Genomic DNA, 72,089 nt, shown 5'->3' on the forward strand with positions numbered 1-72,089 from the left:
CATTAGGATTTAGGTGTGGTGACTAGGCAGGCCATTCCAGGATAGATAAAACTCCAGCCAACTGTTGGCTCTTGATATACGTTTACAGAGCTTGCACGTATACTTTTTGTAGTCATGTTGGTTCAGTATTCCTTTATCCTGGGATAAGTCTCCAACCTTCTCTGCTCCAAAACACCACCAAACCATTAAGCTTCCACCTTCATGTTTGAGTGTCTGGCAACATCTTCTCTCCTGTTCTCCGTCTTATACAAGTTCTTCTTATAGAGACAAAAATGTCAAATTTGGACTCACCTGTCTACATAACTTTAATCTATTCACTGTATAATTCTGTTTTTGACTTTTACCTTGTTGCATAGAAAAAAGGAACATCCATGCGTCTCTGAAAAACATTAAACTACTATCACTAAGTTTTGACAGGTACTGTTTTTATCATAACCATGTTCAGATTTTTGGGTGGTGGGGTGTCACTAAATGACAAAAACCTTCCACATTTTTATAACTTTTTTTTTTTTTACCGATGGAGGCCAGAACCTCGATGGTGCGCATGGTGGGCTGGATGTAGAACCAGAGCTTCTGCAGAGAGAGCATCCCCTGCCTGTGAAGATGCTCTAGCTGGGTCACCAGGATGAGATACTCCTTCATCAGTGTCCTCATGGCTGCAGTGAGAGCGTGGTTCACCTGACCATACTCAAAGGAACATTTCTCCTCTGTAAAGCTACGGGAAGCATCAAACCAGACAGGATGTTAAAGAGTTTGGATATTAGCCGCAGTTTAAAAAATGTAATAAATAAATAAAATCATGGAAAGAGAAACCGAATCAGAGGGATCATTTCACTAACCGTGTGACGGTGGAGTAACAGGATGCCACTGGTAGGATCCGGTTCACAAGTTCCTTAATGGACATGTCCAGTGAAGGGTCTACTATAAACGAGCGACTCTGTCTGCCGAGTACGGGCTGTGCTGCGATGTCTCTCCCATCTACACCGATCAATGCATACAGAAGGTCCTCAACCAGTGCTTGCTCCTGCACGCTTAGCGGCATTGTACCTGAAAACAGAAAAAGGCAGCATATTTCCCATGAAACTTGTAGAAAATGTGAAAATCATAGCTCTGTAGTTTAGGCACTTAGCGACTGGAACTTTGTCTGCTGTTGCTTTTGTTGTAAATTTGTAAGATTGGAGTTTTACGTGTACAATGGGTGTGGTTTAAGGGACTAAAAGCAATTTTTCTCTCATTTTTATTAATGCTTAGGGTAAGGGGTAGAATACATTTTTTTTTTCTTTAATACGTTTTTATAAATTTTTTTTTTTAAGTCATGTGAAACGCAAATCCTGTGAAGTGAAGTTCTGTATATGGTGGATTTAAAATGTTATGAGGAACCGTTTAACTAGATGTAGATGTAAACCTCGACATGGATCCTTCAAAGAATTTTAGAAACCCTTAGGAGATCACTATACTTACCAATAGCGACAACTGGATCTCCCATTGGAGCAGAGCTGGTGATAAAATCTCCGATTAGAGCAGGTCTGTCATACACCCAGTTTGGGAAGACAGGAATAGGCTGTGTGGGGTTCTTCTTGTTGTGTCTGTCTCTAAGCAGCTTGCGAGTGACCTCGGCAGACTGTACACAGACAGGGAACGTTAGATTTTTATATAATCTTTAAAGAAATGGTCCGAATATTATTTGTATGAAACAATTTAAAATAACATAATACATCATTGTTTTAAAGCACAAAACAGTTGGAATACCATAGCATGACTATAGCAAAAAATAATGTCTGATTGAAGATCAGGCGTTATATCCTCATTTCAGTCTACCTGTTATGTACACTGTATGTCCAAAAGTTTGTGGACACCCAATCATCACACATGTCTACAGTATATGGGGCTTCAACCAAATCTTTCCTTACAGTTGTACTATGAAGACATGGTCCTCCCAAGTTTCTGGTGAAAGTCCCCTGAACACTGACTGAACCTCCAACATCACTCACCTAAACCTCACTAAAGCTTGTGAAAGAATGCACACAAATCCCCACAGACTCTCTCTGGAACTCAAGTAAAATCCTCCAGGATGAGTGGAGTTTTTACAACAGCACAAGGAAAATTCAAAGAAATGTTTAACAAAGGTGTCCACAAACTTTCGGCCATGTAGTGTAGGCCATATAGAAAGCAACACAACCACCAGTGTATCACAACAGCTATAGGAAGTGTAACATGTGGCCATTATTTCTTTGGTTTAGACAGACAGCAACTCATAAATTTACTTAAATGCCTTCTGACTTTTAACGCATGGTTAGATGCAGCTCTACCTCTGCCATGTTAATCTGTATTCTATGTGACTCTCGAGACACGTCCCGGTCTTCGTAGTGTTGTGATAGGTCATATTCACCTAGCAGCAGTAGCGCCAAGAAAACGCCCTCGAGAAACAATTTAGCGAAGGTCACAAACGATTATTCACTTTCTGAATAATAAAAGCGTAATTTCGGACGATATTTTCACGGACCGGCCTTTAAGGTGTGACGGATAAATACAACAAAGTAAAATGATACGACCGGCATAAAGACTGGTAGACTTCTAAATATAACAATAAACGTGAATCCACTGTGTTGTTGTTTGTTCATTTTGCTAGCTTGTTAGAAGAAAAAGCCACACCTGTGGAACGTTGGAGCTGGCTGTGACATTCCCGAGCTTTTTGCGCAGTTCCTCCAGCTCCTGCATCGACATCTTGCTGCTGGTTGGAGGAATGTTGAAGGTTGTCGTGGTGCTCGAAGTCGCGTTTGCTGACATCTCTGATCTCTCCTTGGCGTTTTGCTGCAGAAATTTCAGAGTCTGTGGGAAATAAAACAGAGGTTACAACTCGTCTAATCCATGCAGAGTTTACGTTAATCGTCCTCAATGGTTCGTTCCAAAACCTTGGAATGCTTCTGAATGGATACACTGGTTGGATGCTTTCACCCTTAGCAATGTGGCTGAGATCTTTTAATCTCGCAAAAAGTATATAGCAAGCAACAAACATCAAAACTACAAAATGTCAGTCAGCGGAAAAAAAACAGCCTTCAAACATACGTCTTTGTCTTCCGTGAGCTTCGAGAGAAGATAAACCAAAGGATCCAAGTTGCGTGCATTTTTGGATTTGAGCTCTTCGTATTTCCTCAGAAAGTCCTCGGGGGTTTTCGAGTGCTCAGCAATCTTCACCTGGAATGGAAAAAAAAAAACGTTCATCACATCAGACATTTTCCAACAAAAAGCCAAAAACCAAACTTGATTGAGGGTTGTGAGGTCGAAAATTATTATTGCATGAAAGTAAATGCTCTTGCCACCATGTTTTAAGGAAATTCACTGCATAGCGAGAAAAACTATTCAATATTTATGCACTCATTCAACTGTTGTATGTGTGCCATATTAGTTTCTCTATCTACTCGACGTTTGAGAAATCCATGGACGTTGGGATCGACGCTGAGTTATAGCCAAGACTCATGGAGTAAAAACTGCCCCCTGTGTTTCCATCGTTTCTTTAGGGTCTGCGCTCTAATTCTGATCTTAGGTATCCAGTTCTCACATGCACAGGATTCCTCTGTGTTTTCTGAGTTTCCTCCAACACTGACAGGTAGGCTGACATTCTCTACATGTGATTGCATTCCTTTGAGGTTCCAGTGACCATCGTTCCTGAGATCCTACCTCTGGATGGAGTCTTTCTCAATTGTAAGACCACTGTGTGCAGCTGGGGATGGTTCCGAACCTCCAGCCTAAAGATCCATAAAGCCAGTTTCCTACAACGGCTCAGGACTACAGGTTGCATGAATAGTTCAGCATTTACGCACCGATTACTGCACACCTTGACAATGGGACTTCAATAAATGGACATTCGCTGCCACCCAGATGAGGACGGGTTCCAATTTGAGTCTGGTTCCTCTCAAGGTTTCTTTCTCATACCATCTCAGGAAGTTTTACCTCACCACAGTATCCACTGGCTGCTCATCAGGGATTAGCAATTACCTTATGTGCAATAAACGTACACATTCTTTTATATCACCTTATTACCGCTTTATCTGCGTAAAGCCTCTGTGAGACAATGCGCATCGTAAAAAACGCTACACAAATAAAATCGAATCGAATGCGCAGAAATGGGATGCTCTCTACACATATATTGTGCCTTACATACATCTGTACTAATATTTTATTTATGTGTATTTATATATACAACTTACCTACTGTACATCTATTTCACATTTACATATCCATATATTTAGTGTACTTGTTAATTCAGTACATTTGTTTTTACTGCCAAAGCCTTATAACTATTTACTTGTACTTTTCAATAGTCTGCACATTTGCCATATATATATATATATATATATATATATATATATATATATATATATATATATATATAAACTTTCATATTTATCTGCACTTGCCAATTTGCACAATTGCTAGTGTTTGCACTTCTGGTAGATGCTGAACTGCATTTCGTTGCTGAGCACCTGTACTATGCAATGACAAGAAAGTTCTATCATTCATCCATCCATCCATCCATCCATCTATCCATCCATCCATTTATCCATCCATCTATCTAGTGTGTATTCTCAGCTCAACTTGTAGTGTTTTCCAGACTGCAGATCCACTGCCTCTGACCTGGATTTTGAAGAAGTTATCCATGGTGGATTTTTCTTTGGAAAATGTGGTCAAGATCAGTATAAAGTGTGGATTTATGGAAGCCCCAGAACCCACCTTGGCACTGTGTGCAGACACTGTAGTGGTAACATAAGAAGTCCTGTTCTTCTGCAGTAAGTCGATGTACACCTCAGCCCCATCACCTCCTCTAACATGCAGGAGGCTGAGCAGCTCGTTCACATCGTGGTGTATCCTGAACTCACTCATGGCTTCACAGGTTTCCTCCTGGACACAGAAATGTACAATATCCGTTATCACTATATACTCTGTGTGTGTGTGTGTGTGTGTGTGTGTGTGTGTGTGTGTGTATGCGCCACTTACCCCTTTAATATCCACCCAAACACAAATATCAGGGTTTTGTTTCCCCCACACAAAATTTCATATATTAATATTTCTCCATCAGTATTCCAGCCTACACAACAGCCGCCATCTTTCCTCTTGCCCCGCTACAGCCAGTTCAAACGTTAACGCTGAACCCAAACGCCTCGACGCTTCCTACACTTGTGCACTACAACCTCATAGCACCTACGTCATATCTAGTGCACTACAACGCCCTCGTGTAGGAATTTGGAACGTACCGTATCCTAGCAATACATCATGGCTCCCAAATAAACAACCCCGGAAGTGTTCATACTAACACTATATTTTCTTCCTCTAGCAAAATGTACTTATAAAGACAAGCTAAATGTATTTAAAGCTCTAAAAATATATTCTTGAAGAACTGTAACATCGCTAATCTGAAATTAAAAACATTAAGAAAAAATGGCAACTTTTTTTTTTCAGACGGACCCGCCAAAAACAAGGTTTAATAAATAAAAGTTCAAAAGGTTTTTTTGCTTAATATACTGTAGCCAAGATAAAGACATTTAAAACATTTTTTTAAAAATAGTATAAATTACATAATAATAACTCATGCCAGAAAATTGAAAAAAGGGAGATTTGTAAAATAATAAAATTTTCGTGCAAGTCTTAATGAAATGAACAGCTACACTACATAATCAAAGTCCTTCAAAAACCTGTACATTTATAGTAGTAATGGATGGATAGTCATTTAGTTCATTGATCAGAAATAATATATAATGTTAAATTTTCAATAAGCAGATTCTCGAACACCTCTACATACACCAACGTTGACTCTAGTTCCAATAATTAAAATATGACAATGCAGCTAACCTCTAATATCTTTTGGTGTTGTTAGTTCTATCATCACGTGACTCCCATAAATAATGTAACAATAATGTTAATACTCTGAAACAAAATTGTTAATTTGCATTGTGCTATTGGAGTCACGTGATAAAAGAACGAACGACTCGGACCATATGACTCATGAGGTAAACTGCTCAATTCTGTTTCCTGTACAAAGCATACAGTGATTTTACGAAACTTTGCTCATACGAGTAGAAAAGGAACGAATCGTTCTTCGAGACGACTCGTTCTTCTGAGTCACATTAAAGACTCGTTGAAAATGGACCAATCGTTCATCAGCGACCCATCGCCAAGTTACAGTTCTCACAGATCTCAAACCTAAGCAAATCGAAACAAAACGGATTTTCTCAGCGATGTTTGGTTGCATTAGGATTAATAATGCTGCACTTTATCAGTTGTACATATCTCCAGCTTGCAAATTGGAGATGATGTATTTGGGGTGGTGTTTTATCTACGATCAGTACATAATGGATGCTGCAGAAAACCAACTGAGTCGTATTCGTCGTCTAAACACTGTTCTTTTATTCAGCGTACATATACGCAGATCCAGCAGTAGTTTCTGAAGTGCTGAAGTCCGTAAGAGTCTAAAGAGGGACACAAACAAAAGAAAAAGCTTTTAATAATGGTCCTTTTAATAATGGACATTGTCACAAAGCAGCTTAAGTATATGGTGAAGGTATCAGACTTTGGATCCAGACTTTGGGTTTGAGTCCTGGCCAAACCAGACTGCCATTCTTTGTGCCCTTAAACCAGGCTTTTAACCCCATGGGTGATTAGTTGTGGGAATGGGAATAAAGTACTCTACCATGGATGGTCCCAAGCCAGGCTGAGAAATAACATTATTAATAATGTTATGCAATTTATCAATTTTGTTTCCGAGTATTAAAATTATTGAGAAAGGAAGACACACGATGAGCCTCATGGTGTGGAAGAACTGCAATAATATATATGAACAAAAGCACTGGAACAGATCCTGACCTTTTCAGCCATCTGGGGTTCTTCTCCATATTGTTACCACAAAGTTAGAGGCACACAATTGTAAAAGATAGCTTTGGATGTGGTAGCATTACATTTTCCTATCACTTAAAGTATGATATCCAAACCTTTGGGACGAATTGGAACACTGACTGCACTGCAGGCCTCCTCACTTCACCTATATCAGTACCTGATTTTACTCACACCCTTGGGTCTGAGCACAATGAGTACAAATCTTCAAAATCTATTGGAACTTTCAATGCAGTAAATCCATCATTTTCTAAATTATCATTGGTGATGGGTATAAATGAATAAAGTTGTTTCCTGATGGGTGTGTAATCCAGTGGCGTGCATTTAGTACCTGGCCCTTCAGTGAGGACTTACCTGACTTGATCCACCTCTTAATACCAACACTATCACGTCGCAATTATAGAAACCATCAAAACTACACAGGAACGCAATATTTACAACATGTGGTATTACAGAGAAAGAGACATTTCGCATATAGGTTGAATACCATTTTACTAAAGCAAGCTCCAAACCTCTACACTACAACCTACATCATCTGGAGCAGTTCAGAATCAATATTTGTCTAATAACATGACAAAAACATAACATTTTTTAATTAAATACAACCTACTCACCAGAGATGCAGAATCATAATGCATACTCACATAATTTTCAATGCTCCTCAGAGGCTGTAAGCCAGTGGTACCGCTCGTAGGCACTGGTCTGGAAGTGGCGAACTAGCCACGGGGTTGGCCAACCTCTTCTCACGATGTCTAGCTTTTCTTGAAAAGGGATTTTCAAGTATGTCTGAGATCACTTTCTCTTCCTCCGTCAGCCATTGTGGGCGTAAAAAAGTCTAACTCTGATGTATTAATGTGTGCAGATCGCTAAAGGCCCTGGGCAGATTAGATTGACATGGCAGCACATAGAGGCTGAAATCTGATTGGACAAAAAAAATCTAACATCCACATACACGTACTGGAAGCAGTGCAGCCAAGAGAAACACTACAAAATGAAGAGAATAAACTGTTGGGAATAAATTAATACAATTTCATGGAAGAAATATTAGAATTTAGGTTGTAAATGTAGGTCAGTGCTCGTGATAGTGTTTAGGCCAGTAGAGAAGTCTTTGCTGGCCCTGACCTCCCACCACTGGTGTAATCACAATCTGTATAAAGATGGGAATTGTATAATTGGACTGCTGTACATAACAAATCAATTAGATATGTTTGATTAATGAATAAAACCTTTTACTGCATATCATGATCTGTATAATAATGTATGTGACAAATAACATTTTAAAATCAATTTTGATTTAGCACGTATAATAATATAACCTGACTTTTAGGAATCTGAATATCATGCGGCTTACAGTACCAGCAATGCTAATACTGGAATTTAAAAGCTCCTAAAAGCTTCTTTTAAAAATCTAGGCACTCTTAGCCATCTAAATACATCATTTTCTGCCATGTTGTCCGTTATACATTTGATTTTCAGATAGTTAAATGGCCAAGTGTGTTTAAAAGTCAAGACAGCAACTTGTCTTTTGAATATCATATCAACCATATTACCAAAACAGCCTTCTTCCACCTTAAAAATATTGCTAAGCTAAGCTAACATGTTGTCTATATCTGATGCAAAGAAGCTCATGCATGCATTCATGACCTCCAGACTAGCATATTGTAATGCATTACTAGGTGGTTGTCCTGCATCATTACTTAAAAGCTACAGTTAGTTCAGAATGCAGCAGCCAGAGTTCTCACAAGGTCAAGAACTTCACTTAGAACTTCATGTGGAGTTTGGACATTGGACCTATTTGAGTGTTTAAAGGCTCTGGCATGGAGAAGCTGGTGTTGGATCTATGATGATCGCAAATGTTGAGCTATTTTTTGAGTTGCTCAGTGGCTCCTGGTTCCATAACCTCAAATTATAATATTTTATATATTTGCATTTTTTTTTTCTTTGTTGCGGTAACAGAGAAATTTTCCCACTGTGGGACAAATAAAGGTATATCTTATCTTAATGACTGTATAAGATTGTAAAAAGGACATTACTCATAATCTTACATTACAGGGCTCATGTTAGTTCTCACTTTTCAGTGTTCTGTATTGTTTAATGATGAATAATCACGGTCTTAATATCACCCAAATGAGGATGGGTTCCCCTTTTGAGTCTGGCTCCTCTCAAGGTTTCCTCCTCATAACATCTAAGGGAGTTTTTCCTTGCCACAGTCTCCACAGCTGCTCATCAGGGATAAATACACACCATTCACCTTGACTGTTAAATCTTTAAAGCTGCTTTGAGACAATGTCTGTTGTGAAAAGCGCATTAGAAATAAACTTGACTTGACTTGACTTGAGGTTTCAAGGTGATGTCTTAACAGTTCTCGCTAATGCTAACTCTAGTTGAACCACTCTGGGCAGGAATTATAGATCAAACTCGAGAAGTTGAACAAAATCTTATTTCAATCCTTACACCTTTAACATCATATGTAAACCTTAGATAGGATATTTTTGCCTACATTTTCTTCAAAATTTGTATTTATGTCATTTAAATTGCATCCCATCTGTAAAAACAACCAGAATCTGCCAAGAATACTTCATAGAGGACTGAAACCAGCCTTACAGCGATCTGATTTTTATTAACCTATAAAAGCCTTGCTGGTGGTGATGTAGTGTGTTAAATAAAATGATCTGGGTAATCTGAGTTTGGGGGATGAATAGCAAATCCAGACATAAAGACAGCTGAAAACCTGAAGCCACTATAATAAATCATTGTCTTCACATCCCACATGGTGTTTGGCTACACCAGTTCTCACAAAAAAAAACAATAATCGGGTAAATATGGTAGGATTAGTGAGTGTGTATGAGCTCTGCTGCTCCTGTGAATGTGAAGCTTGTCAACGTTATTGTGTGAATAAAATACTTTATAATATCCCTTTCCAGCTGCTTCTGGAGAAACACCTCATTCCCAGATTAACCAGAAGAAAATGGAGTGTCATGTCACCGATTCAATACAGATCCCATGTGACTTTAACTACTCAGACCACATTTTAGATTGTTTGAAAGAGATTAGAAGCAATAAATTCATTGTATACTGATAGCACTTGAGTTGAGCATATAACAATCTACAATGAGAACAATCTATCCTATCCTAGCTTTAATATGTGCCTTATATTACATTTCGGTTAGTTTTCTTCATAAAATATAGCCGATAATGTGGATGTTTTCTTTTCATTCCCACTGAACCTGTTCATATCAGATAATTTAGTGCTTACTTCCTTCTACACTTCCTGTTATATTCCCCGAGATTTGTATGAGGCATTTATCAGAAAAAAGGACCAGCACCTGGTAATAACAAGTGTAAAAATATTTTCTGTCATGGTCTAAGACAAAATGTTTATAGAGATAGGAGCCATTGCATTACATTACATTACATACAAGTCAAAATCTGCTTAATTTTCTCTCTTTTTCTGATCAATTTTTAAAAAATGTATATATATATATATATATATATATATATATATATATATATATATATATATATATATATATATTATAAATGTTCCTATTCAATTTTCATGTGTAGCACAATCATGAAGTATATCCCTTACATCAGTGTCTCCACTAGCACATATAGCACAATAGGTTTGGCACATACTATGGGATATTTTATGTGCATGTACATATTATACTCCAGAGAAACACCAAGAGACGAGGGAAGTAATAAAACTTGCAGAACGGTATGCCAAGTTTCCGAGGAAAGAAAGAGAAAAAAAAAGATTCTAGGAGGTGAAACTAGCTGATGTACATAAACACTGAAATTGCAGTCAGCATTCAACCAATACTGCAATTCAAAAAGCATTTAACTTAAATGAAATAAAAAGGGTATGCTAATCAACACTGTATAGTTAAAATTAAACAGTATGGTAACGCAAATTGCATTCCGGTTCAACTAAATAAATGAGAATTATGATGCAGTAAGTTGGAGAAGAAGCAGATGCTATATGTTGCAGTTGATGCCTTTTAAAAGTTTGGAAACATCTAGTCTTTTGTTGTTTTTGGGACACATGCATGTTCCATATGTTTATATGCAACTAATAAAAGACAAAAGAAAAAAAGAATTGGAGAGTGAATGAATGAAAGAAAGTTCTGTGGACAGACTGCATATAAATATGAGATTTAAGACTGGAGAACTGGAGTAGATAGTAGCAGAAGTTATCTATTATTGAATTGCCTGTCCAGTCACCACACCTAAATCCTATTGAACTCCTCTGGGATTAACTGGATCACAAGGTCAGAAAGAAATCTCCAACTAGTAAAGAACACCTTTGGTCACCAGTTTCACAAACTTCAAGACAAAAAACCTGAACCTCATAACATTAGACCAATGAAACTCTTTATATTAAATCAGATGCGCTCCCACTGAATCGGGCCGCACCACATCATAAATATGGATGATGTTCCTCTGACGTTTGACCTGCCGCTCACTCTGACTGTGAATTATTCGTCACGCTGAAAACAACCGGGCATGAAAAAACACTTCACCTGTGTTCTGAGCTGCACGGCATCAGGAGAAAAGATTCACCGATGGTGATTTTTAAACGCACGACGATGCCAAAAGAAAAACTCCCGAGAGGAATAGTTGTGAAAGGAAGGAGGAAGACAGTGAACACTGACTTTCTTCATAGGCTACTGTTTAGATACAAGCCGTGTAACAGACACTGTCTTTCGTTAAAGCCTGTGTAAGCCTGTTCATTAGTTTCAGTGTAGACACCTGCGGCTTATAGACAGGTGCGGCTTATTTATGTTCAAAAAAAAATCTTTGTCAAATTCAGTGGGTGCGGCTTATATATGGGTGCGCTTAATAGTCCAGAAATTACGGTATATGTTTGGTTAAACCAGTTTGTTGCATAGTAACAACTAATATAAATAACTTTATATACTTTGAATTGAAAGGAGTGCTGTTGTATGCTACATTTACATTTTTTTTTCTGGACAATGTTTCTACTTTCAATTGCACATGAATATCAGCAATTAAAAATAAATGACTTTCTTTAGAGAGCTAATATGTTGTAATATTTGTATGGATTTCCTAAAGGCATCATTGGAAAAACCCTGGGGGAATTTCTTCAATGCTCACTTCATTCAAATCATTTCATTAATTAAATATTGGCAATCAGGCCGCTTTACTTTTTAATGAGCCACCATCAATTTTGAAAGTATAGTAAAAAAAAAAAACATGAGAGAGATGTGAAATGGGAAATGGGGTAAAAAACAAGTAACAGGATCTAAATAATATCCATGCTGTCAAGGAGAACCATTTAACATGTGCTTAAAGCTAATTTATTAGCAGGCCAAATAGATTACAAAGTCTGAAGGATCCATTTTTATTACTACGCTCCTTTTGCATCACCACGGGAGCTGTTTGTTGTGTATCCTGCAAAAATAAAATGCAATCAAATGTACATTAGTGAAATTATTATAGCAGCAATAGATAGAAACAGTTAGTGCTCCTGGGACACGTTTTGCATGCCTTTGATCAGGAAGCTGTTACAGAAACCTACGATGTCACACAATGTCACAATAATTAGACAAAGATTCAAGAATAGTCTTTTCTTTTCAGTTGTGCTAATGCTGGTCTCACATACTAACCACAAACTAATAGCCTTGACACAATAACTAAAACACTTGCACTTTCTTGCAATGATCTGTTTCTTTCTTTACACAACTATTTTTATTAGTGATATTTTCATTTGCATTTACTGTATGTGACACCTAGTGTTTTTAAAAGACACATGCATGTTCTTATTGCGGTGGTGGATGAAGTACACAAACCATGTACTTGAGTTAAAGTAGAGATACAATATTCAAAGGTGAAATATGACTCCAGTAAAAGTAAAAGTGCTACCTTTAAACTTTTACTTAAAAAAGTACAAACGTATTTGCCTTCAAATGTACTTGAGTATCCAAAGTATATTCATTTCTTGCCAATAGGCTAGTTTTGTGTACATGGAAAAACTGTTCTGTTCCAAAATATGGACAGTGGATCGCTATGAAGAAGAAGAAGAATACTATGTATCATGTACAGAGATAGATAGATAGATAGATAGATAGATAGATAGATAGATAGATAGATAGATAGATAGATAGATAGATAGATAGATAGATAGAGGCAGCCAGGTCTAGACAGACAGACAGACAGACAGATAGATAGATAGATAGATAGATAGATAGATAGATAGATAGATAGATAGATAGATAGATAGATAGATAGATAGATAGATAGATGATAGATAGATAGATAGAGGCAGCCAGGTCTAGACAGACAGACAGACAGACAGACAGACAGACAGACAGACAGACAGACAGACAGATAGACAGATAGATAGATAGATAGATAGATAGATAGATAGATAGATAGATAGATAGATAGAGGCAGCCAGGTCTAGACAGACAGACAGACAGATAGACAGATAGATAGATAGATAGATAGATAGATAGATAGATAGATAGATAGATAGATAGATAGATAGATAGATAGAGGCAGCCAGGTCTAGACAGACAGACAGACAGATAGATAGATAGATAGATAGATAGATAGATAGATGAAGATAGATAGATAGATAGATAGATAGATAGATAGATAGATAGATAGATAGATAGATAGATAGAGGCAGCCAGGTCTAGACAGATAGATAGATAGATAGATAGATAGATAGATAGATAGATAGATGAATAGATAGATAGATAGATAGATAGATAGATAGATAGATAGATAGATGAATGGATGAATGGATGCATTCAGGTCTAGATAGATAGATAGATAGATAGATAGATAGATAGATAGATAGATAGATAGATAGATAGATAGATAGATAGAGGCAGCCAGGTCTAGACAGACAGACAGACAGATAGATAGATAGATAGATAGATAGATAGATAGATAGATAGATAGATAGATAGATAGATAGATAGATAGATAGATAGATTCCAGCAGTTCCCATAAACATAGGCAATAAGGCATGCAATAAATACTACAAAATACTAAAAATGTAGTAAAGTAAAAGTGATCCCTTTAAACTTTTACTTGAAAATGTATAAAAGTATTTGCCTTCAAATGTACATGAGTATCCAAAGTACTATGATTTATTATGGCTATAATGTTCCTATTATCATCTTCATCACGAGCGCACGCTCTACCCTGATTGGTGACTTGCTGAGTGCTTGACCAGTTGACTTTTTTTCACTCATAAATAAAAAGAGTGATTTTGCAATATCTGACTTTAAAATGTAGTGAAGTTCAGATATGTGAAAAAAGCAACTTAAGTACAGTAACAAATTACATTTACTTAGTTAATATCCAACTGAGACGGTTTGGACATGTGCAGAGGAGGGACATGGGGTATATCGGTAGAAGAATGCTGAGGATGGAGCCACCAGGAAGGAGGAAAAAAAGAAGACCAAGGAGGAGGTTTATGGATGTGTTGAGGGAAGACATGCAGGTAGTTGGTGTGAAAGTGGAAGGTGTTGAGGACAGGGGGGTATGGAGACAGATGACCTGCTGTGGCGACCCCTAATTAGAGAAGCCGAAAGAAGAAGAAGAAGAATGTCCATTACTGTCCTATTGTTTATCTGCAACAAACGAGATATTTTTTTACGGTATAAACATTTACTGCAAATATATTCAGATGTTCTGCTTTATTTTCATTGACTCGCGTCATTATCTTTTCGAAAGGACAAATTGGTTTCCAATTAGCTGAGGTATAAGTGGAACTGTATTCCATTTAAATATGTAATGGTAGTATTAAATAACATGCATTTATCCAAAATGTATATAATGAGTCAGCATGTTCTTCGAATACAGTATGAACAGAAACTGGTGAAGTGGAACACGACAAGCAACATGTATTTGATGCTAAATTGAAAGCTAAGTCTAAAGTGCGAGTTTGATGAAAATGAATACAGTTAAATCACATAGTCTGTGTCATATAAACAAAAGCAACAGGAATGTGTCTCTCAAAAACCATAGTTAAAGGTGTGTTCACACGTCCACGCGTTTGACAGGTAATGTTTAGTTTCGTGAATTCAGTGTCCATTTAGCTAAATATACAAAAGACTACTCTCACATGTACATCTGCAGTGACAGACGCTAATTCAATACTTTGAGTGGAACAGAGTGAACAGCTGGAGATGCCATTAATCAGTCTGAGAAACAGTACATGTGCAGTAAATTGTTAAAAAAAAATCATTTTTCTCTGTAAATTTATTCAAGAGGTTCACTAAAAAGATGTTCAAACATCAAGTCTTAGAATAATATTTACAACCATACCCAGAGCACTTTAGTGTTAACACTAGTCGTAGTTATAACAAAATTTCCTTCTTGAGGGGTTTCTTTTCCGTTCATACAACGAGGAAATGTTTTAAAGCTCCCTATCTTTATTTGGAAAGTCTGTGTATAAAGCTTTTGATATCTGTAGGAAAAAAAGAACTGTCTCATGAGAGAGGATTTTGAGATAATCAAGAAAAAAAATACGCTTTTATAAAAGATAACTAAAAAGCGTTAAGAGAAATATGATATATTTTTCAATCCAATCCGATAATGTTTACTGCAATATTAAAGTGACTACTCAGGATATCAACCAAAGCTAACTGAAAATCTGATGTTATTGCTTTTGCTTTTTGATCATTTCTTGCCAATAGGCTACTTTTAAATACATGGAAAACTGTTCTCTTCCAAAATATGGACAGTGGATCGCTATGAAGTAGAAGAAGAATACTATGTATCATGTACAGCGATAGATAGATAGATAGATAGATAGATAGATAGATAGATAGATAGATAGATAGATAGATAGATAGATAGATAGATAGATAGATAGATAGATAGATAGATGCAGCCAGGTCTAGATAGATAGATAGATAGATAGATAGATAGATAGATAGATAGATAGATAGATAGATAGATAGATAGATAGATAGATAGATAGATAGATAGATGATAGATGCAGCCAGGTCTAGATAGATAGATAGATAGATAGATAGATAGATAGATAGATAGATAGATAGATAGATAGATAGATAGATAGATAGATGGATGGATGGATGGATGGATGGATGGATGGATGGATGGATGGATGCAGCCAGGTCTAGATAGATAGATAGATAGATAGATAGATAGATAGATAGATAGATAGATAGATAGATAGATAGATAGATAGATAGATAGATAGATAGATAGATAGATGCAGCCAGGTCTAGATAGATGCAGCTAGGTCTAGATAGATAGATAGATAGATAGATAGATAGATAGATAGATAGATAGATAGATAGATAGATAGATAGATAGATAGATAGATAGATAGATAGATAGATAGATAGATAGATAGATAGATAGATAGATTCCAGCAGTTCCCATAAACATAGGCAATAAGGAATGCAATAAATACTACAAAATACTAAATACTAAAAATGTATTTTTTTGAAAAAGGTTTATTGAAGAAAAGAGTTTGTGCACAAAACCTAAAGTGTTTGTTGAGGCTGTGCGAGTTCAGTGTCTGTGCAAAGTGCGACTGTGCGACTGAATCCATTTCGGAGAGTTATGTGCAAACCGGAGTGTTAATATGCATCGTGTACAGTGTGGAGTGCAGTTCAGAACAGTGAGGAAATTCAGCACTGATACTCCTCCAGCACTATTTACTTTGTGTGTGTGTGTGTGTGTGTGTGTGTGTGTGTGTGTGTGTGTGTGTGTGTGTTTGTTGGTTTAACTTTTTTCTTATTTTCTTTCTTGTAATCACTGGCATGTTTATGCATCTGTTACTATCTTGAATACTTAAAATTCTTGCTTTCTTGATAAAAAAAAAAGAACTAGATTTTTTTCTATTAAATGCAAAACCTTGAAAAAAGCTTCACTCGTTCAAATATAAAACCCGTCCTCCATCGTATCTGGGAAAACTAGACAGCTTTCAGCAAAAATAAAAGAGACTGTTTAAAATCGGTTTAAAAGAATGCTAATACTTCCTGAGTTGACTGTAACTGGGCAGCTGCTACGTTGTTTCCTCCTCTGAGTGCCTGGTGCATTAATTCCAATTTTTTTCCTCATTTCACATAATAAAATTGCTTTTTTTTTTAGAAATAAAATGGACTGTGCCTTCAGCCTATATTAAGTCAGGGCTTCTAAAGCATTAATACATCACTAGTGCTTTTCTCTTCGGCATTATAATAATGGCATCACGAATAAGTGGATGAATTCATATATGTCCAGTTCTTTCAGGCTGCATAAATAACTGTGATTTCACCTGGTTTACACAGCAAGTTACATTTACTGACATTTATTTAACTTCCAATTGATGCTTGAATGATCTGTGTTGATTTTTTGGAGTGGTTATGACACATTTGTTCAGATTTATGCTCAATGGTTATTTTCAGACTTTCATAGTTAAATTTATCATCAGCTCATAAACATTCAGCATTAGACCTTTAAAAAAAAAAAAAAAGATAGAGCCATTTAATTTGTTCCTATTTTTCCTGGTGTTGACTGCAGGGTCTTTTATCTAGCAAGCCTGTCGCTTTTAAAGCTGGAGGGGTCGAGAACACCAGGTCCTTTCCTCTCTCTTAATTCACCGTAAAAAAGCAGCTGAGCAGATGGTCTTCATCCTGAGCACCTTTTCTTTACATGTCTCTGACACAGGGAATTGTTTGACTCATGTTTGAAGTAATCTTCTTGTTTAGAGCTTCAAGTGAGTTGTTGCAGAATCAGAAAAAGAAAAATTCTCAGTAATTGTTATAGTGATATGAGGCTGAAAAGGGTCAAGACACTTCTTCTTCTTCTTCTTCTTCTTTTGGCTGCTTTCATTAGGGGTCACCACAGCGGATCATCCGTCTCCACACCCCCCTGTCCTCTAAATCTGCCTCTTTCACACCAACTATCTGCATGTCTTCCTTCACCACATCCATAAACCTCCTCCTTGGTCTTCCTCTTTTCCTCCTTCCTGGTGTCTCCATCCTCAGCATTCTCCTACTGATATACCCCATGTCCCTCCTCTGCACATGTCCAAACCATCACAATCTCTCCTCCCTCACCTTGTCTCCAAAACGTCCTACATGCGCCGTCCCTCCAATAAACTCATTTCTAATACTGTCCATTGTCGTCACTCCCAACGAAAACCTCAACATCTTCAGCTCTGCTACCTCCAGCTCCACCTCCTGTCTTTTACTCAATGCCACTGTCTCTAAAATGAAAAGGATCAGGACACAGGGTATATAAATACGTTTATTATTAACTATAAAATTCATTCTGGACTAGGCAGCAAGAAAGGCTAGGGAGACAAGTGAGCATGCTTGAAGATGAAAATAATGTGGTGTGAAAGCTGTCCAGTTTATCTCTAATGCAAAGTTATAAACAGAAATAGTGAATTATGGATTCCATTTGTGGAATTGTGGAATGAACTTCCCCTAGATGTTTGTACAGCGGAGTCCCTGGCTATCTTCAAGCGACGATTGAAGACCTACCTCTTCCTGAAACACTTCAATTAGCACTTTCCAGGTTTGCCTTGTAGAATTCAAGAGTTATATTTATATTAAGTTTGTAATCTGGCGTACCAGTGTAGATTTATTCATTGAGACTTAAAGCACTTTTGTACGTAAGGATGAGGGCGTCTGCTAAATGCCACAAATGTAAATGTATTGTATACAGTATATACCCTGCAGTCAAGTAAACATTTTGGCTAATTACCTCTCTGTGCATTACAGAATAAGAAATAAAAAAATAAAGATATTTAAAAAAAAGCAGAAAATGAAAAGGCTTTGAACAGTTTATATATATAAAGATCATCATCATCATCATCTTCATGATTATTAGGATGTAAGAAAAAAATGCATTTGTCACAGAAAGTTGCAGTTACAGTATATAACTTGCAGTGAAGTGAAAATCGAGTCTACTTACATCTTTGTGCATTAAAGAAAATGAGAAATAAAAATCTAAAAAAAAAAAAGCAGAAAATAAAGAGTGGGTTGAAGTGATGTTTAATCCAAAGTGATGATGATGATGGTGGTGATGATGATGGTGGTGACGATGATAATGATCCTGTTCGTCACCGTGAGTTTTCACGTGCACGTTCGTGCAGCCTACACGGTGCCGCAGGGTTTTGTCGGCGCGTGCGCACGCCTCCTGTCCGCGTGCGCCAACTTTTCTCACCTCCGTGACAGCGGCACTATCTGATAGCAGCGCACTCTTACACACACACCTGGTCTTCAACCTCAATCCACGGTGAACGCAGGCGTTCCTGCTCTGAATGCGTGGACTGAACAACTTTTGGAGCATCATCTGGAAAGACGCGCGGTTCTCTTATGCAAGCGCTTTTTTTTCTCTGGTTCATTAGGAGATCCGTGATGGCGCTCCACAGAACCTTCTAATAATCCACTACTACTGACGCAATTTTGTTAATGATGGACATGTTTATCTGTTTTTATCCAGAAGCGTTTTCTGATCACCTGCATGTTTTCTACTATATTATAACATGAATTTTTCAAGCTTTTATGCCAAATTTGGACATCTTCTGCCCACCAACTTTTCCTTCTTGAGACAAGACCATAATGGGAGTATCATTTATGACACGGTTCCCTTTGCTGCAGACTTTCTTTTTGCAGGACACGAACCTGGCACGATTGTCCTGGTGGTCTTGTATTTGGTGTCCTTTCTGACCGGATTTGTGGGGAATGTTATGGCGCTCTTGGTCCTAAATCGAAGAAGGAACAGACTTGCTGGTGCCTCCACGACCAGAAAGCTGCTGATCAACTTGGCTGTGTGTGATATGATGGTGGTGTGTGTGTGCATGCCTGTCAACTTGGGCCACCAGGTTTACAACGCTTGGGTGTTCGGGGACTTGTTGTGTCGTGCCGTGCCGTTCGTTCAGGCCGTCTCTGTGTCTGCGAGTGTCTTAAGCCTGGCTTTTATAAGCTTGAACCGGTACTACAACGTTCACAATCCACTCCGTGCTCGATCTTTCTTCACCGGGAGGAAGATCGCTGCGATGATAGTAATGGTGTGGACGGTGTCATCCTGCCTGTGCGCTCCGTTGGTCTTCATGAACGAGACCAAATTGCTTTCTTTGACAATGGATGGCTCAGACGGGATAACCGTGTGCGTCGAGGCCTGGTCTCAAGCACGCCTGCGCCTAGGCTACAACATTTTACTTTTCTGCGCCCTGTATGGCTTTCCAGTCCTCTTCAATCTCATCATATGTTTTCTCACTACCTGGAAACTGTGGAGTGCAGATGACCAGTTCAGCCAAGCTGCCATGTCAAGCTCGACCCGATTGACAGCGCGGCTGAGGTCGCGCAAGAAAATTGCCAAGATGGTGCTAGCCCTGGTGGTGCTTTTTACCCTCTCTTGGCTTCCTCTTTATGTAGCGGATATCTGGCTTGACTTCAACATGCCGGGTTTTCTGGACAGAGAAGTTCCTGGCCATGTCGAGCACAGCTGGGTGCTGCAGAGCCGGCCCTTTGCGCAGTGGCTTGGTCTCACCAACTCGGCACTCAACCCCCTCTGCTACTGCTTTGTGGGCGACCTTTACAGGTCTGCGAAAAGGTTCAGGAAGAGCTACCGGGAGAAAATTGCTTCTGTCTTTAATGTGTCTCGGAGACCATTGTCCTCAGTGAACTCTGCGCTCCAACTTCAGTCAACGTCATCATCCGCAAAATACAGCAGTGGAAAGCAGAGATGGACAGGACTCTACGTTTTCGCTAACAGATTAAATCGAAGCAAAAGCATGTCTGCCATAAGTGTATGTGAGACTGTATTTGATTGATGGATATATTCATGAATACACAACAAATTCCCTATTGTTTAATTAACACTTACAGTATTGAATTTACACTAATATGCTGCACTTAACACTGACTGCACAGTTATTTCTTGAATTGTTATTGCACTATTGGGTTTTTTTCTGCAGGTGTACAAATGAGCACTCATTGCTTCAAAAGCATCATTGCAGAAATGTTGGTAATCTGTGGTAAATCAAAACAAAAATGCTATTTTGTCTGAATTGTGAATCCATAGTTTAATACTGTGAGAGTGCATTTTACTAATATCTAAAATATTACATCACATCTTGTTGGTTGTTTTTTTTTTTTCAGTAATTCAGTGATTTTTATTGTGATTCCTGTAAAATGTTTGTATATATATCTAGATAAAAAAATGTTCTCAGGACCATGGTGCATTTTAATAATAAAAAAAATTAAAATTAAAAGAATTGTAAAATGATTTTAAAAAATCCCCTTAGTTCGACATTTTTTTCTACTTTATTGTTCATTAAGATTTACTTTTTTGATTATATTGATCATTGTGCACATAATTAATATTTCTTTTATTATTGATAGGCTGAATATGAATAGGTTATTTGGTTAAAATGTTCAAATTCATAATAAAGTAATATTCATAATAAAAAAAATTTAAATTCATAATGAAGCAAATTTATTATAAAAATTGCCTGAGATGGTAAAAGGGAAAAAAAAGCCTCAAAGACTCAAAAGGAAATCCATTCTCATCAGAGTAGCACCGAATGTCATGCAGAAACAGGTAAATATAACTCAGTTAATGTGTACATCAAACATTAGAATAGGAAGCATGGCATAATTTTTGATTTAAGTATTTCAGAAATCTCCCGGGATATTTAATCATAACTGTCTTTACGAATGTACTGACTCTGTAAAGGCTAGCGGTGATTAACTATGAGTGTTCATTAAAATGAATTACTGTACAAAACACAGTTATATTGTACCAAGAAAAAATATTCTCTATGGATGTCCCAATTATAAATTACCCACACAGAACTGATCTTCACACAAACATCTGCATTCAAGGATCCGTGTATTTTCAGTCGAAATATTTCGTACTCCGAAGCCAGGCAGCTTCTTATTATTTCAGGGACATATGGCTAAAATCATGAAGACCAGCAGATGTATGCATAATGATGTGCAGTACACAGTGGCTCCAGATTCCATACAATACCAGCTCCTAATCATATAGAGAAGGAGGAATGAAAGAAATCATGCTGAAAGCCTTCAATTACACATTCTTAAATAGTCATCATCAAGGACAGTGTCTTGTTGCAAATTGCATTAAAGATGAAATGCCATTGACTTTCTATACATCTTTCCTGTCATGCTGTTTCGATTATATCTACTAAAGCAACTATGGAGGTTTTTCTAACTACAGAGTGAATTGTTCTTGACTGGCTGCTCCAGATGTATTGTACATATTAAGCTGCATTTCATGGTCCATCATTATTTTATATGAATAAACCATCAACTACGACGTTATTAAACCATAAATAATGTGGAAAAACTAACATTTAAATAATGGATGTGTTGAAATGTAACAAATGATTTAGCATTTAAAATCACTGATATATATAAAGCCAAAAAATTTTAAAATGCTTCTAAAGAAATCGCCTTTTTGGATTATATTGATCATTGTGCACTTAATTTTATTTATTTATTTATTTTTTGATAGGCTGAATATGAATTGGTTATTTGGTTAAGATGTTCAAATTCTTAATAAAGTAATATTCATAATAAAAAAATTCAAATTCACAATGAAGCAAATTTAGATTATTTACTTAAAAATGTAAAAAAAAAATACAACAAGTAACAGAAGTTTCCTTGTTAATAGGACTTCAATATTACCTCATTTACTGCATTTGGCAGATAACCTTACCTAGGCCCACTTACATACACACCTTATCTTATATACACACCTGAGCAATTGAAGTTTAAGGGCTTTGCTCAAAGGCCCAGGGAACAGCAGCTTGGTGTTGCTGGGATTTGAACTCAAGACGTGATCAGAATTCCAGCATCTTAACAACTAAACTGAGACTAAGAGTAAAAAAAAACCCAGAATGGCCGAGAATCACATGGAAACAAATATCCAGAGAATCACTTGAGGCAGTTATTCATCATGAAGGATTTGCAAACCAAGTAATTAAGATGGTGTTACATTTAATAATTATGAGTGCTTTCCATTTGTTTATGCTTTTTATAACATTAGCCTTGTATGAGAAACATGACAGCAAACCAATTAAAAACTAATAAAACCTTTACATATAATCAATGGCAAAGTCTGTCAATAAGCCAAATCTGCAGTTTGGATGCTGACAAATATATTTTTAAATCAAATTCATAATTTCTTCATCAAATGGCTTTGATCACACAAAGTCAGTATAGTAAGCGCTAGATTCGCTCGCATTTACGGAGCGAAATGGTCAGAAAACCTGAAGCCAGCTGGCAGAGGAGATAGTGGCGAAGACAGGGATTAACGGTGCTGCCGAGGACACGTCAGTCGTGATATGTGGTTTAATGCTGCTGCCCACCAATTCCTCAGAGGCAGAAATGTGAGTCGCTCAGTACAAATAAATCTCCCACTGTTGCACATCAGCACCACTTTTCTCTCCCCTACACCTCTTGTCTAAACTGCAATTCAGAAAGTCTGCCTAAATGCCCTATTGGATGGAAAATTGCACATCACGAGAAAATTAGGAGGTAGAAATAAAAGGTGAGAGGGCACCACAATTACATGGACACAGTGTGATTACGCTATTCTCTATTCTCTGTCTCTGGGTGAGCAGATTTAGCTGTCAGTTTCCTGTGATGTTCGGGGAGAAGGTATATTTCCTTGACAGATATGGAGATATTATACTGAAGAGACACTGATTAACATACAGACAGGAAAGTGACAGAATAAAATGTGTGGGTGTGTATTGTTCATAGAAATAATTCAGAATTGATGAAACTATTAATTGAAATACCCTGAGCCTTGACCATTTGTCTACTGAATGTAAATGAAATGAAATAAACAGTGTTTTCAATTTCTTGCATTTATTCTTTTATTACATTTTTATATGTGCAATTCCACACTAAACAACAAAAATATTGATGGTTTTGGACAACATATATATCATCCTGTGAATAAGCACAGCCATTTTTGTCTTAAGAATACAACACTAATTAATGTCAGTATTTGCATTAGCAATCTTACTGCAAAGATTCCTCACTTTTCCCAAATGAATATCGAACGAACCAAGATTATTAGAGGACCTGCTGTAGATCTGTCACACTGACAGAAGCATGATGTCAGAAGCCGTCGTAGGGCAGTCTTTATGAGAAAAAAAGAAAGAATAAATATTGAATAACTGCTCATGATATAAAGTAAGGGATTACAAAAGCGATTGATTTTAGACAAAAGGCCACATTACACTTAGTCCAGTGGCAGATGTGGAAAACCAATAAAACAACAGCTGGCATTTATCTGAATGCACAAATTTAAAAAATAAATCAGCTATAAAAAGCATTTTATAATAATAATACTGTATATTATTATTATAACATATATCTATATTTACCATCTTTTTCATGCTATTATGTGCAGACATTCAATCATGTGGCAACAGCAAAATGCATACAATTCAATTCAGTTTTATTTGTAATGCACTTAAAAAAATGCCAATTGTACCAAAGCAGCTTTATAGAGGTAAATAGGTTATACAATTTGAATTTATATGTTAGTGCTTATAAGTTTTATTCATATTGAGCGAACCAGAGGCAACAGTGCCAAGGAAAAACTGCATGAGATGGTATAAGGGAAAACAACTCTCAAAGATTCGAAAGGAAATCCATTCTCATCAGGGAAGCACCGAATGTCATGCACACACACACACACACACACACACACGCACACACACACACACACACACACACATATATATATATATATATATATATATATATATATATATATATATATATATATATATATATATATATATATATAGACACTCCTGAAACATAGAGTCAAACTGTCAGCTTGCAGCAAGACAATAATGACAGATATTTTAAGAAGTTTTTCAAAGCAACAAAGTGAAATGTCTTTGACTGACTCAGAAACTTATATAAACTGACCCCCACCGAGCTGTACTCTCATGTCAGAAAAACAGAAGACAGCATAAAAGCCTAGAGCAGCAGGAGAAAGCATGAATTGAAAGCCGCGATATTTTGTAATGTAAAATTGTTCTTTTGGTAAAATGGTGAACCGTGTCTCTGTCCAAGTGCTTCCAGACTACACTGTATATTTATTCCCTTTTTACTTTATCCTCTGCATTAAGTGCCAGGGTTTTCTAATGGCCATAAAATGAGTGTGGGTTTAAAAGCAGTTTAAATCAATTTAATCTTTTTAAAGACCAAATAAGGATATAAATTTGTTAAAAAAAAAACTATTGGGATACAAGGCAATGAACCAGCATGCTATGAAGGGCTCAGCAATAGCATTATGTATAAATAAGCTTAAGATCTATGATATTGTTTAATCTCATGTCTCATAAGTAATACAGTATGCAGTGTAATATCTCTTTGGTCCTTTCCTATAGTGATCAGATTAAATTTAATTGGATCCACATTCAATACAATATATATGCAAATGTTTATGAACACCACACCATAAGATTCGTATGTGCTTTTTGAACATCCCAATCAACCTTCAGTCCCCATATGCTTTTATAATAACCTCCATTCTGCTAGGGAGATGTTCTACTGTGGAGATTTGTGCTCATTCAGCCACCAGGATGTTAGTGAAGTCAGATACTGATTTAGAGTGAGGAGGCCTGGAGTGCAGTCAGCTCTTCAATTCATGCCAAAAGATGTTTAGTAGGGTTGAGGTCAGAGCTTTAAAGCAAACCACTCAAGATCTTCCACTAAAACCCATGTAAATGATATCGCCATGGAGCTGGATTTGTGCACAGGAGCATCGGCATGCTGGAACAAGTTTGGGTCTCTGAGCAACCACATGTCCAAAGGCAAGGAATGCAAGATTTCCAAACAAAAAAGATTTTATTTAAGAGAAACAAAGTTACAAATTAAATTACTTGGGGACTAAATGAAGATAAAGACAGGTCTGGGCACATTAAAAAGGATCAACTAAACAGAACCAAACTTACCAATAATCAAATAAATTACCAATCTAACAAACAAACAAACATGACACACAATAAATGCGTACTGGACTAGTCCATTATACACACACACACACACACACACACACACACACACACACACACACACACACACACACACACACGGAAAGTACCCCCAACAACAATAAACACAAATCAAGTAATTAACTTAAAAATAAACCACAGAAAGAAATATACACACAATAAAGAAAATAAAATAAACAGGCTAATCCCCTAGCTAATTTGCATGGTGGATTGATCCATCGGAACCAAAATTATGGCAATTGGCACCTGTCGATAATTTCTGCGAACGGGCTTCCCCCTGAACATGTGCGTTACTTCAGTTCATGTAGGTGAAGGGAACAGAGGTGATAAAGAGGTGATGGGTAGGTATGGTTTTAAGGAGAGGAATGTGGAAGGGCAGATGGTGGTAGATTTTGCTAAAAGGATGGAAATGGCAGTGGTGAACACTAGAAGAAGGAGGATCATAGGGTGACGTATAAAAGTGGAGGAAGGTGCACACAGGTGGACTATGTGCTATGCAGGAGATGCAACCTGAAGGAGATTGGAGACTGTAAGGTGTTGGGCAGTGTAGCTAGACAGCATCAGATGGTGGTCTGCAGGATGGTTTTGGAGGTGAAGAAGAAGAGGAGAAGAGTGAGGACTGAAAAAAAGAATAAGATGTGGAAACTGAAGGAGGAAGACTGTAGTGAGATTCAGGGAAGAGGTCAGACAGGGGCTCAGTGGTGGTGAAGAGGTGCTGGATGATTGGGCAACTACTGCAGAAGTGATTAGAGAAACAGCTAGAAAGGTACTTGGTGTGACATCTGGAAAGTTCAAGAGACACACACACATAAGGAGAAAGAGTTTGGCAAAACAGAATTGGGATCGACAGAGTGATGAGAAAAGTAGGCGGGAGTACAAGGAGATGTGGAAGCCGGTGAAGAGGAATGTGGCTAAAGATAAAGGAAAAGGCATATGAGGAGCTGTATGAGAGGTTGGACACTAAGGAAGGAGAAAAGGATTTATCCTGATTGGCCAGGCAGAGGGACCGAGCTGGGAAGGATGTGCTGCAAATAAGAGCAATAAAGGATGGAGATGGAAATGTGTTGAATAGTGCGGAGAGTGGGTTGAGAAGGTGGAGGGAGTATTTTGAGCAGCTGATGAACGAGGAAAATGAGAGAGAGAGAAGGTTGAATGATGTGTAGATGGTGAAACAGGAAGTGGTTAGGATTAGTAAGGAGAAAGTGAGAGCAGGGATTAAGAGAATGAAGAGTGGAAGTCGGTTGGACCAGATGACATACTAGTAAAAGCATGGAGATGTTTAGGAGAGATAACAGTGGAGTTTTTAACCAAATTGTTCAACAAGATTTTGGAAGGTGAGAGGATGCCTGAAGAATGAAGAAGGAGTGTGCTGGTACCGAGCTTTAAGAATAATTGAGATGTGCAGACCTGCAGTAACTACACAGGAATAAAGTTGATCAGGGCAGTGGAGTGGTGGCATTGAGTAAAAGACAGGAGATGGAGCTGGAGGTATCAGAGCTGAAGATGCTGAGATTTTCATTGGGAGTGATGACGATGAACAGGATTAGAAATTAGTTTATTAGAGTTATGTAGGATGTTTTGGAGAGAATATATTTCTAAATAAAAATATATATCGAAACAGCTGCTGGAGCTATGAGTTCTCTGGTGTTATTCAATCGTATCAAATCAAATTAAATCAAATCAAATTTTAGGGGTACGACATGCAGTGAAATGCTTTATACGACGGTCCGGCAAGAGGGGAATAGGGTGGGGAGAAAGAAAAAAAAAGCAGATAAATAAAGTATAAAAACTATATAAAATAAAATATAAGGTATAAAGGATATATAAAGATATATCTTAGTGATTCTCATGAGTTCAAATGGTTACACCATCGACACAGCTGCTGGAGAAATAAGTTCTCTGTATTCCAGTGTTTACAGACAACCGGATAGACCGTGTTTCACCACACTGCCCTTCAAAATTAATGGAAAGGAGAAGCCTTAAATGGAAATACGTAGACTCAACTAGAAACCTAGCTGATGATCTCACTAGGGGGCGCAGTTTAGTAGAGCTTGTTACACCATACAGGTGGAGTCCAGACCCACCATTTTACTACAAGCTCAATCAGAGTGGCCAGTTCTGCCATCCCTTAAAACCCCTGAGGATGAAGTGGAAAGAAGAACCGGCATATTCTGCGGTTTTACAAAAACATTAAATTACTGAGATCCCAGTGAGTATCGTTCCTGGAAAGACCTTGTTGAAGTCACAGTTCAACACCATCAAAGTGACTCCAACCAATCCAGTTTACCTAAACTATGGACTAGGTGAGAGCAGAACATCTCCTCTTCTGTAACATCCAACAAGAGAGCTTCCCAGAAGTAAGCTGTATAACCCAGGACTGGAACAGGTTTTTGCTGAAATAAGGAGAAATGTCTGGATACTAAGAGGTTGTGAGGCAATTCGGAAATCACAAAATAATAGAATAGAATAATAGAATGCATAGAATGTCTTTTGTGGATGGCTAAACCTGAGGTCCCTAAAATGGCTGATCTACCTCCAGAACATCTGAGACTCCACACACCACCCTTTTATAGCTGATAGGCTCATAGGATGACATAGATGGAGACAGAGCCAAGTTCTCACTGATCATTTTTGGTCAAGCTTTGTGAGACACTATTTACCTACCCCTCCAGCTGTGACATAAATCTTCTTCTTCTTCTTCTTCCTCTTTTAAACCAACTACCTGCATGTCTTCCCTCACCACATCCATAACCTCCTCCTTGGTCTTCCTCTTTTCCTCCTTCCTGGTGGCTCCATTCTAAGCATTCTCCTACTGATATACCCCATGTCCCTCCTCTGCACATGTCCAAACCTTCTCAATCGTGCCTCCTTCACCTCGTCTCCAAAATGCCCTACATGCCCTGTCCCTCTAATAAACTCGTTTGTACGTCGCTCTGGATAAGGACCTCTGCTAAATGCCGCAAATGTTAATGTAAATGTAATCCTGTCCATCCCCGTTACATCTAATGAACATCTCAACATCTTCAGCTCTGCTACTTCCAGCTCCGCCTCTTGTCTTTTACTCAATGCCACTGTCTCTAAACCATACATCACAGGTCTCACCACAGTCCTATAAACTTTCCGTTTCACTCTTGCAGATACTCTTCTATTACAAATCACTCCTGCTATCACTCTTCTCCACCCACTCCACTCTGCCTGCACTCTTTTCTTAACTTCTCATACACACTCTTCATTACTTTGCACTGTTGACCCCAGGTACCTAAACTCCTCCACCTTCATCACCTCTTTTCCATGCATCCGCACCACTCCACTGCCCTCCCTCTCATTTAAACACATGTACTCTTTTTTACTCTTACTGACTTTCATTCCTCTTCTCTCCAGCGCATACCAACACCTCTCCAGGCTCTTCTCACCTTGCTCCCAACTCTTACCACAAATCACAATATCTTCCGCAAACATCATAGTCCAGGGAGACTCCTGTCTGACCTCATCCGTCCATCACCACTGCAAACAGGAAAGGGCTCAGAGCCGATGCTTGAAGCAGTCCTACCTCCACCTTAAACCAGTCTGTCATTTCTACAGCACACTTCACTGTTGTCACACTGTCCTTATACATGTCCTGCACCACCCTCACATACTTCTCTAACACACCAGACTTTCTCATACAATACCACAACTCTACTCTCAGCACCCTGTCGTACACTTTCTCTAAATCCACAAACACACAATGCAACTCTTTCTGACCATCTCTATACGTCTCCATCAACATTCTCAAAGCAAGTAATGCATCTGTGGTGCTCTTCCTTGGCATAAAACCATGCCGTTGCTCTCTCTTCTCTCAGCCTGGCTAAAACTACTCTTTCCCATAACTTCATGGTGCGACTGATCAATTTAATTCCCCTGTAGTTACTGCAGGTCTGCACATTTCCCTTATTCCTAATGATTGGTACCAGCACACTCCTTCTCCATTCCTCAGGCATCTTCTCACCTTCCAAAATCACCTGGAACAACCTAGTTAAAAACTGCACTGCCATCTCTCCTTAACATCCCCATGCTTCTACCAGTATGTCATCTGGTCCAACCGACTTTCCACTTCCTGCTTCACCTCATCTCCACATCATCCAACATTTGCTCTCTTTCATTTTCCTCATTCATCAGCTGCTCAAAATGCTCTCTACATCTTCTCAACACATTTTCCTCACTACTCAACACATTTCCATCTCCATACTTTATTGCTCTAACTTGCAGCACATCCTTCCCAGCTCGGTCCCTCTGCCTGGCCAATTGGTATAATTTGTTAATTATTTCATTAACGGTAATAAAGGCAACCCTGAAACTCTGCAACTCTGCAGATCAACTGTTCAGGAAAAATAATAATAATAATGAGAAGGAACTCTGAAAGGAAATTTCAATAATCTCTTTTGGTTATTCAAATAGCACATTTTCACTCCTCAACTACAGAATTAAGTGTACGGGGTGAACTAAATGATTGAAAGCGTGTATGTTTGGTGTGTGTATGTGTGTGTGTGAGAGAAAGATAGACTGGCAGCTCAAGGGTATTTAGCTTTCAGCATTCTGGCACACAATCCTCCAGCCTTGGCTGTTGTCGTCTCTAAAGAGCTTATACTTCTCTCGTAATTTTATTCAGTATTAGGGACACGCATGCAAAAGTCTTTCCATCATGACGTTAGCAATTCTCAAACCACGGTCAGAGTACACAAGATTTAAAGAATAGTAAAGTCCTGATTTTATGCAGACTTGTTGTGTGGATCTGTCTTTTAATGTGCAGAATTATTTGGATACGTTACGAATTGCTGAGACCACATTTTAAAAGCAAAATTATTTTTATGAGTTGTTTCTCTGTCATTTGTGTGCAAATCAAGAGGCATTTAATTGAAGAGAGCAGAATCGAGCAGACCCACTGCCAATTAAATTAGTCTGAACATATGTAGTATTTGCCATATAATCAACAGAAGATGCATAGATTTAATTCACTGTATGAATTTTATGTGAGCAGCAGAACCAGATTGCCGTTAGACAATGGCAACTTGAGTATGTTCGTTTGATTTCGTAACAATGAAAGGCTAACAAAAGTTATGCATGTCTGTACCGCCTGTACCTGTGGTAACATCTTGGGGATGAAGCTTATTTGAATGGAAAAGTCAGGTCTCCTAATACTTTTGTCTATAAAGTGCATGTTAATCATTTTGTATATAAAAGAAATTTGATCTAAATACCACAATGGAGTAGGGCACCTGAGTGTAAGTTACCGTTTCTGTGGAGTGGTGTATGGTCTCTGTGGGTTTCTTTGGATCCTCAAGTTTTTTCCCACCTCCCAAAAACATGCTGGCAAGTGGATTGGTTGAAATAACCTGCCCCTTAAAATTAATGTTGTTTGCACGTTTGCAGACGTGCCCTTTAAGAAGTCCTGTATTTACACCATTTAATTTCTGTGGCAACTGGATTTGCTTAAAATGACTATAAAAGCTTCTTGACTGTATGTACAGTATGTGTGGCTCATGGTGCTCTGTGATGACTGGAGTCCTATCCAGAATGTATACTCTCCTCACACCCAGGGCTGTGCACAGACATTTTGACATGCAGTGTCCCAAACCAATAAAGGTGCACTTAGGGGGTGGATGTTTGTTAATAAAAAATGATCCAGCTGTTACAAATGAGGAATTAAATGAAAAGAAAGCACACTTTGTAATCATTTCAGACATTATTATAGATGTTTTGACCCTAACCCTAACCTTAACCCTAACTCTAGAACATCACAAATACACAGTGCCAGTGGTGGGCGGTCAGGTCCAGCAAATCTTTCTCTGCTGGCCTAAACACTGACCTTCATTTACAACCAAAATTCTAATATTTGTTCTATGAAATTGTATTAATTTATTCCCAACAGTTTATTCTCTTCATTTTAGCGTTTCTCTCGGCTGCACTGCTTCCAGTACGTGTATGTGGATGTTAGATTTTTTGTCCAATCAGATTTCAGCCTCTATGTGCTGCCATGTCAATCTAATCTGCCCAGGGCCTTCAAAGTATGTACCGCTGGCCTTTTTTTACCTTAGTCTCTATTAGAAATTAGTCTGTTTCTTTAACCAATCAGATTTCAAATTCGCCTCACAGGGCCAGCTAGGAGAAAGATAAATTTATTTGGTCTCGGACATACTTAAAAATCAATTTTCCAGAAAATCTAGACATTGTGAGGAGAGGTTGGCTAACCCTGAAGCTAGCTAGCGTGTCTCAGCCTGGTAAAGGGTTTGTTCACCACTTCCAGACCAGTGAATACGAGCGGTACCACTGGCTTACAGCGTCTGAGGAGCGGTGCAAATTATGAGTCTGCATCTCTGGTGAGTAGGTTGTATTTTATTTACATTTTTAAGTTTTTGTCATGTTATTAGACAAATATTGATTCTGAACTGCTCCAGATGATGTATGTGGCACAGTTGTGGTTGTATTGTAGAGGTTTGGAGTCTTAACTGGGTTTCTTGCTTTAGTAAAATGGTATTCACCCTCCATATGTGAAATGCCTCTCATTCTGTAATGCCACGTGTTGTTATATCGCGTTTTTGTATAGTTTTGATGGTGTCTATAATTGCAACGTCATAGTGGTGGTATTGAGAGGTGGATTAAGTCAGGTACGTCCTCACTGAAGACCCAAGTACCAAATGCACGGCCCACCACTGCACATTGCTGATCATAACAAAAACAATTCATTGTTTTACATTTTGATATTTACCTGTTCCTTTTACAGCAAAATCTTTTTTTATTTGCGCTATGTCCTGTAATATCTGAATAACCTCATCTTTTTTGATTCGCAATTACAGATGGATGTGGATTATGGGGTTGGTCAGAGGGGCACCTCAGCCAATGAGCAATGGCTCTAGCCACTGGATAACCCCCCCTGTGCACACCCAATGTTCCGGGTATTGGCTCAGGACCATCATGACCCTGACCAGGATAAAGCGCTTAATACAAGTCAGAAAGCGAGTGAGGAATTAGTTCGGCTCCCAGCCAGAACAACCAAAGCTGTTCAAGACTGCCCCTATGGCAATAAATAAATGCTTAAATACAAGTATATTCTGAATTGTGGCTTCATTACTTGTATACACATACAAATATTTTTTGACCTTATATTTACATGAACTGTATATTAAAATGGTAAATTTTCAAAACGCTCATAAAATGTAATAGCAAGTAGAAGGCAGGCATTTTTTTATTGCTGGACAATTTTAGCTCCTTGTGTGATGGAGAATAAAAAGACGCATTTACTTTGAATGAAAAGGAAAGACTTTCGGCCCATATTTATTTTTAGTAACACTTAATCCTTTTGTTCATAATTGGTGTGCTTTATAAGAAATAAAATAGCGGTCATGGGTCAGCTGGGAAATATATTCAAGCGTTTTTTTAAGTACGGTACAATTATTTTAAACAGTGATTTTTTTTTTAGAATAAATAACACGCGTCCATTCTGTATGCCGCAAAGTGAAGGCTGAAGGATGAAAGTCCAAGCCTTTATTGATAATTTAATTCAGCAGACAAACCTGTAGTCAGTAATCAGACAGGGATCAATTGATCAGACAAACAAAATGAAGTGCAATCAACAAAAAATGAAGGACGAATGTAAGAAATGGCAAACCTTGTTATTATTAACGTTATTATTGTATAACTTTATTCTTTTTTTTTTATTATTACTATCATTATCATTATGCAGTAATAATAATCACCTTAAGTAAGCACCTTACCTGCTTTTCTTTGGAGGTCACTGTGGATCTGGAGCTCATTGCAACACTAAACACAATAAGGGAGATTTTCCCCTGAGAAAGGATGCTGGTCAAGTGGTTTCTCATTTTATTCAGAAAGGGCCAGTGTCAGTGCAGGCTTTCATTTTATTTACAAAAAGCCAACTTTAACTTAGTTAGCAGGTAAAATAACATACAGTTTGCACTGGATTGGGACGAACCCCTGCACCCACCACCACCTTTTGCAGGATAAGATTGGACATCCCTGTGCTGATTTATCAGAGGGCACCATACATACATTTTGGACATTTTAATTAAACTGGAAAACTCAAGATTTTCACAAATATACTTATATGCAGAATACAACTTGCAGTGAAACGAAAAACCAGACTAAACTCAAACAAACCTGGGGAGAACATTCACAAATCCTTTCCTCGGATGGTACAAGGCAACACAACCGTGTGTGCAACAATGCCATTTCATTATTATTATTATTATTATTATTATTATTATTATTATTATTATTATTATTATTAGGCTCTTTTACTAATATGCATAGGATAAAAATCAATACTCTACCTAATTACAGCTGTTTATTTTTCAGTATTTGATTATACACATTTTTGTTTTTCTCTCTCATACACACACACACACACACACACACACACACATCCTGAGCCTACTGCTGCTGATTATATGATTTGTTATATGAGACAATCTGTGCCCATTACGCACCACATCAGCCTATTATTATCTATAATTTTAGTAATTATATGAGTACAAACGAATCACGGTGGCATTTTTGTAGTAAACATGAGTCACGCAGTGCAAAATGTCAGTCCAGTCTAACATATTTTACTAATATAACAGTGGACATTGGAAAAGTTCAGAAGAAATACTGGGGAATATATTATTCCAGCCTGCCCTCTATTGTACAGTGGGAGATTTTCTCACCAATACATTCTTATTTGATATCTTATAAATCCTCTTGTAATTCTGAACATCTGTCCTCTGTAAGGTGAGAACATACAATAATGCTGAACTAAGAGATGTGATATATCAACATGGTAAAAAAGCATACATCATGTCATCATACATTTCCTCTGGCCTCCTGGTAGCTTCTTTGACTGATATCCTCCTTACACAGTCATTGACAATAAAGACTTTTTTTGAGACATATTTTCCATTTTGGACTAATGGATATATCCAATGTTTAATGGGATGCTCAGCATTTAGGTTTTTTTATAGCAAACCTGTTTTACACTGTCAAGGACTTTTCCTTAGACCTGTTTTGAGAACTTTGGTTTGGATATTTCTCCAACTCTTTGCAGGAACTCTTTGCACTTTGCAGGAACAGGATTATTTAATATACATAATGACACCTTGATAACTCACAGCACCGTTCATTAATTAGTCAATAATTATTTGACTTACCCAACAGCTTTTGGAGTGGGGTGAAATGATGCAATCACAACTTATTTATTAATTTATACTGATTTCATTTTCAATCTCTTTCTTATATAGATTATTAACATATACTTCTCCTGAAAACGGAATTATTTGCAGACTCTAGCAGGACAAAATGTACAAACCCGATTCCAAAAATGTTGAGACACTGAACAAATTGTGAATAAAAAGGAATGCAATAAATTACAAATCTCATAAACTTATATTTTATTCACAATAGAATATAGATAACATATCAAATGTTAAAAGTGAGACATTTTGAAATGTCATGCCAAATATTGGCTCCTTTTGGATTTCATGAGAGCTACACATTCCAAAAAAAGTTGGGACAGGTAGCAATAAGAGGCCAGAAAAGTTAAAAGTACATATAAGGAGCAGCTGGAGGACCAATTTGCAACTTATTAAGATAATCTTTTTTTTGGGCACAAAGATTGAGGTTTATATAAGAGAGAATCTGATATTATGGCATTGTTTATACAGTAATGCAACAGTTCAGTGTAAGTTATCTGATCTGGCCTGAAGAAAAAGGGAGGGTGTTTCCTTTAATCTGATGCCATGAGTCATTGATGGTCAGTTTGTTACAGGATATCACGTGATCCAGACAGCTACAGTACTCTGTCCCTGAATAGGGGGCCTAAATAGGGGACTTGGATGGATTAGTGCTAACATGTAAAATACTGATTCTGGTTCAAATATAACCTTATATAAGTTTCCTCTGTATTAAGTTAACGCGGATCAGGAAGTTCAGGAAAGGTTCATGTATGTATATGAGGGTGTATACAGAAAAATATCAGACTAGAAGTGAAGTGAGTCAGGGGAGTGTTCCGGGAAATAACTGTGTGTGTGTGTGTGTGTGTGTGTGTGTGTGTGTGTGTGTGTTTGTGTGTTCGGTTTCAGACTCACCCACAGCTGATTACCCTCTTATACAATTACGTCATCACATCCAGGGGGCGTGGCCTGCACCAAACGCGTGTTTAGAGTCTTTCATATTCTCGTTTCAAACAATAAACTATGCTCCTTTATGAACCTGAAAAGTCATGCGTTATATCGCTGTCATCTTTTGCTTTCTGTATGACTGGGGTAAGTGATTCATTTTTATTCTTAGGAGGGAAAATGAATAGGAAAAACATGTGACAGCAAGGAACTCGAATACACTGTTATTCTGTATTCTGTATACTTTTATATTAAAACCTCACGTTTATCTTGATTGTGCTTTCATAATAATTAAAAGCAAATCAATAAATAGAAACCATGACTTCTGCTTAATTACTGCAGGTTTATTTTTAGCTTCTTATACTACAATAATAAACAATCCAGTTTTCTGTACTAATACAGCTGTTCACTGACTTCTAATGAGAGGCATTAAGTTAGTTCTTGTTTTTCAAAAGTTTTCCCAAATTTTTTTCTTCTCATTATATGGCATGGTGGAGATGTTTTAGTTCAGTTTAAAATATGATCATTGTCCAGGATGTTGGTTTAGGTTTAGGTTTGTTTTAACATCAGTATGAGAAAAGCTTTTGAGTTACTTTTTGGTGTTGATTTGTCTTATACACATGTAAGAACTATATATAAGCTTGTCTTAAGTGTTTATATGTTTGTTTGATTGATTGTATATTTGTTTATTCGTTTGTTTGGCATCAATCTATCTAGATAGTCAAGTCAAGTCAAGTTTATTTCTAAAGCGCTTTTCACAACAGACATTGTCTCAAAGCAGCTTTACAGAAATCAACAGTCAAGGTGAATGGTATGCATTTATCCCTGATGAGCAGCCTGTGGCAAGGAAAAACTCCCTTAGATGTTATGAGGAACAAACCTTGAGAGGAACCAGACTTAAAAGGGGAACCCATCCTCATTTGGGTGGCAATCCTCATTTGGATAGCTAGCAATCTAGTAATCTATCTATGCATTTCAAGTCGTCTATCCCCAAAGGACTCAATATTGTGATATATTTAATTAAATTAATTTTAATATGTATAGCAGTTTTAACAATGAACAATGATAGAATGAATAAGAATGTTCTTTATAAGTGTAAGTTTGTCCCTAATGAACAAGCCAGTGGCAACTGTGGTGAGGAAAAACTCCCCGAGATGGCATAAGGAATAAACCATGAGAGGAACTAGACCCAAGAGGGAACCCATCCTCATCTGGGTGGCACCAAATATAAATGTATTACAGCTAAACGATGTTGAGTTGTGCAGTGATGGTGATCAGATACAAACTGTAGTCCTGTGTCAGTGTAGAAGACTGTTGACATTAAGTACAGTCCAAATCCAAATTTCATGGATTCCCAGGCAATTGATAAGTAACCGTCTCCTGCTGCACAGAGTGGCCTCCAATTGAAGAGAACACCGTCCTAGGTAGGCCAGGATGAAGTGGGCAGATCCGAGGAAAGGCAAGGGGCTGGTCACTGGTACCTCAAGAGCATGTTTAACTCAACCGATAGAGAAAGACAGAGAAAAGAGGGGTGACAGACAGAAAAAAGATATGGATTATTAAGTATCCTTATTGTTGTATAAAATTTAAGGACACTGTTCAGGAGAGGACTTTCTATGGCAGCATAACTAAAAGGGAGAGCTAGGAGGGTAACACAGACATGAGAGATCTCTGGGATAAAAGATGTCTCTGTTCTATAACTGTTAGGCTTTATATGAGAAAGATCTACCCCGTACTGTCGTTTTCATTATTTGAGGTACCAACAAATAGCCTGCACCCTTTGATCTAAGTAGGCATGGATTAGTGGATAGTCATGAGGATTCTACACTCAGATACTGCGGCACGAGACTGTTAAGTGCTTTAAAAGTCAGTAGTAGTATTTTATAATCAATGCGAGATTTAATTGAAAGCCAGTGTAGACTGATTCAAGCAGGGGTGATGTGATCATATTTTCTAGATCTGGTAAGGACTCTTGCTGCTGCATTCTGGACTAACTAAAGCTTTTTTATGCACTTATTTGAACACCCAAACATTAAAGCGTCACAGTATTTTAATCTAGATATAACAAAGCATGAACTAGTTTTTCTTCATCCTGTAACGACATCATATTTCTAATTTTAGCAATATTTCTAAGGGGAAAGAAGTCTATTCTGGTAATGTTATTCACACGAGCCTCAAAAAAAAGACCAGGGTCAATAATCACAGCACTCCTTTTACAATCTTTGACTCCTGCACACACTGAGATAGAAAGACTCTCCAGAGATGCTACATATTCGGAAAGTTTACTTCAGCTGCATGCGTTCGTAGTAAAAGTACTTCCGTCTTATCTGAGTTGAGCAGAAGGATGTTATCGAGCCTCCACTGTCTAATGTCCTTTACACAGTCCTCAATATTGTTTAGATGATCGCTTTGAATATACAACTGTGTAGCAATGGAAGCGAATACCATGTTTATGTATCATTTCACCCAGAGGCAGATTTTCTGTTGAGTTATGATGATTTATCATGCACTGTCCTAAGTTTTTTATTATATATGATGCACTTCCACATATTGTGTTGTCTATTTGTACTTTATATAATCCAGTGTACTGTGCTACTGCATTATAATGTTGCTTCTGATGAAACATTTCATTTCAAAGAATAAATGAGAATGAGGAATGGTAATGCAACTGACTTACAAGTTCCGACTTGACTCAATGCGTTAAAGATGATTTATTAAAATACAGAAGGTCAAAATAATGGACAGAAGCAAAACTGTGTCATTCTTTATCTTTTAAGAATTGTTACCATTACAAATTCAGCTGTTTCTAAAAATTCTGTGTTTCTGTTAACAGGAAGCTTTACTGAGATCCCCTCAATGAGTCATGTTAAACGGTATGATGTGGTGAGACTGCAGCGACTTCATGAGAACAGTGTCAATGAACAGGTCACTAAATTACTCAAGGCTTTCGGTGGAATTGGGGTTCGGAGATTTTTGGTATAAAAAGCCGTCACGTCTGCTGTTAAGCCTGTCATATGCATTTCAGATTCTTATCGTTGTTACTGTAAGCAGCCTGAAACTATAAATGTCATACATATATCAATAAATGCTTTTTCTCCTAGAATTTGGAATCGAACAAACATGAAAAGTATCCTGAGAAACTTCTGTATGAGCTGTTCTTTAATGGAAATAACCATACAGTTCACTTGCAAAAGAATAGGTACATTTTTTTAATTATTATAAATATAATCATTAATGAAATTAGTTAAATATAAGTCGCTCTGGATAAAGGCAACTGCCAAAATGCCATAAATATAAATGTAAATACTTTTTATATACATAGGCTTTTATATATATATATATATATATATATATATATATATATATATATATATATATATATATATATATATATATATAATTTTAATTAAAAAAATATATTAATATAATTTCTATAAATTCTTAGACTTCTCATTGGACATAACTACACCGAAATACATTATGAAGCAGATGGTTCAACTCGGATGACATCTCCAAAGCTTGAGGTGAGTCTACTTCTTTATTTTATTGAACTAAAATCCGAACAAAGGCATATTAATGCTATTATTCTATACCTTCAAATGAATTTAAAATTTTTAATACTATACTGATTCTATATTTATTATTTTTGTTAAGATGGGATTATTTCTATTTTGCAGGACCACTGTTATTATCATGGACATATAGACGGAATGGAGGATTCGTCAGTAAGTGTTGGAATCTGCTCTGGCATGAGGTAATGTCCAGTCTTATATCCAGCAGAGGAGAAGGGGAATGTTTATATCCATAGACATAAATATGTCATATGACTATTTAGTGTGTGTAATTTTCTTTGCTCTGTAGAGGTTTTGTGAGGGCTGAAAAGCACATGATGTACCTGATCGAGCCTCTGAGTGACAGCATTGACGGAGACCACGCCTTCTACAAGCAGGAATACCTGCGGAGGAAGAGGAGTGCTAATGGAGACTCTGGTGTAGCTATTTATGACCCGGAGCGCACAGTGGCAGCCCTCTTCAAACGCAGCAGCTGGGTATGTGCCACTAAAATGACTCCTGTCATCATCCGGATTACCAGCTTTTTCTCATTGTTTTTTTTTTTAGAAGGGCAGAACGGCATTTCAGACCCAGAGATACGTCGAGCTGTTTCTAGTGGTTGACAATACCGAAGTAAGAACTTTATTTCGACACATAAACAAACATAAAGGCTCACTTCTACTTTGACATGTGCCATAAGTCACAAGTGATGGTTTATGTTTCTCTCTTGCAGTACAGAAGATTTAGGTCAAATGATGAGAGAGTACGGGCAAGGATGTTGGAAGCTATAAATCATGTTGATAAGGTATTTTCTTTCTGGCGATATCTGATATAAAGGGTGTAACTCAGTGCCACTGTCGCTTACTATCTGTATCTGTTTGGACTTTTAGATATTTGTATCTGTATTTTGATGTTTGCTTAAAATAGTCATTTAAAGAACACAATTCCTGGACTTCCTTAACCTCAGTTGTTGTTAGGTCACTGGCGTGTGCTATAGCCGCAACTACAGTGTTTATTTTTTAGTGATTCGGTGATCCGTAGTGATATGGCTTTATTTTATAAGCTCACTAAATGTCGAGGTACAGTGGTCCCCCGGTTATCGAACGGCTCGGATATCGAACATTCCGGTTAGCGAACGGTTTTTCGAACGAAATTTCGAACAAAGACGAACAAAGTTCCAGTTATCGAACGCCACCCACGCTGCCCAACCCAGCGCGAGGGGAAGAAACTGCTTCCGCTTCAACCATCGCTGAGTAAGCATCTATCGCAACTTCTGTTTGTGAACAATATTAGTGATATTTAGCGGTAAGAACAGTAATCATTTTGTTTCTTACTCTTGTAAAGTTGTTAATTTATACTTTTACCGAGCCAACACAAAATACCCACAGAGATCGGGATAATCCGGCAAAAGGCAGTCCATAAATAATATCCACGGTGCTTTACGGAGGAAGCCCGATTGCGATGAGCTCAATGTGGGCGGGGCACGGGGCATTCCCTGAAGCACCAGGTATGACAGCCACCGAAGGGGGTGTGGCAGGGGGATTCCTGACAGTATTAATACGGCTAAAAACAGTAAAAAATTGTTAATTATTGGGTATTGGTGGAGTTCGGGAATGGATTAATTGGTTTTCCATTATTTTTTATGGGATAATTAGGTCCGGTTTTCGAACATTTCGGATTTCGAACGGTTTTAAGAGACGAATTTACATCAACCAGATGTAAACAAACCAACAAACAAAATACAATGCAGCATAAGGACCGATAGATGCAAATGCAGGTAAATCGTATTTATACAATGAAAGCAAACAAATCTAGAATAGGTAGAGGACACAGAAACAATTCGAGTGATCTAAAAAGAGAATAAAGCTGAATAGTCAAGAAATATGAATGATGTTAATTAACATTATAGTGTTGTTCTGATGCTGTAAACTCCCCTTCGTTAGTGACATGCAAGATTTATCTGCACAACTCATCATTTCAAGACACATTTACACAAAAAATTTAAGCTCGACAGATTCTGACAACCGGTTTAACTATTTTGCATTCAATGACTTATGCAATGAACTGATGCTGAGATGTTTTGAGGGTTGAGACCATTCAGGTGAGGACCAGTAAAGTATATTTTGATCAACATGTACATACACAACTGATAATGTAGGAAACAGCAGACAATTGTACACAAATCTGTTTAATGGGAAATGCATTTATGAGGTCCACAAGTGACTAAATAATGTGGAGGTTGAACAAGTAATTTAGAGAATTTAATATCTGATCTAAGAAAAACTGTATTATCTCTATTATATATATTTTGAATGTATTATTTGTCCAATCCAAATAACGTGTTAATATTCCTAATGTAAAAGCAAGTTTAAATCCTGCATGATATTTGTTAAATATCTCTATATCTCATAGCTAAGCTTATATCCCCTTTTATTATTCATAGTTCTATCGTCCGCACAATATCCGTGTGCTGCTGGTGGGTCTGGAGGTGTGGAATGTGGAGGATCAGATCGTGGTTAGTGCGAGTGATAATATCACTCTCACCAGATTTATAGAATGGCGCGAGAAGGACCTGCTCAGCAGAGTCAAGCACGATAACGCACAATTAGTAACGTGAGTATTACACCTGGGAGTCTGGACCACAAATCGTTGTCACACGTGAAGTTTATTGCAGTGTTTTCACCGTCTCTCTATCGTTGTTTGTCTTCTGTTTGATGCAGTGGAGCAGATTTTTTGGGGAGCACAGTGGGGTTGGCGAACAAATTTGCAATGTGCACTAAAGCCTCTGGAGGTGTTAATCAGGTAACCTCAGGCCTGTATTGCATAAATAAGTAAACAAATTGGCAAAAATGCTTTTAAAAGATGTAATATAGGAAAAAAACAACTATATTATAGGAACATTTCTATTCGTTTATTACTCAGGATCATAGCACGAGTCCATTGGGCTTGGCTGCAACCATTGCACATGAGATGGGACACAACATGGGTATGTCCCATGATGTACAGGGCTGCACTTGTGGCCTTTCTGACTGCATCATGACTGAAGTTGTAAAGTAAGATCTTTCATTCGTGCAAGCTATTCATGATGAACAGGGTGAAATAAATGAGGGCATAAAGTGTTGCAGTTCCTCTAAATGTGTAAGTTTTTTGCATTTCACAAAACGAACCTGTGCTGTTTACCACAGCTCAGCTGCCGCAGTGTTCCCGGAGCTGTTCAGCGATTGCAGTCTGGAAGATCTCCGAATATTTTTGGAGAATGCTAACCCTGGGTGCCTACTGGACCGCCCCAGCTCAGACAGGCTTTATGGTGGACCCGTCTGCGGTAACGCTCTCCTCGACCCTGGGGAGGACTGTGATTGCGGGACAGTAGACGTGAGCGCTCTCTTATTTTTCTTTCCACTGTAAATAATTTGCTACAGGGTCTGTTGATTCAGGCCATTCGAGAAATGTTTTGAATTCTTGCTCAGGTTTTGTATATACACTGCATTCTTGCGGCAAGAACGTAATGATGTCTCATTCTGTGTAATGTCCTGTTGCGCTTGCAGGAGTGTAACAGCCCATGCTGCAATGCCAAAACCTGCAAGTTCACAAACGGATCTCGGTGTGCGCATGGAGAGTGCTGTGAAAACTGCCAGGTAGGGTGCCATCCCACGTGATTAGCCAGAACTACAGATTGACCGATAGTGGATTTCTACAGAAACTGTTTGCTAGGATCGTACTTGCCAATAACTAATTAATTACTGGATTAAACGAACATAACACTCCATGTAAAATAGTACTGAACTTTATTACAAACAAAAAAAATAAGTACTGAATCATGACAATGTGCTAAATAAAATAAATATAAATGTATTAATTAATAAATATATTATAGAATTACTAAATTATAAATAAGAAATATAATATCTTCTTGCAAGTTTCATGTGTAGAGACAAACAGCACATGACATCGCCACTAGAGGCCACTCTTTTAATGACAGCGTACAGGAAGCCGGAAAAACTATTGCGGATTTTTGCTGATTAATCTGCAAAACCGATTAATCGGTCAACTTCGAACCACAACCATTTCATTGAGATAAAAATGGCTGTCTTCTGCAGTTGCAACTTACTCTGTATAGTCCTTTTTTGAAATATTTAAAGACAAGCCTTTTTTCAGCCAACATTTCATCTATAATTTCCACAACAAATAAAATCATCTTTATACCCCGGGGGAAACAGAACACGGTTAAAGGCAACATCAGAGAGCCACTATACTGAGAGCAAATGTTTAAGGTTTTCAAGAAGTACAAACAGTTTGTAATGTAGATTAAGAAACCATGTTCTATTTATTAATAAAGGGTGTCAATAATAATGGAAATCATTATGTAGTTTTACATGACCAATTTCCGAACTATTTATGTTCGAGCTTACTGTGATGTTTTTCATCAAAAAGAGTAGAGGAAAGCAGAATTAAACTGGAGGCATTGCACAGGAAATGTTTAGTTTTCAGTATTGCATCATAAGTCTTATCAAAGTATCAATTTCTGTCATTTCTCAAGGCCATAAAAACAAGAAGCACCAGGGTGGCATAAGTATTAGTAAGACTTATAGATGTAACACAGATACATATTTATCAGTTGAATTCTTTTTTTGAAATGAGCAATAATCAACAAAATGACTTCATAGACAAAAAGTACTGTACAATTGTAGAGATGATCTTTGCTTAGTTTTTGGATATAAATTTTAATAATACAGTATATAACCGGCTGGGGTTTTTTTTGTTTCTTTCCAGATAAAACAAGCTGGCAGTCTTTGTCGTGCCGTAGTGAATGAGTGCGATCTGGAAGAATACTGCACAGGAATGTCAGAAAAGTGTCCGGAGGACAGCTTTAAAATGAATGGGATACTTTGCAGTTATGGAGACAGTTACTGCTATAATGGTCAATGTCCGACTCATCTCCAACACTGCAAGAGACTGTGGGGAAAAGGTACCTGTGCATAAAAGCGTTTTTTTAAGAATTTTTGTTTCTCTCAGGTTGTAACGATCCTCAAAAAGAATCCTCTTGGCTTCCTTTGGCACTCTTGCCAACCAGAGAGCACATTCTCCGTTGACTCCTGGTCATGGATGATTGATAATGTATGGATGATGATACAGTAACAGTATTTTGGTTAGGGTCATCACTTGACTCATCCGTCGTCCAATCTTGAGTTCAGGTTACTGACTTTATGGGGTTCTGTATGTTGTTCTTTATGTATCAGCCTGGGTCACCACTGGGTTTTCTAGGTTCCTCCTATTATAATATGCAATTATCATATTAATATGTAAGTATTTAGTGCAGAATCCAAAGTTACAATTATTTGTATTTCAGAAAAAATAATTTCTTTTCACAGATGCCAAAGTGGGTTCGAGTGTGTGCTTTTTCAGGAATACATTCGGGAAAAATGATTCCCATTGTGGAAGGAGCAAATATGGCTACAGGAGGTGTGCAAAACAGTAGGTCATAACTTTATTAGCCTCAGTTTCTACCAGGTCCCAGGGCATTCTGGGGAAAAATGTCTATAGATTTGACGCTGAATGTAGGGGTGTAAGAAAATATTGATACACGTGAGTATCGCGATATTTAGTTTGGCGATACTGCATCGATTCTCAAAAACACAATATTGATATATTTTTTACATGAATACAAGATTTATGTCAGTTGTTTCGTTTTAAGTTTATATCCCGACCTCTAGATAGATAGCAGTCTTTATCTCTAAACTTATACCGTAACAGGAAATACTAGCATAATGGTACACCACTAATTTTAGCGTTCAGTAAGTGCAGCCTTTAAGGCACAAATTACGCCTCGCCTGATAAAAAGTGCAACCACAAACACCACATGTTGTTCCTAAGCTGTTTAATTTCATTTTAACATTTTCCCACCTGACAGACAAACTGCACATAAACAAAATTTCAATCGGATCAAGTCAGTCAACGCAAATCAGTTTCAAATCAATCAATTAATGCAAATCAGACCAAATTGAATGGTGTTCGGGTTTAAAGTTTTTTTGGCTAAGGTTTGTTCTTAATGACGGCTTTCCTAAAATTATATCCTATTCCTAAAATAAGAAACACCCCAGTATATCTCCTTACTTACAGTATCGCAGTGTATCACAACATATCGTATCGCAGGCCCTGTTTTGTGATGCGCATCATATCGTCAGTCTCTTCCCGACACACAACCCTAGCTGTATGATTTATTGTGCCCTTAAAGAGCCGCTATCCAAATATATATGGTGCAATTTCAGAGAATCTCATTTCCACATTTGTAGTAGATTTAGCTAGTGTGTGTTCAACAAGCATCCCTCAAAAGTTTCTTTAGTGGAGGAGAAGACAAGAGCAAGCGATGGTGATATCAAAGAGACATATACTGGTGAGAGAAAGGGAAAAAAGCAACAATAAATTTGTCAGCATCAAAAATATGAGGACTTACATATCTAACATATTGGGTAGTCCCTCAATGGGCAGTTCACATGCTCCAGCCATCATATGTGTAATACAGTGTACAGTACATCGGTTAATGAATCAATGAAGCCCTCATAATTACTCTCAGCATTGACAGACAAACCACTGGATTATTTTCAACAAACCGGACAACAGCAGCTACTAAAAGCCTCCACGTCTACAAATAGTAGCATCACTGAGAGCACCATACTTGGTGATGTGTGGCTGTTAATATTGCTACAAAAGATTAAAGACCCCTGCCTTAGGTTAGCACTCCTTCTGTTCCATATAGCTGAAAGTATTGCTCCTAGGGTTAGAAACAATTGCTTTTCGGTATATCTTCAGTATCCAAATTGTAATTTTCACTGAACATGTGTAGCCTTTTAGGACATTCTGATGGATGTAATTCGATCCAAAATCCATCTAACGATGTATTGTTGTCGTATAATCTGACATGGAGAACACGTCTTTAGCCGACCTTTTATTGGGAACATCTCAAACAATGTAGCAGGTAATAATCTTAAAAGACAGTAGTGATCTTACAGTCAGAAAACCTGCTTATATATTTTGACACCTGTAGATAAAGCTCTTTCTGCAGACCGTGTGTGTTTTTACACACATTCTCAGCTTTCCTGTGTTTTCTGTTGAGATGAGATTATGTCGAAACGGAGCGAGGTTAACAAATGTGGCAACTATGATGTGGCTATTTACGGCAGATATACAGACAGATGTAGTTTTGTCTGTAATAAATTGAATGAAATAGGAAAAAAAATGGTAGTTACAAACAATGTTGGTGACTTATAGTGGCATCACGTTTTATTTTTTTTAACACTGAAGGTAAACATATTAAAAATCAAGAAATTTCAAGAGAATTTTATTTGTGGTTGAGATGCAGGCAGTTAAAAGATAGATATAAGTTTAGACAATCCTGTAGTATATATGAGAGGTGTTCGAGTCAAACCGAGAATTGAAGGAGTAAAAATGGACGCTAATGTGGCGGTACTACACGCAGTAGTAAGTGGCTTGTGTGCCGTATTACTGAAGCGGCGCACAAGTCGCAGATAAGTCCAGAGACCCTTAATCAAGATGGCAGTGTTAGTGCATATGCATGGAACAGGTAATAAAGTCTCTTGTGAACGAGGGTGTACAACCCGCGGATATCTACAGAAGTCTTTAAGCACAGTACGGTGATGAGACGCTCCACTGTCGTATGTCCATCAGTGGCCATCCCAGTCATGGTGGTTCCCTGATGATGAAGTGAAGAAGGCTGTCCTAGGATGGTTCAGGCATACAAATCTTTCTATGCAGAATCTCTCCATTTATTTATATTTATATTATTTTATAAACTCAAAAGTCCCAGTTTAACTTAAATGCCCCACATAATAAATAAATGTCCAGATTTAAGGTTTTTTTAAGTTTTTTTCCAGGTTATAAAAAAATAAATTAAAAAAATTATATGAAAATCTCTGAATAATTTCTTCAAGTTTCTTTGTGATTAATATGATTTTTTTTTTTCTTCCTCACAGAGACATCTACTGTGGAAGTATATTTTGCACTGGGGGTAACAAGTTTCCCATTACCGGTCTAAAAGCTCAGTTGTTGACGAATACTGGAGAAATATGCAACATTGTCGGGGAGCGATCGGAGGAAGAGAACCTAAGCATGGTACCTACGGGAACAAAGTGTGGCCCGAACAAAGTAAGAAAGCCGGAATTTTGGGTTTGTGCAACCTTTCGGCTCTGTCCGGCTTCACATTTGTTATTGTTTTGGTCCCAGGTCTGCTTCGACAACATGTGCCAGGATGTGAAAGTGTACGACGTGAGCGTAGACTGCTCAGGGAAATGTCACGGACATGGGGTGAGAGTCTTAATGCGATTGCAGAGGCGTCATGACAAGAGCAGAATGTGATTATAGGGTTAAACAGAATTCCCATAATACCCTGTGTGTCCTGGTAGGTTTGTGATCATCAAAAACGATGTCAGTGTGAACCTGGATGGGCTCCGCCATACTGCGATGTGAAATACGCAGATGTGCCTGCTGGTAAGGAAATACAGGATTTATTTACCGTATTTTTCGGACTATAATACTTTTTTCCCAGGTTTTGACCCCCGCGGCTTAAACAACGAAGCGGTTAATTTATGGATTTTTCCTGGGTTTTTCCTGGTTTCACAAACTTCAAGCCAAAAAACTGAACGATGTAACCTCACCTGTGTTCTGAGCTGCACGGCATCGGGAGAAAAGCTTTTTAAACGCACGACGATGCCAAAAGAAAAACTCGAGATAAATAGTTGTGAAAGGAAGGAGGAAGACAGTGAACAATGACTTTCTTGGTCGGCTACTGTGTAGATACAAGCCGTTGTAACGCGTTGAGTCTGGGTGAAGGGAGAGCTCACTAACTCCAGTTGTAACAGAAATCATATAAGCACAGACAATTTTCCAAACCGCGTGCTTTTTTATTCTTCTTGGCAACAGTGTTACGGGTTAGTCAAAGAAACTTAGAAATGAGCATCAGAAAATAATAAGGACATATTCCTCGGCCTTGCACACATGCAGTAATACCGGAAAAATGCGACGGCAGGCTATTCCCAAAATGCCGCTCTGCTCTTAAAGGAGCCACAACATATTTCACCCGTTACACCGTGTAACAGACACTGTCTTTTGTTAAAGACTGTGTAAAGTTCATTAGTTTCAGTGTAGACACTTGCGGTTTATAGACAGATGCGGCTTATTTATGTTCAAAATAAAAATCTTTGTCAAATTCAGTGGGTGCGCTTATATATAGGTGCGCTTTATAGTCCGGAAATTACGGTATACTTATGCAGTGTCACTGGTTTGGTAACTAGTTTCTTTTGCACATCATAATATCTAGCTGATCGCTGTGTGTTTGGTCTGCAGCAAAAAACACGACAATCCTCATCGTCTCAGTTGCAGCTGGAGTTCTGTTGGTTTTGGCAGCAGGATTTGGGAGTTGGATTTACTGTAAAAAGAGAAAGGATACTGGCTCGAGGCGAAAACGGTGAGTCAGCAAGCGTTCGCTTTTTGTCCTTCCCATGTGTGTAATTAACACACTACGCATTTATGTTATTCTTTTCGGTTTATAGAAAAGCTGACCCAGAGTTCGTAAAAAATCGCCCCAACATCGGCGAGCCTACATTAATAAGTTCGACCGCCACCAAGCCTAACTTCTCACACACATGCACCCCGACAAGGACGGCCCCCCAGGTGAGTTCTCGCTCATTCGGTTCGCAGCAGCACGCAGTTATACAACGCAGTCTGCGAAATAGCAGATGTGCTCTCTGATGCCATATTTAACAATTCATTTGGACATGTTGACTTTTGCAGCCCCCGCTTAAGAACATGGCCCAACAGCCACCTTATACAGCTCCATCCATTTCTTTACCCATTGAGATGAAGCCACTACCTCCCTCTAAGCCTCCACGTCCTGCTGGCGCCAAACAGGTGAGGAACCACATGTTGCGCTATAGTGAACATACACATGAGTACACCTTTTCTTAGCTTTACTAAACCTTTACCTGCCTGTGCAACCAAAAACTTTTGATTCTTTACAAAACACATTCAAAGGAATCCCGATTAAACCAGTTCAGGACTCTCAAAAAGAAAATGTTTGCCCTTTGGTCCAGAGTTTCTGATTCCGAATCTGAGGACCTCAATTGAGCCAAGAGAGCAAAAAAATAGTCTTGTTTCCTAAGTGAAAGAGGTGGATCACAGTGAATTCTGACATGTATCAGGAAGAGAATAGATAGCACTTTACTTCAAGGGCTATCAACTATAAGTGCTTTACATCACTTATGATTATTATGATGCAGCTAAGAGCAGCAGTTTGAAATGAAGATAGAGAAAACACGTATCAGCCTTCGGTTTTCCCAGTTGCAATTTTTCATATGATGGGGAGAGCTGTTTAGTTGCTGGCAAAATTTCATGCACCTGTGGCTTTATCTCAACTATGATTTCGCATTATGCTTAAAGGTCCTACATAGTGCATTCTGCTCTGTCATGTTAAGTGTAGAGGTTGACCGATACTGGGTAAAAAAACAAAACCAAAAAAACCCATAACACTCCATGTAAAATAGTACTGAACTTTATTACAAAAAAAAAAGAAATGTGTACAATAAAATGTGCTAAATGAAATAAATATGAATATATTTATATAATATAGAATATATAAATATAGCGCTCTCTGTGCAGCGCGCAGTCTCACATGTAAAAACAAACAGGACTAGCGAGTCGCCTCTTGAGGCCGCTCTCTGTCGCCCTCTAGCAAACGGACGCAAGCCGGAAAAACTAGCGATAAACTATCTGTGCTGATTAATCGGCAAAACTGATGAATCGGTCTACCTCTAGAAGGGTGTAGAAATTCATTTAACTAGCTAAATATTGCAACGAAAACATTTCTGCAGGGAAGAAAATCAAGCAAACCTTTTCATGATAATTGAAGTTAAAGTAAAGATATATGTTTACATTAATAGGGCATTCATGATGCATTTGTTTCCCCCAAGTTTGTTCCCAATTTGGTCACCTGCGAATTCCCACCTATCAGCCAGCTCAACTCTGTCAAACGACAGCTACCTGGCTTCCTTTGGCACTCAATATAAGCAATATCTACCTTCTACTGCACACATAAGCTAACAAGCACTCATGCGATACCAGTATTAATGGTAGTGGTTGGGAGGAGTGGCATAAGCTTTCCAGCAGAGACCTGGGCCTTCCCTGACTGCCCATGACTAACAAATATATGCAATTTAGCTTTATAAACATAAGTATCTAATATCCAATTGGAGTTAAAGAGAAGAAATTTGTACAGATAAATTAACAGGGAAATCGTGTTTTACAGCGAAATTACACACTAGCAACAAAATAAATCACAATATGAATGTTTTTATTTAGTTTATTGTATTTTTCAGTTTCTGATTGGGGTTAATTTTTTTGTTATTGTACAAATTCAGGTGAACAGACCTCCTTGTCCTCCTTTGGCTCTAGAAAACAGCAAGAGGTAAGAACTTCATATCTATTTTACCATATGCACTGCTGAGGGAAATATTACAGTCTGGTTTTAAAATAATTTAAAATAATTGAGATTGTAATTGAAACTAATGAGTCATAATATATGAATTATAGTTTTTCCAAGTCTTTTGAATGCTTTGTATCATCCTTTGATCAGCAGAGTTCATCAGTGCTTTAAAATGATGAATTAAAAGCACTGTGTTTTACAGACTGAAAGAGAGGAAGTGAAAATTACCCAGAGGCCTCTGACTTCTCGAAGGAAATGACTATGAATCATAAAGAATCATCATGCAGATTGATAATGGATTTTTTTGTCTGCTTTTTTCAGGTATATTTTGTGACTAATAACACCGCAGTGGTGACACATCAGTGTGCAGTCATGTCCTTTTTTGTGCTTGTTCTCTAATGCAGAGAGGAACATTAAGTTGAATTATGCTGGACGTAGGTTTTACTTAACTGAACTTGAAAATGTATGTATATTACAAATATGCTTTTTAATGTATAATACTATTACATCCATCATTTATTTAATGCAAATCCTGCCTTTAAAGACCCAAACAAAATTTTAAGTATAATAAATGTGTGTGTGTGTGTGTGTGTGTGTTTATATATATATATATATATATATATATATATATATATATATATATATATATATATATATATATATATATATATATAAAACACATATAACACATAATTATGTATTATTTATATACTGCACTGAATGACACTGAATACATTTTTGTACAGAACTTTGGATTGAATATATATACTGTATAATAAATAAATATATATAAATATATATACATAAAAAAGTTAGATACTGTGAATATTGTCCCTAATTTTTATAACATATTTTTGCTGTTTGTGTTCTTTATACATTAAAATTACATGTTTGAAGCTGTTTTTAATTGGACTCTTTTTTTAAAGTGATTCTAAGGATTGAAATATTTTATTGCTAGTTTATTAAATTTTGAATCAATAGGATGAGGTAAAAATTACACTGTGAACAATTACACTAATTGTAAGGTATTTAATTTTGACAGCATTTTCATTTTACAGGAAGGTTTTGCAAGAAAAGACAATTACAGAAGCACATTAGTTTGAAAACAACAAAAACAAGAGAAAACACGATGCATTTTGGGATACGCTAACATTTTAAGTGGTTTCTCTTGTAAGAAATGTGTAGATCATCCATGCCCTTTATTTAGGTGAGCATTTTAGTTCAACACAAACATCTTTAATTGTACAATATTGTCCAAAAAAATCTAACTGTTTACTAAAGCATTGCAATTAGTTTTTTTATGCACTGTGAATTCAAATTTACAGTTGAAAATATATTTCTCTAAAACTGGCATGTTTGTCTTTATTTATTCAAAATTACTTACTCTTGAGACTGAAACTCAAAGGCTTAAAGATTAAAGCACCATTTCTCTCCAAAAGCTTGAACTGTTTGAATGTATAGGCTTCAAAAATGGCAAAAACAGTACTCATAATGTTAGCCTTTAATTGAGACATTTGAGCACATAACAATTATAACTTTTAAATATTATATTTATATTTGTTGTGAAGTCCATGGAATAATCCAAGCTTGTCATATAATTTTCATGTTCCGTTTCATGTGAGAACAACCTGACTAACAAACAAAGGTAGATGATCAATCAGCATAAGTGTGTGAGGATTTCATGCTATTGCTATCTTTCTAAAAAACACGATATGGGAATAGGTATTGGGACACCTCACTTTTCCAGCCATATGTGCTTTTTCCCCAAACGTTTACCACAAACTTGGAGGCACACAATTGTGTAAGATGTCCTGAGATGCAGTTGAATAAAATATTCCGTTCATTTGGAATAGGAGACCCAAACCTATTCCAACATGGCAATGCCCCAGTGCCCAAAGCTAGCTTCCTGAAGATATGGTTTACATGCATTAGAGTGGAAGATCTCCTGCTATAGAGCTTTGAACCTCAACCCGACTGAACACGTTTTGGGATGAACTGGAAAACTGACTGCACCCCAGACCTTCTCACCTCACCTACATACACTTTACTAACACCCTTGTGGCTGAATGAGCTACAAATCTCCACAGACACAATCCACAAAATCTAGTGGAACTTCTTCTTGGAAGGGTGAAGGTTATTATAACAGCAAATTGGGACTGAATGTGGAAAGCATATACAAATCTTATGGTGTCCACAAACGTTTTTCTATCTAGTCTCTGATTTGGGTATTTGAATAAGTTTGTGCAACCTGAGGCAGACTATTTTAACAGCTATACGGATGTGGACATAGCCGTATAATATTTTCTTTGTTTTCAGGTTTCTAAAGATAACAGACAATTGTCTTGTTTAACATGATTCATGCTGATTCAGATCCATTAACATGACTCAATAGGAAAAGATAGAAAACCTTAAAGGAACTCAAATACGGTGATACATGACAAGACTTGCCTGTGTGCGAAACTAGTCATTTTATGGTTGTAGGTTTGACATTTTTTTCTTATTATTATTAATGATTAACACTAGAGCCTCAAGGAGAAAAGAATTCAATCATGCAGGCACTTGAAGCAGTCAAGTGGAAGATCAGAGCAGATGATGATAAAATATCAAATCCATCAGGAAATTCTATGCAATCATTAACAGTGTGGAGAAGAGTTTAGTGGAAAACTTGTATCAATTAGAGTTCATTTGATTAAGGTTTAAAGAAAATGACAAATTATAGGGGAAAAGGGGTAAAATAATAATAATAATAAATGCTGAACAGAAGCGATTTAATGCACTTTTTTACACTTCTGTGGAACGGTTGAGATAAGCACAAAAGCATTCTTACAAAAGACTGTTATATACAGTATCACTTCCACAATTAGTAGGAGGATAATTTAAAAAAATAAAAAAAATAAAAGATCATTATTATAAAATGATTTGATTATTTAAAAAAATGACTGCGAACCATTAAACAATGAGGGTAATGTTTAAACAATTTTTTTTATATTTAATAAATTAGGCCACCAAAAATACTCCGAAAACAATCACCTTATTAAGTTATTAACCTCGTAAAGAATTTGACAAATCTATTTTTAAAAAGAGTAAAAAAAAAGATGAAAGATAAGATAAAATAAAATATACCTTAATTCGTCCTACAGTGGGGAAATTTCTCTGTTACAGCAGCAAAGAAAAAGAAATGCAAATATATAAAAGAATAGAGACATTATATATAATATACAGTATATACACAACACAATGTATAAATACAAATAAGAAAAAAAAACACTAGTAATTAGTTACGCTAACAGACATATTGCACACAGGTAATATTGCATGCTTTTTTTTAATTTCTGTTATTGCACGTGTTGTTTAAGATACTCTGTTATTGTTATTATTGCAGTTAAACAGTAATAACAGTGTGTATTATGGTGACTGGTTACTGGAAAGATCTCCTGCTATAGAGCTCTGGTCCCAACCAACTAAACACCTTTGGGATGAATTGGAAAGCTGACCGCACCCCAGACCTTCTCACCTCACCTACATCCGTACCTGACTTTACTAACACCCTTGTGGCTGAATGAGCTACAAATCTCCACAAACACACTCCACAAAATCTGGAGGAACTTCTTTTTGGAAGGGTCGAGGTTATTATAACAGCAAATTGGGACTGAATGTGGAAAGCATATACAAATCTTATGGTGTCCACAAACTTTTTTCTATCTAGTCTCTGATTTGGGTATTTGAATAAGTTTGTGCAACCTGAGGCAGACTATTTTAACAGCTATACGGATGTGGGCATAGCCGTATAATATTTTCTTTGTTTTCAGGTTTCTAAAGATAATAGACAATTGACTTGTTTAACATGATTCATGCTGATTCAGATCCTATAACATGACTCAATTGGAAAAGATGGAAAACCTTAAAGGAACTCAAATACTGTGATACATGACAAGACTTGCCTGTGTGCGAAACTAGTCATTTTATGGTTGTAGGTTTGATATATTTTTATATGTGGATGTGGCAATTCACACAACAACACTAATACAAATAAAAGACACGGATTGTAAAATGATTTGATTATAAAATGTCTGCAACACATTAAACAATGAGGGTAATGTTTAAACTATTGTACCTTATTATGTTATTAACCTCGTAAAGAATTCAATACTATTTTAAAAAGGGTAAAAACTTTGCTTTAATAAATGTCTGTAGATTCTAAAAATTCATCACGAGACACTAGCCACGTTTACATGTACACTTTTTTTGTCACACGATCAAAATCGATCGGATTGAAAGATTCGGTGGACTGTTTACATGCGACGTTATCTAATCCGATATGGTGTTTACACGTGCGGGATTACATACACAAAGTGTTTTACTGTGCTCTTGTGAACACCGATTTGATTTGCGACAACGCGGTATTCGGAATCAGAATCATAAATAGCTTCATTAGCATGTTTACGCACACAGTGAATTTGAATCCGCACAGATTTCGAGTTTGTATAAAACAACCCTAAAGCGACACTCATAATAAGCGGAATTGGATTTTTGACGATCTCTTCTTCTGGGGTCATAAATCCCTCTACCAGTCCACACAAACGTGTGAATGACCAGCGACTCATGCAAAAGTTTCATTTCCATTCCAGGTCGCTAAATTCCAGTAACACAACCCGCTCACATCAGTCTTTACTACGGACCTTCATCCACATCCTTCTGCTTTTCGGAGGAGAGAGGGGAAGTATTGAGATGCTCCTTAGAGATGCACATCCACCAAAAATCTCATCTTCCTGCAGCCTTCTTTTGCACATTCTTTCCAGCTGCAGTTTGCCTACAAATTCCTTTTGTTCAAATCCCAGCTATAGTTTGCCTACAAATTTGCTATCTTGGTTTATGTGTTTTGTCTTGTGTTGTCTTGTGTTGTCTGTCTGTACTGTTTTTCGTCTGCACTGTTTGCACTGGGTTGCACTCGATGCACTTTATGTAGCTTTATGTTATGTGTTGTAGCTCTATGTTGTTTAGTGTAGCACCAGGGTTCTGGACCACTGTGTATAGTAGAAATTACAATAAAAGCCTCTTGAATTGACTTGACTTGACTTGACTTGACTTGACTTGAAATTCATGCAGTTGCTTGATTACAGTTTTTCTCAGTTTAGAAAGGAAATTCTCAAAGTTACCTGTTCAACCTCCACATCATGTAGTCACTTGTGCTCATCATAAAAACATTTCTTGTTGTGTTGATCAAATTGTGAATGCTTCAGTACATGTATTAATTGATTGTGTACAATTGTCTGCTGTTTCCTACATTATCAGTTGTTTATGTCAAGTTGATTAAAATATATTATACTGGTTTCACCTGAATGGTCTGAACCCCTAACAAATGTAGGCATCAGTTCATTGCATAAGTCATTAAATGCAAAATAATTAAACCAGTTGTCATCATCTGTCAAGGTTACATTTCTTTACATTTAAATGTGACTTGATGAATCTTGAATGTCACTAATGAAGGCTAGTGAATGGCATCAGATCAACTAATGATCAACTAGTTCTCTAAAACAGGTCAAAGGTGAATCTCGTGAACCTTCAATTGGCGACAGACAGAGCAAAACATAGAATTACAATTTCGGTAAACGAATGAACAGACAAAAAAAACAAATGAACACTAGTACAATACAGTAAAAGTGTAAATCATGTCTGGTCTCATGCAACCAATAAAAATCAAATATGCAATTAAATGAATATATTTGTGCTGCAGAAATGTACAGATGCCATACAGAAGAAATTCAAATTCGTAGTTTATATCAGGAAATACTGAAACTGTGCAGCGTCATACTGACAACATGACTAAACAATTTTAACGATCTTGTTTGTGAACAATTAAAAAAACCTTTTGTGATTGTTCACAAACAAGATCGTCAAAATGTTGTCATGCTGTTTTTCAAAATTGTTTTGGGAAATGCATTTACTGGTTTGCAAACATTAAGGATGGTTTGAGAAATGCTTCAAAGAAACACCATATCGATTCATGTAAAGTCCACCGAATCTTTCAATCGAAATTATTTTAATCCGAATGACAAAAAATTTTTCATGTAAACGTGGCTACTGTCCTCTGATAGTTTGATGACATCGCCATCTGGTGGCCACGTGTGTCCCATGTGCCAACATTTCAGGCTTGAGGATTTTTCATGTTGTGAGATTCCAAAAATCTGAATATGTAACTAACAATCTATACCCCTTTTACTGCCCCATCTAACTCTACTTTGTTCAGTGATTTTAAACATTTCCTGTCTACAACAAGCGTTCACTTCACACAACTTTCCCTTCAACCTGCAGCTTACTAAAAGTCATGTTAAAGCAATCCTCAGTCAATTGTTGCAAAGGAAGAGATCAGACATGGAATTATACATCAAAAGTGTTTCAAATAATATAATTGCAATTAACACTAACTAACATTTAATGTAGGGGAGGGGGATGATAGATAGATAGATAGATAGATAGATAGATAGATAGATAGATAGATAGATAGATAGATAGATAGATAGATAGATAGATAGATAGATAGATAGATTATATATTTTTAATATATTAAAAATATATTTCTTGCAAAAGAAGTGTACTGATCTGGACTAGAGAAGTGTACTGATCTAGATAAGAGAAGTGTACTGATATGGACAAAGGAAGTGTACTGATATGGACAAGGGAAGTGTACTGATATGGACAAGAGAAGTGTACTGATATGGACAAAGGAAGTGTACTGATATAAACTAGAGAAGTGTACTAATATGGACAAGAGAAGTGTACAGATCTGAACTAGAGAAGTGTACTGATATGGACTAGAGAAGTGTACTGATCTGAACTAGAGAAGTGTACTGATATGGACTAGGGACGTGTACTGATCTGGACTAGGGAAGTGTACTGATCTGGACAAGAGAAGTGTACTGATATGGAAAAAGGAAGTGTACTGATATAAACTAGAGAAGTGTATTTATATGGACAAGAGAAGTGTACTGATCTGAACTAGAGAAGTGTACTGATATGGACTAGGGAAGTGTACTGATATGGACAAGAGAAGTGTACTGATCTAGATAAGAGAAGTGTACTGATATGGACAAAGGTAGTGTACTGATATAAACTAGAGAAGTGTACTGATCTGAACTAGAGAAGTGTACTGATCTGAACAAGAGAAGTGTACTGATATGGACTAGAGAAGTGTACTGATATGGACTAGGGACGTGTACTGATCTGGACTAGGGAAGTGTACTGATCTGGACAAGAGAAGTGTACTGATCTGGACTAGAAGTGTACTGATCTGGACTGAAGTGTACTGATCTGGACTAGAGAAGTGTACTGATCTGGACTAGAGAAGTGTACTGATCTGGACTAGAGAAGTGTACTGATCTGAACTAGAGAAGTGTACTGATCTGGACTAGAGAAGTGTACTGATCTGGACTAGAGAAGTGTACTGATCTGGACTAGAGAAGTGTACTGATCTGGATAAGAGAAGTGTACTGATCTGGATAAGAGAAGTGTACTGATCTGGAGGGTAGGATGAGGAGGTCATATATCACAATACTGCACGTAGCAGAGGGACTGGATTTGAGATCTCCAGACTCAATATCAGAGCTGCTAAAAGATGTTTTAGGCATGGACAGAGAAATGCTCATGGATAGATGTGTCTCACACACACACACACACACACACACACACACACACACACACACACACATCTTTACAGCTCCACCTCAGTAAAAAGTGTGAGGAAATATTTAACAAAACAGCAATAACTGCTGCTATGTAGGATTCAAAGTACTGAGGATCACGAGGACAGGCCTTTTTTTTCTGGGGGTTTTTGCAGACGTTGCAGTTTTCTGCTGACTCTGGTCTCTTGGCTATCCTGTCTGAAACTTAGTTGACTTTCACACACTTGTGATTGTGACAGGATCATGGAGAGCAGCAGAGCGAGGGCTCCGTCACCGAGTCCTCCAGACGAGGATGTTCGAGAGGAAAAAGTCTACGGCAACGTTTTTGCAGAACTTGAGTCAGTAGATTTGGCATTGGGGACAACCTTAAGGTAAATTATCCATATCATGAGTTTATTGTTTTCATGAAATCACAGACTTTTTATATTCTTATATCGTTTATATTCTTTATTATGACTGGTTTCTTTATCATCTGTCCAGTTTCACATGGTGCTGATTGTTTAACAAACTACGCCACACAGTTTAGAACTGTTAAATAAAGTGATAGAATGAAATAGAGTAAAATTGAAACATCTGTCACTTCAGGTTATTACTATCTTATTAGTTACTACTTAAGGCTCATCTGTTTAGAATGATTTGTTATTATGTTTAGTAGGTTTTAAATATATATATATCTATCTTATATATATATATATATATATATATATATATATATATATATATATATATATCTTCTTCTTCTTCTTCTTCTTCTTCTTCTTTTGGCTGCTCCCATTAGGGGTCCCCACAGCAGATCATCTGTCTCCATACCCCCCTGTCCTCTACATCTGCCTCTTTCAACCCATCTACCTGCATGTCTTCCCTCAACACATCCATAAACCTCCTCCTTGGTCTTTCTCTTTTCCTCCTTCCTGGTGGCTCCATCCTCAGCATTCTCCTACCGATATACCCCATGTCCCTCCTCTGCACATGTCCAAACCATCTCAATCTCACCTCCCTCACCTTGTCTCCAAAACATCCTACGTGCGCTGTCCCTCTAATAAACTCATTTCTAATCCTGTCCATCGTTGTCACTAATCAACGAAAATCTCAAAATCTTCAGCTCTGCTACCTCCAGCTCCACCTCCTGTATTTTACTCAATGCCACTGTCTCTAAAACATACAACATCACAGGTCTCACCACAGTCCTATAAACTTTCCCTTTCACTCTTGCAGATACTCTTCTATCACAAATCACTCCTGCTATCACTCTTCTCCACCCACTCCACCCTGCCTGCACTCTTTTCTTCACTTCTCTAACACACTCTCCATTACTTTGCACTGTTGATCCCAGGTACCTGAACTCCTCCACCTTCTCCATCTCTTCTCTCATTCACACACATGTACTCTGTCTTACTCTACATTCCAGTCTTGTGAAGGTCTACAATCTTGTCCCTGATGTTCTTTGACAGTTTTTTTGGTCTTGCCCGTGGTGGTGAAGAGGTTTGAATGGAAGATTTTGATTCTGTGACGGTCTCTTTTATACACATAACGAGTTGATATTGGGAGCACTTTCTAAAAGGTACAGGACTCATTTGGGAATTTGGAACCTTTATTTACATTATTATTATTATTATTATTATTATTATTATTTTTATATTTAGTCTGTCCTACCATAAAACTTCTAGACTGTTTATTTATTTTTAAGGGGTTTTTGTAATGCAATCTTTGTAAATAATTATTTCCCCCACTGAACATATAATACAATGAATAAAATTCTTCTTCTGCTTAAATATTATTATTAGTAGTAGTGTAATAGTAAAAGTAATAATAGTTATAGTATTAGAAATAATAATAATAATAGTAGTAGTTGTGGTATTAATAATAGTCATAGTAATAGTATTATTAGTAGTATTATTAATAGTAGTAGTATTTAAGCATTTAAACCCTGTGTTTATTAAAGTCTATTATTATTATGATTATGATATGACTATATTTTGTTAATTTACAAAAAAAATACTATTTCCACAACCAATAATAATTATTATTTTTAATGGTAACATGTTTAATAGTAAAAGTATAATAATAATAATAATAATAATAATAATAATAATAATAATAATAATAACAATAATAAAATCTAAATTTTGTGTATATTTTGGCTTTATTATTATTATTATTATTATTGTTGTTGTTGTTGTTGTTGTTGTTATCACATTTTACCCCACACTTTTCCACACTACTACCTCTACTACTAATACTAACAATAATAAAAAATATGCATATTGATGATACTGATAATGATGATGATGATGATGATGATGATGATGATGATGATAATAATGATGATGATGATGATGATGATGATGATGATGATGATGATACTGATAATGATGGTGATAATGATGATGATGATGATGATGATGATGATGATGATGAAAATGAGCATGTGAGAATGCACTAAGGGAGAACTCACTTGACAGTGCGGTAGTGTATAACAAACATCACTTTTGTATTATATTGTTATTTTATAAATCCATAGGTGTAAGTATTATCATGTGCTCTTGGCTCTAGTTCCTCAGTGAAATGTCCTTCACCACATCAGACAGTAATCACACCTTACACAACACCCCCATCTCCAGCCCACTGTTACTAAACGCAGTGCACTGTTAGATTCCTGGTCGCTCCCAATCGGATACCTAGTGCCCTAAATGTAGGGTTTGCGAACCGTTATTTTGTGCTCTATGTAGTGCACTTATCTAGGGCGGATTGATTTTGTTTAATGCGCCGTCCTCAGGTCTCACTCTCCCCCCCTGTCGGCGGACGCTGGTCACTGCGCGTTCAGGCCGCATTGTCATAAAGTGTCGCTGTGATGAAGATAGAACAACATGGCGGAGAGTGAAACCCTGGAGAGTATCACCGAGCATGAGCGCATCCTGCAGGAAATCGAGAGCACGGACACGGCCTGTATCGGTCCGACCCTTCGGTAGGAGGTTTCAGCTCGTTGTTGTGCATGTCGGGTATGACTGTGTGCTCTGTCCTCTGTGCTCTGTCCTCTGTGCTGGAAAGGAAGATGGAGTTGGGCCTTTGTTTGCTAAAGCAGCTAGCCAGCTAACGTCATAGAGAGAGATTGTGTGTGTGTGTGTGTGTGTGTGTGTGTGGTTGGTTGGTTGGAGCTCTACTCCATACTGACATGGTCATGAAGAACTGCTTCATTTCTCCCGGGTTGATTAAATGTCTCTTGTTCATTCGAGTCAGAGAGGAAGTGATATAGGGACAGGAAGAGGAGGAAGAGGAATAGATGAGGCTAAGGATCAGCATCTTAAACACACTGAGCTGAGCTCCATCTGGCCTGAGAGATTCTTCATCATAACCAACATCAGTATCGCCTCTGAACAGCTCATGGGCAGGTGTTAGAATGACGAGGAACTTGAGGAACCCCCTGTGACAGCTTTATTTACAATATTACTGTGCTCATCACACACACACACACACACACACACACACACACACACACACACACACACACACACACACACTCCTGCCTGATTCCTACATGATTCCTGCCTGATTCCTGCCTGATTCCTGCCTGATTCCTACCTGATTCCTACCTGATTCCTGCCTGATTCCTGCCTGATTCAGATCTGATTCCTGCCTTATTCCTACCTGATTCCTGCCTTATTCCTACCTGCTCCTGCCTGATTCAGATCTGATTCCTGCCTGATTCAGATCTGATTTCTACCTGATTCCTACATGAATCCTACCTGATTCCTGTCTGATTCCTACCTGATTCAGATCTGATTCCTGCCTGATTCCTACCTGATTCAGATCTGATTCCTGCCTGATTCCTACCTGATTCAGATCTGATTTTTGCCTGATTGTCAAAAAACCTTTAGGTTGCTGATTAGATGTGTGTCGTAGCAGAGAAGCACGTGACTGTAATCTATTTAATTTGTAACCCGATACCTGCTAGTCAGAATGAGTCGCACCTGCACCATCACACCGCCCCCAAACCGAGCTTTATGATCCTAGCGTTTCACTCTGATCAGAGCAAATGGCACGTTTTATGAATCAGCAAAAAAATGCTAATATAAATAAGGTTTAAAAACATTAATATCTTTTGACACTTAATTCTGATCCAGCGCCAAAAACAACATCCTGTAACAGAAACTGATTAAAACCTTGAGGGCCAGTTCAATGTCAGAACCACAAATTTGGCAACACGGAGATCTGTTTATGCGTAACTTCCACTTCAGCAGTGTTTGTAGCTTTGTGATGTTCCTCTATAACAGAACGTAGTATCTACTAGGGGAAGTTATCTGGCTTTTTCCCCTTTTAGATCATATTCTAGCTAGGGGAAATGGTAGCACAGTGGGTAAAGTTTGGACTTCTGTCATATCCCAGTGCCTCTAAACGATCACTCTTGAGCCCCTGAGCAAGATCCTGCTCAAAGGTGGTAAAAATGATCAAACATACATATTGTAAAGATTGTTGCAAAAAACTTCATCGGCTTTACATGGTGTTAAGGTGAACATTGTGACTTCTGTTTTCTTCACAAGCTCTTATGTTTCAAGGAAGTAGATTTGATGAAATACCAGATGAATTTAGTATTAGGTAAAGACAAGTATATGTTTGATTAGATGTCCAGGAAGAAGTAGGTTGCTTTTATAGTAGGCACGTCCTTTTCTCAAGTCAAATCCAAAACATACGGTTTCCCATCTCACGCTTACAACTATGGAATAATGGCGTTACCCGTTATTCTTTAATAAAGTTCAACCCAAAGCACGGAATTCTCCATTCTGATTGGTCAGAAGGTGATGATGCGGCATTCGTTCTAATACGCTCTTGCTCCTTTGCCTGGGTGTCGTTGTTGATGTGGAGTCTCCAGTGTCAGTGCAACAGTCAGAGGTAAAGCTTTTTCCGTCACTGGGAAGTCTTCAAGAAAGAGGAGTTTCCGAGAAATTAAGAGAAAGTAAGAACCGCTATTGGTTAGCAGGCGCCGTTATCCAGAGCTCCGTACAAAATCTATCAATGAATAAATCAACACCGGTTTTCTAGGTTGCAGATTCAAAATAGCGTACAAACAAAGAAACAGGGAAAATAAGTACCGTAATTTCTGGACTATAAAGCGCACCCATATATAAGCCACGCCCACTGAATTTTACACAGATTTTTATTTTGAACATAAATACGCCGCACCTGTCTATAAGCCGCAGGTTCCTACACTGAAACTAATAAACTTTACACAGGCTTTAACGAAAGACAGTGTCTGTTACACGGCTTGTATCTAAACAGTAGCCTACCAAGAAAGTCATTGTTCCACTGTCTTCCTCCTTCCTTTCACAACTATTTCTCTCGGGAGTTTTTCTTTTGGCATCGTCGTGCGTTTAAAAATCACCATTGGTGAATCTTTTCTCCCGATGCCGTGCAGCTCAGAACACAGGTGAAGTGTGTTTTTTCATGCCCGGTTGTTTTCAGCGTGACGAATGATTCACATTTCCTGTAGACAGTCCGAGTGAGCGGCAGGTCAAACGTCAGAGGCACATCTTTCATATTTATGATGTGGTGCGGCCCGATTCAGTGGGAGCGCATCTGATTTAATATAAAGAGTTTCATTGGTTCACCTGAACCCGTTCTGCAATGTCATTAGTCTAATGTTATGGGGCTCAGTTTTTTGACTTGAAGTTTGTGAAACCGGAAAAAACCCAGGAAAAATCCATAAATTAGCCGCTTCATTGTTTAAGCCGCGGTTCAAAGCGTGGTCAGAGGTCAGAGCTCAGGGTCAGCCAGGATACAACCACCGTGGAGCACAGAGGGTTAAAGTCTTTGCTCAAGGGCACAACAGTGGCAGCTTAATCTCCCGACCTTCTGATCAGTAACCCAGAGTAACCCTTAACCACTAATCTACCACTGAAAGACCATTTACAGCTGCTACGACCAAAGACAACAGGAAGTCACAGACACTCTACAACTTGAAATGCAACCATAAAGGAATAAAATCAACAAGGAGTCTCTGTTTTATTAATAATAAACATGTGGCTGTGGTATAAGAAGAATAAAACGTGTCAGTGTTGAGTTTTGCTATCGGATAATAACTTTCAGGTGTCATGGTCGATCTGCTTTACATTACATTACCATGTCACTGATTACTATCCTGCATTAGCACGCCCTTTAATGAATCCTGCGCGGTAACCACGCCTACAAACAAATTTAACCAATCGCTGATCTTTCATCAGCATGGCTTTGGTTATTCTGTAGATGATCCAAATACAGCTTGAGCGATCGTCTCTGTTGGAGTTTGCGTTTTTACGAGCGGTCATTAAAGCGTGTTTCCTGCTTGCGAATGGAACAGAAGCGGAAAAGGTTCACCGTTTGGTCTAAAAGAAGACAGGAAGGAATGTCTTTTCACTCTTTGCAATAACAGGAAGGAGGAAACGTTCGGGTCGAGGCGATGCCGACGCTCGCTGTCTCTCTCCACACTTCTGGAAGCATCAGCATTTTCTAAAGAATTGTTTTTTAGGGGGAAAAAAAAGCTCTAGGCATGTTGAATCATTTACTGACTGAATTGTGTGCTACAGGCATTTGTGACTTTCACGCTCCATGTTAAATTGAAAGGTGGGAAAAATACAGAAAAGCATCGCTCCGGCGAAACAGGGTTCATCTGTTCCTTTAATCGTCTCTCTTGTGGAAGGAAGCATGCGTGCTGAGAAACTGCTGAGGCATGCTGATATGAGGTCTTTCCATCAGATTTTCTACCAGTTTAGTCTGGACCAATTCCAACCTTCCAGTAAGGTTTTGCTTATTCTCACAACAGCTTTGAAATCGGAAGGCTGGAGGCTATCAGCCCTCTTCCACATGTACACAGACACCCCTGATTGGTTACTTTTTACTCAATGGAGGGAAACAATTCTATGAATCCCTGATGACTGGATGGATACATGGCCATGTATGGATGGAGAAAAGTATGAGGGTGGAGAGTGAGTGAAAGTGAGCCAACTTTACTTTCACACAATTTACCAGTGGCTGTACTGTGATGTCATCAGGTGTTTTTTTTATCTATCGGGGACTGACGCCGTTACCATTCCACAAATCAGCAGATCAGCAATCAGTCTTCTCACCCACTGCTAGTCGATGTACCAAGTTGCTTCATAGTTGCATAACGTTAAACTGTTCTCGGTTTTTTTTTTCCCACATCTAGTCGCCAATGATACCTTCTCAAGTTGACAGCTCACATTGAAAAAGAATGTCTCTGTGAACGCCGTTTTAGACTCTGGAATGTCTGTGTCAGCAGTGGGATTCAAGCTTATGATGTCTGGATGAGGGGGCATATGTTTTATCATCTTTCCACATGTGCAAAGTTAATATAACATAATGTTAGGTGAGCGAGTTACATGCATTAATGAAGAAAAGAGTGCAGGCAGGGTGGAGTGGGTGGAGAAGAGTGATAGCAGGAGTGATTTGTGATAGAAGAGTATCTGTGAGAGTGAAAGGAAAGTTTATAGGACTGTGGTGAGACCTGCGATGTTGTATGGATTAGAGACAGTGGCATTGAGTAAAAGACAGGAGGCGGAGCTGGAGGTAGCAGAGCGGAAGATGTTGAGGTTTTCGTTAAGAGGGATGAGGATGGACAGGATTAGTAATGAGTTTATTGGAGGGACAGCCCATGTCGGACGTTTTGGAGACAAGGTGAGGGAGGCGAGATTGAGATGGTTTGGACATGTGCAGAGGAGGGTATATTGGTAGAAGAATGCTGAGAATGGAGACACCAGGAAGGAGGAAAAAAAAGAAGACCAATGAGGAGGTTTATGGATGTGGTGAGGGAAGACATGCAGGTAGTTGGTTTGAAAGAGGCAGATGTAGAGGACAGGGGGGTGTGGAGACGGATGATATGCTGTGGCGACCCCTAATGGGAGAAGCGGAAAGAAGAAGAAGAATTCCTCGGAACTGAATTAAAGAATAGGCATTAATAGATGGATAGTGAGATAAATAGATGAATAGATAAAACTATGTGAATTCTTGTTGATTGGATGAATTACATAGCCATAGATATATAGATAGGATGGACGGATAAATGAATAAAAATATGTGAATTCCTGGTGACTGGATGAATAATTAGTAAATAGATAGATAGACAGACAGACAGACAGACAGACAGACAGACAGACAGACAGACAGACAGGCTTAGATAATGAGAGAACTATAGCCTTCATATTTAATGTATTTCCGAAAATGTTTTATATTTTTATGTTTGCGACTTTGACCAAAGTCATGGCTGACTATTTTATCTACGAGCTGTGCTTTTCGGTCTTAAAGTGTTTTTAGTAAAATGTCCTAGTAAAAAGATTTAATTATCATTGCAGGAGGGTTATAAGAAGCTTTACTGGATATGATGTACTTTATTACTTTTTATCTTTTCTTTTCAACTGTCAGTCAGATGAATACAGTACAGCAGGTCCTGAGAATTCGAATCACACACTCTATAGTTACAGCATGTTCAAATTAAAGTGTATTACAAAATTATACAGTGGTTGCCTGAGGTAGAGTTTGTGTGGTTGTGTAAGAAAATTAGCTGGGAAGACTTCTTTATTTATTCATTTATTTTAGGGTTTTTCAATTATTATTTTTTTTTGCCCCAAACCCCATCCCTCACTCTGTCCATAGTCTGTTCTGTAAAATGTTGCACTCTATGTGTACCAAATAAATTGATTTAATAATTAGGACATTTAAACAGTATCATACAGGCCACACTGCGGTTACACTGAATCACACTTTTGCCCATGTTCAGTATAACCTCATGATTACGTCAGTTTTATAAAGTAATATCTAGTGATATTTCAGACACAATATGGCCAAATGATCTGTTTCATGATAAACCTTCATTATAAAGTATGTAAAGGGTGAGGCTTTGTACATGCGTTAAAATGAAACAGTTGTGAATACTAAAGTTGAATCAGGTGTGTGTGGTTAGTGACGTGGCCAATACACGGAGATGCCATGGCTACTAGGACATGATCACTTTTATAGCACTTTAAAGCATTTTGTAGCACATACGATAGCTGGAAGGGTAGCTTAAATGTTAACGTTGCTTCTGGGTTGAATTGGTGTCCTTTCTGTCTCTTCATCTGAATCTGACGAGCTTTCACATTTTCAACTTAAAGTCATATACATAAGAAAGTATTGTTTCCTCTGTTCCTGTCTTGGCTTCCTTAATAGAAGTCTAGCTTTCATATAAAGAACTTGTTCAGTGGCGAGATTTACTGTCCAAATAGTAACAGCTTGTGTTTCCCTTTCCCCCCCTTTTTTTTTTATACGAGATGTTAAGCCCCCATCCAGCTTCCACTACCTCCTAACCAAAAGCTGTACCGGATTCACAGGAAGCACCTGCAGCCTGAACCCTCAGACTTCACTTCCTGTGTGGAAACGGTTGCAGGAACACTGCAGTGTGGCTTGTACCTGAACTTGCCGTATTTGTCCACTTGGGTCAGGGTTTTAAACTTCTCAAGTGTATTCATCTTCACTGGTATTTGCATTTTGTGATCTCAGTAAAAGTATCTCAGTAAAAGTAGCCTTACTGCAAATAAACTATAAGAATACGTATTTTTATAGTAAGTAGTCTGAGGAAAAGTGGTCTTCAAATGTTGTCTTCACGATATGGGAAGAAAGGAATGAAAATGAGTAATCATATTCAGACACCGGTGGTCTGATACGTTTCTTTATGAAGGTTAATACCATGCATTAATATGCAGAATATCGTTTATAGTATATTGTTCATTATAAAGAGAGCAAAACAACTGGATTGTCATGTTTATTCGCTATTGCGTATCTTATAGAAATTATTATTGAAAAAAATGGAAACAGCAGAAATTTGTCAAAAACTCTTTCACATTGGTGTTCGATTTATATAAAAAAAAAATTAATTAATTAAAATTAATTAAAGACTAAAAAGAATTAGAAAATATATAAACATTTTGTCCAGAACAATTTTATGTGGGGACATTATGGGTACATTTCCATTGAGACATTTTTTTTTGGGGGAGGGGTCCTGTCAGCATCCTCAAGCTGAATCCTGAGGTAAACGGCATTAAATATACTTGTTCTTGCTCGTTCTGGTTTTACGTCTTTTCCTGAGAAGATTTTCTTTTGAGGAGTGTACGTCGGATGTACACACGCAATTAGAGTGCATTTTGGGTATTGTCAGGAACAGATTTGTTCAGTCAGAGCTTTGACACTGCTACAGAATGGCCGACACTCAATATAGTGCTGTACTATAATATTATATACATGTGATTGGATTTACTTTCATTACAGTAATTGAACGATTTCTGACTAATCAGAATGGAGAATTGAACAGCACTGTGGTGTTTATAAATCTTATGTAATAAAACGTATAATCATCATATAGTTCTGTTTTGATTACTATGACAACAGCTCAAAGTCCAGCACTTTCACAAGACCTTCACAATCCATTTACTGCGTGTATTTATATGAAAACAAATGGCGTGTGTTCAGCCCTGTATGACCTTCTTCTCGTCTGTTGTCTGGCTGAAGCTCTGGGTTGTTTGCATTGAGATTTGCTAAACAAATGACACCTGACCACAGTCACAGCCAACACCCTGTTTCTCTGGGAAATGCTGAGGTAAATATCGTTATATATAGATTCTTTTTGATGAACAAATACAACGGGTACAATCCAGACATGTAGCTCAGTGATGTGAACTACAGTTTGGAAAGCAATAAACCATAATCGGTGGAGTAACAGGAGAATGATTTGACCATTCAGAGCCACAAGGAGGCGCTCTTGGAGCACTAATCGAATCCGTTTGCAGCGTCAGTTCAGGTGGATTAGATGTGCAGCACAGTTTCGGTGTGTTTTGTACCATCGGATTTGTGAGAATGAAAGATAATTGGGAGCGTATTGAATATTCATCGTACGTATTTCAAATAGAAGCGCATGCATGTTATTTATTCCGTCACAGTGGTGTGAAAGCAATGATGATTCTGCAGAGCAATGATCATGTCGAAGGCTCTGTGATTTTATGCTGATGCTCAAATGACCAGAAGGTTGTGAGTTCAGATCTTATGTAACGTGTGCGCAGTGAGCATGACCCTGTGCACAGCCATCTGGAGCATCTGAGTCACAGCCAGAGAGGTGAAGCACACAAACACTCCAGCAGCCCTCAACACAGCATGAAACACCTGTTTAAATTTCCTTTCCAGCTTTTGCCGAGTTCTGCAAGGACAGTACATTACCTTAATACTGATGCCACTCCCCGGAATCGGAGCTGCCATCGTTTGGAGCGGCATCGTGGTACAATTTCACGTTGGTCAGTCCCCCGAGGTTTGGTTTTACAGTCTGCATAATTTTAGGTTACAAAAAGCAAAAACAACTTTGTCTGAGAGGCCTGTAGAGTCAGATATGTACTCCTAAATGTACGCCTGAAACTCACTGAATGAGGAGAAATTGGAAAATGATTGGGAAATAAACGGATCTGTGCCAGGTATGTGTAGAAATGACAAAAATCACTCAAGCATAGAGAACACGGTGCTGGCGCTGAGCATGTTTTGCGAATCATATCCGGTGTTCTCTCATTCGACGATCACCCGCAATCCAAAACACATGTCGTGTTTGGTTCTGAATCTGTTTCTCGTTTTCAGTTGGCCGGAACTGGAACAAAACCCGTCAACCACGTCAGGATGAAAAATCGCATTCGGACGGAGTCAAGTAAACAGAATTTTAACCTCGATCCGATTTCGATTTGATTCAACACGATATGATTCAATGCACTATGATGCTGTGCAATGCAATATGGTACAGATAGTTCTTTTATTTCTTTAGTTCAGTCACACAAAATAATAAATGTTCTTAAGTAATAAAACCAGACGTTCTTTGTCTTTTCTGTCTCCGGGAAGACGCAGCTCTACCTCTGCCATGTTAATCTGTGTTCTTTGTGATTTTAAAGACATTCATATTGTGTTGTGGTACGTCATTCACTCAGCAGCAGTGTTTCTGAGAGAAGGCGCTTGGGAAACAGTTTAGCGAGGAGAAATCAATCTAGGTAGAAAATATCGGTCACAAAATGATCGGTCACTTTCTAAATAATAAAAGTGTAGCGCATCTACTAAGAATTACACATGAATAAATCCGTTTTTACCGACGCAAATCACATCGTTAACTTTAATGTCGATGCGCCGATGCAAATCTCAGAATTTTAACCACAATTACCGGCATTTGGTACGCCAAGTGACAATTTGTACATTGAGCAAAGCTACAAACCATCACCTTTTTTTATTATTAGATTTCCTGCATAGTAAATGTCTGTACAGAACTAGATTTTGAAACGTGTAGAAATGTTAACATGATCATCTACTGGTATCTTGCTGAAATTCTTAGCATCACAGGCACATTTGCAGGATGTGGTCATGAATACTTTACTATTAATAAAAAAAATCACAATGGTATTTTTAAATATTAAATATATGAACTTTAAATATTGGAAACGAACTTTCGCTATTGAAACAGTTATGCTAATACAGATCTTGTTTGCTTGTGCAGTTTGTTTCTTAAGGTATAGTTAAGGATTGAACAAATGTGCACTCATTTTGTTTAAATAAATTAAACCTAGACCATATATCCAATGTAATGGGACGGCTGACTTTTCCAGCCATATTTGGTTATTTCCCCAACTGTTACCGCAAAGTTGGAGACATACAATTGTCTAGGACGTCTTTGGATGCGGTAGGATGAAAATTTCCCTTCACTTGAAATAGGAGACCCAAACCTGATCCGGCAGGACAGTGTCACTGTGCACAAGGGAAGCTCCATGAAGATATTCTTTACATGGGCTAGAGTGGAAGATAAGTGGTCTGCTATAAAACCCTGTTGAACACCTTTAGGATGTATTGGAGTGCACCCCAGGCCTCCTCACCTCAACTACCTGACTTTGTGGCTGAATGAGCACAAATCTTTACAGGCACACACCAAAGTCTAGTGGAACATCTCCCCCAGAAGAGTGGACGTTATTATAACGGCAAATGGGGAATAAATGTGGAAGGTTCAAAAAGCTCATGCGAACTTTTGTCCATTTAGTGTACAATAAATTGCAGGTGTTTCATGTAAAAAAAAAAACAATTCATCATGCTCACGTTAAAGAAAGCACGTTCCTAATAAACATCTAACTATACCTCGTTTTCAGATCCGTGTACGATGACCAGCCGAACGCACACAAGCGGTTTATGGAAAAACTGGATGCACGAATACGGAACCATGACCGAGAGATTGAGAAGATGTGCAACTTCCATCATCAGGGATTCGTCGACGCCATCACAGAGCTC

General features: G+C 37.8%; 4 protein-coding genes across 13 annotated transcripts in view; 3 read left to right on the forward strand and 1 right to left on the reverse strand.

The window, feature by feature from the left end:
* The window catches only part of tubgcp2 (tubulin, gamma complex associated protein 2), an 11,619-nt gene extending 6,288 nt beyond the window's left edge, over positions 1-5,331 (reverse strand). The window contains exons 1-7 of the mRNA XM_046854898.1: positions 4,996-5,331; positions 4,732-4,899; positions 3,067-3,195; positions 2,653-2,829; positions 1,462-1,621; positions 840-1,047; positions 516-715 (exon numbers count right to left, since the gene is read on the reverse strand). Coding sequence (XP_046710854.1) covers positions 516-715; positions 840-1,047; positions 1,462-1,621; positions 2,653-2,829; positions 3,067-3,195; positions 4,732-4,881 — 1,024 coding nt within the window. The 5' untranslated portion in view covers positions 4,882-4,899; positions 4,996-5,331. The remainder of the gene's footprint in view (positions 1-515; positions 716-839; positions 1,048-1,461; positions 1,622-2,652; positions 2,830-3,066; positions 3,196-4,731; positions 4,900-4,995) is intronic.
* A 13,605-nt stretch (positions 5,332-18,936) lies between these two features.
* LOC124388822 (gastrin/cholecystokinin type B receptor) lies at positions 18,937-20,610 on the forward strand. The gene is made up of 3 exons (XM_046853882.1): positions 18,937-19,063; positions 19,497-20,439; positions 20,520-20,610. The coding sequence occupies exons 1-3, from the start codon at positions 18,937-18,939 to the stop codon at positions 20,608-20,610; spliced, it is 1,161 nt and encodes a 386-aa protein (XP_046709838.1).
* A 15,472-nt stretch (positions 20,611-36,082) lies between these two features.
* On the forward strand, positions 36,083-51,713 carry adam8b (ADAM metallopeptidase domain 8b). Of its 4 annotated transcripts, none has more exons than XM_046854722.1 (23): positions 36,083-36,204; positions 38,891-39,033; positions 39,159-39,256; positions 39,503-39,581; positions 39,735-39,811; positions 39,919-40,105; positions 40,176-40,241; positions 40,342-40,413; positions 42,052-42,221; positions 42,329-42,410; positions 42,531-42,661; positions 42,794-42,980; positions 43,154-43,243; positions 44,379-44,574; positions 44,978-45,080; positions 47,597-47,768; positions 47,847-47,927; positions 48,026-48,110; positions 48,966-49,086; positions 49,172-49,292; positions 49,413-49,529; positions 51,035-51,081; positions 51,302-51,713. In XM_046854722.1, exons 1-23 carry the CDS (start codon positions 36,162-36,164, stop codon positions 51,318-51,320), a joined length of 2,487 nt encoding a protein of 828 aa, XP_046710678.1. In that variant the 5' UTR covers positions 36,083-36,161; the 3' UTR covers positions 51,321-51,713. The 4 variants fall into 4 exon arrangements, with proteins under 4 accessions (XP_046710678.1, XP_046710679.1, XP_046710681.1 ...); XM_046854723.1 differs by having other exon boundaries at positions 51,421-51,713; XM_046854725.1 differs by having other exon boundaries at positions 44,978-45,068.
* A 7,281-nt stretch (positions 51,714-58,994) lies between these two features.
* Positions 58,995-72,089, forward strand: part of exoc6 (exocyst complex component 6) — a 51,897-nt gene continuing 38,802 nt past the window's right edge. For 3 of the 7 annotated variants that reach the window (XM_046853513.1, XM_046853516.1, XM_046853517.1), the window contains exons 1-2: positions 58,996-59,149; positions 71,951-72,089. The exon at positions 71,951-72,089 is cut by the window's right edge and continues 33 nt beyond it. In XM_046853513.1, coding sequence (XP_046709469.1) covers positions 59,022-59,149; positions 71,951-72,089 — 267 coding nt within the window. In that variant the 5' untranslated portion in view covers positions 58,996-59,021. Of the gene's footprint in view, positions 59,150-61,351; positions 61,744-71,950 lie in introns of those variants that run through there. The other 4 variants (XM_046853512.1, XM_046853514.1, XM_046853519.1 and 1 more) reach the window with 4 other exon arrangements.

Source organism: Silurus meridionalis, chromosome 7 (genome assembly GCF_014805685.1).
Source record: "Silurus meridionalis isolate SWU-2019-XX chromosome 7, ASM1480568v1, whole genome shotgun sequence".
Taxonomy (NCBI): Eukaryota; Metazoa; Chordata; class Actinopteri; order Siluriformes; family Siluridae; genus Silurus; species Silurus meridionalis.

What these genes read in the sequence shown, in the direction of transcription:
- adam8b (XM_046854722.1), top strand. Translation starts at nt 36,162, where the DNA reads ATGCGTTATATCGCTGTCATCTTTTGCTTTCTGTATGACTGGG. An exon ending in GATAACGCACAATTAGTAAC is followed by an intron (nt 42,222 to 42,328) that starts GTGAGTATTACA and finishes TGTTTGATGCAG; the next exon opens with TGGAGCAGATTTTTTGGGGA. An exon ending in CAAAGTGTGGCCCGAACAAA is followed by an intron (nt 47,769 to 47,846) that starts GTAAGAAAGCCG and finishes TTTTGGTCCCAG; the next exon opens with GTCTGCTTCGACAACATGTG.
- LOC124388822 (XM_046853882.1), top strand. Translation starts at nt 18,937, where the DNA reads ATGATAATGATCCTGTTCGTCACCGTGAGTTTTCACGTGCACGTTCGT. An exon ending in CGCCAACTTTTCTCACCTCC is followed by an intron (nt 19,064 to 19,496) that starts GTGACAGCGGCA and finishes CCTTTGCTGCAG; the next exon opens with ACTTTCTTTTTGCAGGACAC. An exon ending in TTTGTGGGCGACCTTTACAG is followed by an intron (nt 20,440 to 20,519) that starts GTCTGCGAAAAG and finishes CATTGTCCTCAG; the next exon opens with TGAACTCTGCGCTCCAACTT.